Source organism: Lactuca saligna, chromosome 5, assembly GCF_052625555.1.
Source record: "Lactuca saligna cultivar CGN05327 chromosome 5, ASM5262555v1, whole genome shotgun sequence".
Taxonomy (NCBI): domain Eukaryota; kingdom Viridiplantae; phylum Streptophyta; class Magnoliopsida; order Asterales; family Asteraceae; genus Lactuca; species Lactuca saligna.
Window position 1 is genome coordinate 6,881,092 of NC_136421.1, and position 72,089 is coordinate 6,953,180.

A 72,089-nucleotide genomic window follows, 5' to 3' on the forward strand; every position below is an offset into this window, starting at 1 on the left:
CTCCATTATGAACTCCATTATGCTTGTTATGCTTTCTTTGGAGCCTTTTATGATTCAAAACTTGAGATATGGACTCTCCTTCGATGAAAACTTCAGATCTGGAATCTTATTGTATTCTAGAAGTGTAAAGTTTTAGTTAAGGTCGTGATTGAAGTCCCTCTTGATCTTGGAACCCCATTAAGAACTTAGGTTTGGAATTTAAAGCCTTTAAAGCCATGCATGCATGTAAAGTTTTCAACCTTACGTGATAAGCATGCCCTAGAAGCATGGATCTGTAACTTAGAGTCGTTGCATGGCTCAAATCAAGCCTGTATGGAAAAGGGACTGAATGGACTCGGCGAGTCATATGAAGATAGCCTTGGACTCAACGAGTTGGATGAGCAACTCGGCGAGTCCGATGAAGATTGCCTTAGACTCGACGGGTTGTTCTACAACTTATCGAGTCGGATGAGTTTTCTCGAGAAAATGAGTGTTTTAGTGAAATGGCTTCATTCCTTCGTAGTTACACGTAAAGTCAGCAACTTTACGTGTTCAGATGGTCCCAAGGGCTCAGATCTACGAGTTAGAGGCCCTGGAATGGATTAGAATTCGATTGCATGGAATCTGCGTTTAGACTCGACGATTCGATTCGCGAGTCCCCGCTTTCCCTTCAAGTGGTGAGTTCAGAGTGAACCAGTGAGTGGGAAAGGGGCTCGGAGAGTTAAAGTTAGAAATAGTAAAGGAGGGACTCGGCGAGTCTGCGCCTTGACTTGGCGAGTCCAATCACCTGGAAGTTGACTTTGACCAGGGATAAAATAGTCATTTTACCCTCAGTATAGTTATCAGTAGTTGATTGAGTGTGTTTATGAGAATTGTAGCCGGGAGAGACCGGAGCAACATCAGACAGTTCTCGGGTGGAGTTTTAGCAGCCAGCTTTCAAGGTTAGTTTTCCTTCCAGTAGGAACGGGTCTACGACTACAATGTTGGCTCGTCTAGTTAGCAGTCAGTTCCAGACTTTGGTCCGTTGCAGTAGTTCAGTGTGCTTGATGTCTTTGTGATTCAAGCATGTCTTATGTTATGTGTTTCGGACTTCTGTCCGATGCAGTCTGCAATATATGTTTTATGCTAGTTGATATGTTTATGCTGTGATATGTTATGCTCAGTCAGTTTCCGGACTTCGGTCCGATGCAGGGGACAAGGTCCCAGTCAGTTCCGGATTTCGATCCGATGCAGTTAGTTTCGGAATACGGTCTGATGCAGGGGACAAGGTCCCAATCAGTTCCGGACTTCGGTCCGATGCAGAGGGCAAGGCCCTGGTTAGTTCCGAACTTCGGTCCGATGCAGTTTCCGGACTTCGGTCCGATGCAGTGGGCAAGGCCCAATTTGTGTTTATATGATTGTATGGTATGTGGTAGTATGGGGGAGCTCACTAAGCTTTGTGTTTACAGTTTCAGTTTTGGTTTCAGGTACTTCTGCAAGCGAAGGGAAGGGCTCGGTATGATGGCATCGCACACACCATAGCTTCAGTTTATTCATCGAAGTTTGTTTAGTTTTTCCTAGATATGACTTGACACAGTTTGATACAGTTTTTATCACGACACTTTATTATGGTTTTGAGATATTGACGTACGATTTTATTTTATGGCATTCGATGTTATGGTTTTAGTATTATTTAAACAAAAATTTTTGGTTCGTATTTTGGGTTGTTACTACTAGAGCATTATCCAGTATATATACAGGCAATGCTAGTCTTCCACCAAATTTATGCGATATAAAGGAGTAATTTTCTCCGGAATCAAAAAATATATTTGTAGGCAATCCATTTACAAGAAAGATACCTGATGCGACATCCGCTGCATCCTTCACGGCTTCCAAGTTAATCTGAAAGGCTCTCGCCTTCAACTTCAGTGGGATATTGGGCCTTGCTGCTTCCTTCTTCTTCGGGCAATCCTTAGCAATGTGCCCTTCTTCATTACATTGATAACACACCCTTTTGTTGACGGTGCACTAGTTGGCATGATGCCCAGACTTTCCACACTTAAAACTAGTGACCTCTCCATCACATTTCCTATGGTGCTTCTATTTGCACTTTTCACACCATTCGCTTCGTCTCCTCCTCTTTCTCGAACCGGACTTCGAGAATTTACTTTTCTTGTTGGATCTCGAATCCATCGAAATTCATTTTCTCACCAACCTCTGTCCTCTCCAGACACTTCTCCCTTATTCAAGTCTCAACATTCTTAGTACCCCAGATGGCAACTTTTAGAGTGGTTGCTTGCTTGACCATCAGACCAAAGTCTGCTGGTAATCTGTGGGCAAACTTGTTAACCTTGGAGAGTTCAGTTGGAACTAGATAAGGAACAAGCTTCATCTTTTTTGTAAAACTTGTAGCATACTTGGTGACGCTCATTCTCCCCTTCTTCAGATTCTAAAACTCATTGTTGATTTCCAGAAGATCCTGCTCGGAGCAGTACTGCATCTTCAGTTGCACCAGGAAATCTTCCCAAGACATCTTGATAGCTTCTCCCTTGGGCATCATATCAGCTAATAGCTTCCACCAGCTCAGTACTCCAGACTTTAACAGGGGAACCATGAGAGTGGTCTTCTGTTTGTTGCTACATTCGCAACTCTCAAACATTGTCTCCATCTTGGATATCCAGTCCATAACTTCCATCGGCATTGGGATTCTAGAAAGACACAGTGGTTTGGATACCATGAAATCCTTGTACTAGCATCCACGTCCGTCATTTCCTCCACCTTGGTTATTTCCTTTAACCACTGGCGGTTCAACTTGACCAATAGTCCTACTGTAGTTACCTTCTTCCGACTGTTAGTCATTCGGTTCGGGTTGTTCAACAGCCATTGAAGGTTCATCCCTACTATTCAGCAACAGTTGCTTCATTTCTTCCTTCTGTTCGGCTATCATAGCCCAAATCATGGCTTGTACTCCAGCCATCGTGACTGGCTTAGGTCCAGCTTCTATTATCGGCACTTGCTCACTCACTTGGGGACGAGGCTGCTGATTCCTGTTTTCATTCTCGTTTCCAACTCCACTTCGGGTTCTTTCCATTTTGATCTATACACCAAATTAGGTGAATTTAGATCTTTATTCACGTTAGAAGTTTAAATCCTCCTTATGACTCTGAAACGTTACATGCTAGTTATAATATCGTAGTCGAACACTTAGAATCTTGAACACATAAGGTTTCCAGATCCGGTGGGCAATAGACAATAGATCGAACAAATAATAACATATAAGGCATCTTTATAGCTATAACATAAAGCATGTAGCACATAAAAGCATTTTAGGCATCCTCCCTAAAATAAACAAGTGCTCGTGTCTAAAGTATAGTAGACACTCATCTCACAAGCATCGCTTAGCATTCTAAGTTTATGTCTAGAAATCTTACAAATTCCTAGTTCTCTTAAACTAATGCTCTGATACCAACTGTGACATCCCCAATTTCACGGCCAGAAAAGACCGATTTGTTTATGCTTTATTTTCAAATCAGAATAACCTTTTAAAGAAAAGTGTTGTGGAATTCGTTCCTAAAAGAAAATATGATAAAGATTTATCAAAGCATTTCCGAAGAAATGTATTTCATTAAATAAAAACCTCGAGATGTCATTGTTAATACATATCAAAAGCATAAACAATACTACAAAGGCTTTACAACATTTATTTATATCTATTGTCCTATAATCCATAATTCTCTCGTTAAGTCATCCAACTATGCTCTCGTGCCACTACTTGTAATACAAGAAACTGAGTGGGTCAAGCTTAGGAGCCTGGTGAGCACATAGGGTTTTCAACCCACAATAAATAAGTTTACTAATTTCATCAAACCAAACAAACTCGATTACCCATTCTCATTATCCTCACTTTACGTCCCTAAAGCATCTAATATAAGGGACCTAGCCTAAGGATTTTCATTGGGGTGACAACACTACTTAGGGGATACCTCAACAATTTATGTCAAATAAGGCAACCATGAGGGGGGGGGGGGGGAGGGTGGAGTACACCTGGTGAACATTTAGTTCAAATAAACATCTACAGGTTGCGAGCCTGCTAGCATTCCACTAGACTGTCTAGAAAAGTCTGTGGTCGTCATCTATACTCCGCTAGATGACTGGATCATCGTTAATATTGAGGCCTCTCATCATTTTATTCCATCTACCCATGTTCTACCCAACATATTTGCAGATATAAAATACATATATATAGTCTAGATCTGAAAAATGAAGTTTAAATCTTTCATCCAGCATAGATCTCAAGGTATAAATAGATATACAATTCAGATTTGAAAAGAAAAGTTTAGATCTGAAAAGAAAAGTTTAGAGCTAATAAAAATAATACATATACAGTTCAGATCTGAAGAAAAAGGTTTAGATCTGAGAAAAAAAAATATATACATTTCAGATCTGAAGAAAAAGTCTTGGATCTAAAAATAGAAAGTTTAAATCTTTCATCCAACATAGATCTTCAAGATAAACAGATAATATGCACACATAGCATGTAATTTATATAAAATACTTCATATATATGTATAAAATAAAAGTAACTATGCACTCACTTGTTAAGGTGGTGATTCGGATAGCGTTTCGCTTCTTAAAATAATCTTCTTTGACGAAACAACGGTTTTGGTAAAAACCGGGTTCTGCACGGGCAGAGTTTCAAATTGAAAAACTCTTTTTCTCGGAGCCTTTGGGCGCTCCAGGGCTTTCTTCTAGTGCTAGGGAGGTTCGCTGGGCTTTGGGAGTGTTTGGGAGGTTTAGAAAGAGAGTAGAAAGAGAAAGAAGTGGTGAAATGTGTGAGAAATCCGCCGGCTCTCGCATCCCTTTTATAGATGTGAGGCCTCGCAATACGTTGGGCGCACCCTCGGTGGTACATTGCGCATAGAGGCAGGTGTCCGAAATTTGTTAGTGTTATGTGGCTAGCTCTGGACCGCAGAAGGAAAGAGACCGTGGGGCGTACTTCGGTCAACATTGGGCGTCCGACTGTACGTTGGGTGTAGCCTTGCACCAGCTCGCAAATTCCCATCTCGACTTCTAAAATTCATAACTTTCGCATACGAGCTCTGTTTTCAACGTTGTTTATATCCCAGCGTAGGTGGGACCTTACTCTACAACTTGTGTCTAGGCTCCGTCGGCTAATTTTGAATTTATTTTTAAAGTTATATTTTTAACAGGCCGAGACATGAAAAGTGCGTTAAAAATCCATAACTTCTTCATTCGAAGTTTGTTTTCGTCTGTCTTTTTACTGTTGAACTACTATTAACAAGACCTTCGATTCTCGTTTAGGTTGTGTCGGTTAAAAATCGGTTGATCTAATATTCGAACTCCGGGCTGCATACTGCTATGCCGAAAATTAGAAATTTCATAACTTTCTCATAAAAAGTCAGATTTGGACGTTCTTTTTATGCACGCTCTCGGTTTAATATATGCTACAACTTTCGTATAGATCGCTAAGGCTAAAAACACTTTATCGTAAACTTACTTTTTACGCCATGCAACGTCGTGCCGATTTTGTCACGAAACTTCGACATGTCATAACTTCTTCGTTATAACTCGGATTTCGGCGTTCTTTATATTTTGGGAATCCTGTCACGAACACTACAACTTTCTTCATAGATATCGGGTTTATCTAACATTTTATTTTTGATGCTTATTTTCATTCTTAATTTATTATATTATCATAAATAAGTATAAAACACATAAATTCACGTAATACTCAAATAATTCATTTTTATTACTTTGAAATAAGTTAAATTTGTTGACCCTAACTATTATATCATCAGATCAATGTTTAGCCTCAAAACACGGGCATTACAAAGAATCTCGTTCGATGATGTTGATGATTTTGTGGGGTACATTGTACGTCCATAAGTATTATATTAGTATTTTCCCTCCTTTTTACTTGGACTGTGAGATAGAGCATGTATGTATCTGACCACTGCTAGGTATGTCTGAGTGGGGCAACCATTAAGCGTCTGGATGATTGGTCTGTATCAGACCAAAGGGTGACAAGTCATCTGCCAGAGTAAGATGAAAAAGGGTGACCACTGACCATTCTAGACAGTCGTGTTAAACACTAACAAGCTCATTACCTGTAGGTGTTGATGAATTATATTATCCGAGGTGTTTGGATGTGTTCGTCAATGTACTTTCATCTCATTTGTTGTCTTTCTTGATCCTTGTCGGTTGCTAGGGAATCCCCGAAGCAACACATTCAACTTGTTGTCCGCATTGATCCTTCTATTTAGATCTCGCAAGGGCATTGTATAGGGTCACTTTGTGAGGATCGACGGGATGAGGTGGATTATCTCATAGGTATGATATATATGTGTTGAGGATAACAATTGATTTTGCAAGTTATATATATATATATATATATATATATATATATATATATATATATATATATATATATATATATATATATATATATATATATTAAAACGTTGTGGGATTGAAAACCCTATGTATTTCACCAGGTTTTCTAACCTCACCAACTCAGTTTATATGTATCACAAGTAGTGGTGTTAAGACTGTTGAAGGTTTAAATGAATTGTTGAGTGATTGAAGAGAATACTTGCAATATTATTTAGATCCGTTAGGTATTTACGTTGTAACGTATGTTGTGTATTAGTTATGACATCCTTAGGATTTTATTATTTGAGACAATCATTTGTACTCAAAAGATTTTAATATACTTGGATTTTCCGCAAATAAAAGATAATATAATGCATAAATAAATTTTTTTCGGTTATAAAAATAGAGGATATCACAACTGCATATCTGACTCCCGACTGTATATGAATATTTGCCCATGAGGTAGTCGTCGGTATTAGCAATGACTGTTATGCGGGTTAGGGTCAGACCCATTATATTCTTTGGGTTGGGCTCATTATGTATATTGAGCTGAGCCCGTTATGTAAGTTAAGGATGGGCCCATTATACTCCTCGGAGGGGCTCCTTATGTGAGTTAGGGATGGGCCACCATTATACTCCTTGGGGGGTTGGGGGCATTATGTTGGTTGGTTTAGGCTCGTTATGAATGTTTGAGTTGGGTCTGTTGTATATGATATATGCATGTAGATATAAGAGTATGAAGATTGGCGTTAGAGTCGAGGACTTTGTGTAGATGCATTGTATATATTATGTAATTTGTGGTATACTGGAGAACTCACTAAGGTTTATGTTTACAGTTGTGGATTAAATATTTTGTAGGTTGTTCATGGTAGAGCTCGGTGGAACTGTACACACGCATCGAACATATTAAATTCTGTTGTTTTCTAATTCGTCTCTCTCAGATAACATTATGGTTTCAAACAAATAAATATAACTTATTGATTTTAAGTTAAAGGTTTTAACCATGGTTGTAAAAATCGTTTGGCGGTAGCTTGACAGTCGACTGACGATAAGCGATTAGTCGGACTAGGCAGGGATTAACCGGAGATTAAATTAATCGGGGACCCTTAATTATTAATAAAATTAATATTCCCTAAAGTACAAAGTATTTGAAAATTTAAAATTTTGAAAATTTTTCTTTAGTATTTTAAAATTGAAGCTTAAATTTTTGAAAATTTAAAATTTTGGTTTAATATTTGAAAATTAAAATTTTTTGAATTTTTTAAATAATTCCCGCCTATGACCGCCGAGACTGCCCATGACCGCACATGCCGATTTTGACCGATTTTGACCAATTTCCGCCAAGCACCGTAATCGTAATCGGTTTAAGGCCGCCAAACGATTAATCTCCGGTTAATCGGCCGCCAAAGCTGATTTCTACGACACTGATTTTAACTGGTTAACCTATTTTAAAAATGAAAATTATATTTTATAATTTTTTTGGAACGTTATGCATACAGATTTTAACGTTTATTTTTTTGGTTGGAACCCCTTTTTGGAGCTATTTTTTTTGTTAATGTTCATCTTTGATTTTTAACGTCTCTAATTTTTAATTTTTGTGGTTAAGGCTCATCTGATCATCTTTGGTAGTGTTTCGATTTTAAAATTTTGTTGTTCAGTTGTGTATTGAATTGATCATTTGCAAATGAAATTATGAATTGAACCGTTTGTTAAATATCCAAAGTATGGTGTTTATTGAAACCACGAAAATTTATCTTGTTTAGGCTTATAAAAATAATTTAGTATAATTTTATACAGAGAAAAATTCATGAAATGACCATAGGAAAGTGATTGTTTGAAGATTTTAACCATGAAAAATCATGTTTTGTAAAATGATCATGACTTCCGTAGAGGTGGGCTCTGCGGAAGCCTTGAACCTCTGAGAAATGGTACTTTGAAGAATTGAGGTGATAGTGGTAATATTGTAAAATCACACAAAAAAGTTTGGTTTGTACTTGCTTGGCTGCAGAAGTTTTGGGGGGACGTTGCTGTGGAATGAAGGCCGGAACATGAAAAATCCCGATGTGATAAGAACAGTTAAGAAATCCCGATTTTTTCCATAGTTAGCCGAAAAACAGTTCCTCAAAGGTGTGAAGATAAAGAACAGATCCTCGGAGATGTTGATGCGTTCCACAGAGGTGTCTTCGCAGAACCTTTAGAATCATTTATATTCTTTCAGCTATCATTTCCTTAGAGAAATTAATGTTCCGCAACGCATACCGCATTTCCGCAGAGCCATCTTCTGCGGAAGTATGTACCCTACCAATTTTTTTTTTTATCTTTTTCCCCTGCCACTTCATTTCATCATTGTTGTTCACATTCCTCAGAGCTATAAGGCTTTTGCATAAAGGATCTCTACGGAAGGCATGATCATTTTACAAATCTTAGTTTTTCAATGTCAAATTCTTCGTACAAACCCTATAATTTGGTCATTTTATGAATTTTCTCTTTTACATGTACGTATAATATTACTAATACAACGTTTATAGGACTTTACAGGAAGAGGAAAAAGAAATACATCCTAAATCGTGGACGACTATTCAAATTGAGTATGTCTAGATCGTCCTAAATAACTATTAAATACTTTAACAAACTCACTAGAATGTTTTATTTGATAGATCAAAGTACAAGTGTACAACAATCTTTTTTTTTTATAGGATTTACATTACAAACCTATTCCAAAATCTTGAAGAATATCTAAAGATATTTTTTGAAATAACTTGTTCTTAATTAACTAAAACTCTAAAACTTCAACGTTATTTTGGACTTGTATGCAACCAAATTGAATAAAAGCAGCTATTCTCTTCTTGATCTCTTTTGGATTAGCACCAACAACTTTATCCATCACTTCCCATTCTTTATTTTTGTTAGATGTCATCATTAAAAAAGTAGGCATTGCTTTTATTTTCATTTTCTCCCTCAATCCCTGTACATTTCACGAAAAAAAATATATATATTAAAATATTAAATAACCAACTGTTAGTGGGGCCATCTACGGTTTTAATACCATGCTTCTAATTTCAATTAGACATAAAATAAACAAATATTACATCAAGTATTAAGTATATCAGTTGTTATTTAAATAACATGTTGATATGAATGATTACATTAGTCCTAAATAATTAATGTTACCTTCACCTCATCCACATCAACAGATAAGAAAATGGCATCTTTATGTATCAAAGCTTGTTCTTGAAACAGTGGCTCCATTGCTGTTGCAGGCTTGCACCACATTGCTGTAAAATTCACTATTATCTGCAAAAGTTTCATAATAATCAACTATAAATATTGTATCATTCATCAATGCATGTAAGATATCTCAAGATATATAAAAAAAACTTAGGTTATAACTACTTAATGTCCAATGGGTAATATATATATTCTTTTAAGATATATTTTTTTATTTTTTTAAAAGTAGTTAACATAAATCTAAATATGATATAGCTTAAAAAACTTACAGGAGAATCTTGATACATAGGCTTAGATGTGATGTGGTTCCATTTTTCTTGAGAGTCTACTTGCACGACTCTAGATTTGACACCTTTCTTAAGCATTGTTTTTCTTAGGGATTCTTCTTGCTAATAGCTTGAAGGCTTATATATAAACTCGGGCTATTTATAGAAAGTTGAGAGGGAACAACTTCTTTGTGAGCCAATAGTATTTGAAGTCAACTTTAACCCACTTTTTTTATATCAAAAGTAATAATTTTGCTTTCAATATATAAAAATGTTTGCTATAAATGATAAGATCTTTTCTTTGATTACAAAGTGAACTTTATTTTATGTAATCAATCTTTTATTTTAAATATAAATATAGAAAAAAAATTAAAATTAATCTAAATTCTAATGTATTTTATTCTTGTCTTTGAAGTGTAATTAGATACCGAGATTCATGTATATGGTATGTATTCACAGTTTAATTTTGTTTAATATTTTAATCTTGTCATTGAAGTTTGCAAATTACCAAGAATTTGTCTGAACTTTGAAAAGAAAAATCGTTTAGATGTATTTGGAACAATAATATCTGATTTTGGGTAAATACAAAAATGAAAACCTATTTTAATTTGGTCATCAAAATTTAAAAATCATCAAGAAATTGCTTAAACTTTACAAAAGAACTTTTTTTTTTTGGTAATCTTAACATGGTCAATGACTCAATGCAGACAATCAATAAGATGTAAGATCTATATTACCTTATGACATCGTTTAGTAGAAAAAAACATTTTTTTCGTGGATTTGGATTAAAGAAAAGCCTTAAAAGCCTAAAACACGTTTCCCCTTTTTCTATACCATTACATTTATGTGATATGGTTTTTGACCATTTATACTAAGACAAGTTGTCTGATATAATAATTAAAGCGATTTGTTTTATATTTTTTGTATGCGAGATTCACGAGAATTGACTATTTTGTATGTGATTTGTTATATATTTTTAGTCGATAGAAATTGAAGATTGTTAAAGTTTAAAATAGGAGGGACAACAGATTAGGTTTAGTTAAACGGGCTTATAATTTCTAACTCAATTCAATTTGTTTAATGAATGGGTTGAAATAGGGTTTGATATGTTTATATTTTTTCACAACCTAACATTTTTAATAAATGTGGATAGACCCGTTTAAATATAAAAAGTTAACTAAATTGAACTTGTATGTTACATATCTCTAATCATTATTTAAATAAAACTAAAAATTTACAAACTCAAATAACTATTGAAGTTTGAAAAAAAAAAAAAAAACAAGTACCGAGCCCAATTGTTCAAATAAAATTACAAATAATACTATTTAATAAACATAATCATTAAATGGATCGATGGGTTGAAATTAGGTTAAAAATTATAAAACATAACTCAACTCAATTAATAAAATGGATTTGGAATCTCAAACTAACATGCTAATTATTGGATTGGATTGATAGATTGGTGGCTTCTTACGTGCTCTAGTTTAAAGAGTTTAAATTGTTTTTAAAATTATGGTATGCTAGTTATACAAATCAATAATGAAAATTTTACATATTTGTGATAAAAATCCATTTTAAAAAAAGCAAACATTATAATATGCAACATAAGAAGCAAATTATTATCAATTATGTGAAAATATTAATTGTTTAATTGAGGTTGGATTAAGATGGCAACAAACTATATCTCCTAATCCAATTGATTGATATTATATATCCTCGTCAGCATTAATATCCATTATTCCTACACGGATCAAACTTATCGGTTAGAGATGCCATAGTCCATAGAGGGTGGAGCCACACCAAGTGAAACCGGATATTTCCTCTTTTTTTTTTTTCCCTCCGGTTAGGTTGATAAGTTGATTAGAAACATTTTTTGTTTAATTTTTTTGAAAACTTGCATAATAATATGTATCAGGAAGTAATAACTAATTTTTTAGTAAATGACATAAAAATCTGCAATGTTTTTAAAGTTGATTGATTCAGACCTTAAAGTTCTTTTCTTGTTTTATGGGGTATAAAGTAGGTTATGATTTGTTTTTTTAGTCTCTTCAATCTCTAATAACCGGCACACCATATGACATGTGACCATTTAGATCCAACAAAACTTAACTTATGCCCCCATAAAGCTAAAAAATAAGGTTGAGATCATTTAAACCAAAACTCAAAAGCACACATTAAAAACACACACTTGTTTTAATCTTTTCAACCCCTAATAACCGATACAACATGTGTCATGTGACCATTTAGACCCGACAAAACTCAACTTATGCCCACATAAAACCAAAAATAAATAAATTTGGGAATCATTTAAACCAAAATTTAAAAACACACACCTGTTTTAGGTCGACTTCATCTCAGCAATCTTGAATATGAAGAAATGGAAGATAAATGAAGATCTGAAGACATTCCTAACGATGAAGAAAAATGTGACCAATAGTCCCATTAGTTGAAGACTATTAAAATTTTAATAATTTGGGATGCTTCTCTTCCAAAATGGTATAATGAACAGGGAAAGATGATGATAGAGCTCTTGTTGTTCCATGGGTGCTAAGTTGTGTTGGATTAGATCTCTAAATGGATAACGTGTGTTGTGTCTCCATAACTTTAGTAGCATAGGTAGCTTAAGGAAACTCCATAACATAACTTGTGAATGTCATTATGCCTCTATCATGCAACCCATTAAACAGATTAAACTATTAAACAGTTAACCAGGTATCATGTTAACAAACTAGAAGACAATATAAATTGCAGAAAGTAAAGAAATTCACAAGCAACATTTTGGTTTCAAAAATAGAATTCAAGTGATGTATCATGTATATAAAGTCAAAAGAAGCATCAATTACCCTAATTGAACACATTCATATGATCCCTGAAAAGGCAACTTTCGACCACTCAATTCAATCAAGTAACAAATCACATCACAACTTGAAAAAATTCACACCTTCACGACATTGTACATCACTAGAATGCAATTGAAATCACAAAACACACATACACAATCTTTACCTTAGATTATAACCATAAAATCCTACAATTCGAAAACCTAAACAGCTTCAATTGCTCTTTAAATTTTGAGGTTTCTAAGGAAATTAAGTTGATGCAAATTTGACTTTTGAGTGGTTCTCTTGAACACAGAGACATTTATCGTATTAATCTCATCACCGCCGTCTCGACAAGACATGAAAATGACGACAATTAGTGGGCAACCTTCTTGTTCAATTTGGCCTTTGCTTTTTGTATGCAGCAACAAGGAAGAAAAATTGAATACTCTGCTAGCACATTGGTGGCGCGTGGAGACAAATATGTAGAAAAATAATTGGCGGAGATGTAGTCAGCCCCACCGGACAACACCATATAAGTGGTTGTTGGTTCCTTGGGTAAGCTCAAGTGCTTTCAAAACATATTGATGAATGGCTTCAAATTACTAATGAAACAAGTGAGTTTTTTGAGTTTTGGTTTAAATGATGTTCAAACTTATTTTTTGTGTTTTATGGGTGTATAAAGTGAGTTTTGCCATGTATAAATGGTCACATGTAGACGTTGAAGGGACTAAAAAAATATTTTGTAACCTATCTTAAATCCCCATAAAACCAGAAAATAATTTTAAGGATTTGATCAATCTAACTTTAAAAACATAATAGGAATTTTGTGATATTTCTCTTTAATTTTTTGAATTAAACAACTTTGTATTGCGTTGAAGTATTCACGACTTCAAGTACAACTCCCGTTTGATTATTCTATTTCTTTTCTCGCAGATTAAACAGAATTTTGCACACGTCACTAAATGAGTCATATGAGGTTTTACTCAACGTCACGTGACACATAGCAAATTCGAGTCTATTGGGCCACATGACAGACAGGCCTAATTGTATAAATCTAAAGCCCACAAAATTTCCATATACATATTACATAGACATAGACTTACCATAGAGGTTATCAACTGGCCCAAGTGGCCTATCTGGCTGTGTAAAATTACCGAATTGCCCTCAGTTTAGGATGTCTATTTCGTGGCCGGTAACACCCATCAATCTTTCAAAACCCATAACTCTCTTATCAGCTAAACACCACCTACAGGCTACAACCATGGCTCCGATGGCAAACCTTAACCAAATTTTCATCACTTTTCCGGCCATCCCAAAGCTTTCCGGCGACGGAAAGTCCCGGCCAGATGCAGGTACAGCCCGTTTGACCGGAATCAATGCGGAGGAAACTCAAAACCACCCATTAAAACCAACAAGAAGACTGGCATTAGGACTCGGCTCTTTGGGACTCTTTGCAAATTCCAACATTTCCGTTGTTCTTGCGGAAGATAACGGTTTTTGGCTCACCGGACCTATTCCGATACCCCGGGCCTTAAATAGTAACTCTCTCGTATCCTTCTTTCAACAAAATAAAGAATGTTAATTTTAACTTTAAAAGTCCAAACACATCACTTTTCAGTTCAAGATTATTAATCAATATGAATTTTTAATCATGTAGAATGTTTTCCCTTTTTGAAGTAGTTAAGATGATATTTAACCTACTGTCGACAAGTTCGATAAAAATAAGGAATTTGCTTTTGAGTCTAGTGTTAGAATTTTTCACGACTTTGACTTCGAAAGTCAAAATTGTTACAGTGATCGATAACTTGGAGACGGGCACACGGTCTTTCTTAAAGACGGGAGTGTACATAGCCGATATTGGGACTAAAGGAAGACAATTTCGGCTAAAGAAGTACGCATTTGATCTTCTAGCATTGGGGGATTTGATAGGTAAAGATGCATGGAATTATGTTCGAAAGTATTTGCGTCTCAAGTCAACGTTCATGTACTTTGACTTTGATAAAGTGATCACTGCTGCTACATCCGACGAAAAGCCACCACTCCTCGATCTTGCAAACAGATTGTTTGATACGGTTGAAAAGGTAACTAATTCAAAACACCACATACATAGATCAAGGTTATAATCTTGACTTTTGGTCATGGAAGATCACCAAAGTCAAAAGTCAAACCATACTCGGAAATCAATAAATTTGAAAAAGAGAGGGTAAAACCGTAAAAGTGCATTTTGTTCTGTATATACGTGTGACTCATCTTTTTTTCACAGCTAGAAGATGCAGTAAAGAAACAAGACCTTCCTCAAACTGAATTATTGTACAAAGACACAACAGTTATTCTTCAAGAAGTTATGACGAAAATGGCATAAAACTTGTCATGACATGAAATGTATGTGCCATGATTGTGAATCATCTTCCTCAGCTTTGTTTTTATTGTTAATTGTTCTATATGATGATAGAAATACAACATGTGTTGATCATATACATATTCCAAACTCTTAATGTTCAAACATAGTCATATGTTTGTTAGAAATTAGGGGTGCGAAAAATGTTTTGATAATCAATGAATATGGATTTCTTCAGAATTATGTTCTGTATTGATATTTCTCTCAAGTGTACGGGTTAACATGAAAATCAATGAATATGGATTTTTTTGGAGAGTATATATATGGTATGTTCATGATCATCGAAGAGTCCTATATATGAGGAGATATAAGTATATATTGTTAGAATTGGGGTATATAAAAAACTTGGAAATTCTGAGAATTATGGTTTTCACTTTCAGATTAAAGTATTTGGGTGGTACTCCCAATCTTTAATCGGATAAGACTCAGAATTGAGAAAAAAACAGAAGAGAGAATGTTTTGATGTTACGAAGAAGAAGTCTACCAACCACAGATTCGGATATGATCATGTAACAGAAAACTTCCTGTCTTAAAACTGCCACATGACAATTTTATGTTCTAAAACTGTCCACAAACGGTCATAAACAACCTTAAATCCCAGCCAGAGGCTCTGCCCCTTGGACCTTGCCAGGGGCTGCGGCCTCTTGGACCCCGCTCCCAGGGGCGCTGCCCCCGGACCCTCATCGGTTTAGGGGCTTTGCCCGTAAATAGCAGTATACTTTCAACAAAGACAAATTTAAACAAATGTGCACTCCACACCATAGCGATTTGTTCAATCATTGTCAAAGTGACATTGATCAACAAATTGACCCCATTACACTTAAATAACATTAGTGATATAAAATCACCAACATATATAAACATATATCTGAAATTTCGCTAACAACGTTAACAAAAAAATATATATATGTAATCTATAGTAGAAAAATGGATTCTAGAGATAGCTGTAGCGGCAAAACTGACCAAACAAACATCTTAATTGGCTCCAAGTTGTCGATAGTTGGATAGGTCGTTGGACAACTTGGTTGTCAAAGAGCTTAAGATGTTACCAACAAACCCAAACTTACCCTATTTCTTCTATGTTCCTTCATTGACTTAATATTTACATCGACAACTCAACATACATTTAATCCACATTCAATGTCATATAAGCCCTCCCTTGCTTCTTTCAATTTTATTAAACTTTTATTGTGACTCCTCTAAAATTAAGTTTAGGAATACTTTATGAAAACGTGAGACTTTAGATTTCTTCTTTGTCTCATTAGATATTTTAAATTTTACCTTTTATACTCATGGCACACAAAATCGTCTCATTCCCCAAATAAAATTCTTGCATAGTTAATTGGGTTTTCATGTTAAGAACGCTTACATATTCATACTAATTTACTTCTAAATCTATATATTTTGTCCATAATGATACTTAAACTCTCAATCTTTGATTTAAGTGCACGTACTCTTTAGGCAAAGGTCATTTGATAAGTTTCCATGTGTTATGTATCATCCCAAAACAACGTTCATTTAAAATAAAATTTGAATTTAAAATGTTACATTAATGACAACCAATAAATAAGTTTCCAAAATATTTAAATGTACCTTATATTTTTTGTAGTTAATTTATTTTATATCTATGTATATAACTAGATTATAGCCCGCGTTAAACGCGGAAAACACATAAAAAAACATATAATCGTTTATAGATATTGTATAATGATTATAAAAAAATATATATGACTATTGGTATTATTGAAATATGTTGAAAATACATTAAAAACGATATATATATATATATATATATATATATATATATATATATATATATATATATATATATATATATATATATATATATATATATATAATCATTGAAACATCTTTTTGTAGACATCATTTTTTGTTTTATTAGTTGAACGATTTTCCTCGTGTTATATAGTTATGATATATATATATATATAAGCATTTTAATTAGACGTTCATTGCATACTAATGTTACCTAATTTAAACATATATCGACAATTAATATACCGTTTTTTCTATTGTATTAAATATTAACAACTATTTTATTTATTCAAATAAAGTTATGTAATATAATTTATAAAATGTTAAATGTTATATAGATTTAATTTTAGTATATCATCAATGGAGATTCTTTTCTAAATCATGATTGGTTTATTTTAAATTGATTATAAATATAAATTGCTAGCTTTTATGTTTGTTTTTATTTATTTAGTGTTCGCAAAAATTTTGCATTAGTTTTGGCGCAACTTTGAATAATTTTAGTATATCATCAATTTAATTTGATATATCTGTCAATTATATGAAATATCAAATAATGACATTTCATTACTATTGTGATAATTTAGTTTATATATTGTATTTTCACTAATCTTAACGGTCTTATTTTTTGTAATAACCGTAACGCTTTTATTAAATGTACTTTTTACAAATCTCCTAATATCTTATAATTTTAATCTTACTTTATAATTTTTTATAACTATGTTATTTTCAAGATTGACTGCTTTAATAGTGTTTTTTTTTTGAGTGTATTCAATTTTATATTTCATTGTACAACATTATCGTTTGTATGTATTCTGAAATTTCACTTTAAAAATGTTTAATGTTTACACCTTGATATAATTTTTTTTAATAAACTCATGTAATAATTATGGAATATATATCTCATTTAATTAACATTTACTTCCTTTATTATATCAAATTTCTCATTAAACGGATATACTTTTGGAAAATAATAATTATAATAGGGCAGCATTATCTAAAACGTAAATGTTTGATATACTTTTGGAGAAAAAAATCAGGGATCATTAAAAAAAATTTATATAAATAAAATACAAATTTAAATTTGTTGAAATTATGGATGAAATTACTGATGAAAATTTATTTTGGAAGGAGTTGTATTTTGTAAGGTATAATAATATTACAAAATTTGAAATATCTATATTTGTTGTGTAAATTAATAAATTTTATTGTTACTATACGAAGATAAAAAAGTAGGTTGATATAATATATAAAAACATAATAATTTCAATGATATTTTAAAATGATGCCAAAATTAGCCGGACTCTTATGACATAAAATTTTTTAAAAAAAATCATAATCATCTCTAATATATAAAAGTAACATTTTCGTAATTAATGTGAGTTCCTATGATAGTTAATTTTTGTTTTGTTAAAGGTACCTAATACCTTTTCATGTTTATTTGAAAAGTTTCAGAAAAGTAGTTAACTGATTTCATGTAATTTGTGACAAACAAAATCGAAATATATGAATACATACATTTGATATAGGAACAAAAAATGATCGAAAAAAATATAAAAAGCGAAAAAAGGTACTGACCTTCTAGCGCACAAGAGCGAATGTTGATAGCAGAGAATGATGATGGAAGTTATAAGCAATATTAACGATGTTGTAGGAGAAGGTTTGAAGAAAAGAATCGATTGAAAATAAATGTGAGTCGTGGATTCAATGATGAATTGTATATGTATGTGATAATTTGAATATGATTTTTCGGTATTAATGATTTCCTAATAAAAAAAGATTTTATATTACTGGTTTACTAATATAAACGGATTTATATTAATGGTTAATATTAAGGCCTTGATTGAAATGATTTGTTAGTAATATATTTTTAAAATTGATCATATTAAAATCTTCATAACTGAAAATTCAAGATGTAAAATATGGAAAGCTTTTATTGGAATTAAATACATTCCATTTCAATGAATGTAAGTTATTGATTGATGATTGGAAAACATTTATTGGAATTAAATACATTCCATATGGGGAAGATGATGTCAGCAATTTGATCTAAGGGTGAAAAAAATAAGATTGAAATACAATCAATGGTCCAGATTATTTAAGATGATGTCATAAAGTTTCTCTTTTAGTAATATTTAAGATATGTAGAAATATTTATGGTAAGTTACAAACTAAAAAAAAAAAAACTTAGCACAACATTGTTTTTTTTACCGAACAGTTGAAAAGTTTATTAAATTAAACAAAGCCTAAGAAGGAGCTAGAACAAAACAAGTGTAATGTAGTAAGCATGTTTTGAATCCAAAGAGTGCAATTAATGGAGCACTTTTGGTTCCTAGAGGAATACCACCAGGAAAAGAAATTTCAACAATAAATCAAAAATAAAGTCATCAAAAATTCTTTGATCTTGAAATAGAAACTGCCGTCACTATATCAGTATCACTTTTATCTTTTATTTCAACTTGCAGAAATCATAATGTTTGGTTTTATTTTATATAAGTCGTTGGCCTATGAATCTCTAAAGGTATGTGGCGTATGGTTGTATGCATATGATCAAACATGAAAATCTTCCATCCACATCCATTTTTGGTGTTGAGTCATCAACCATATTCATATCGCTAATTATACATTGCTTAAATTGAATCTTTCCAAAAAAACGCATATATGCTCTCTATGAACAGAACAGTTGACTTCTCCGAATGCTTGATATATAAAAAATAAGGTAAATAGCACCATTTGAGCAACACACATCAATCCTCCTCAAGACCCACGTGAGATGTCAATCGAGGAACACTAACAATATTTTAATTAGGTGTGCCAATGTTTAAACCATATATATGTTGGTGATTTTAGTATCACCATATCATTTTAAGTAACTGGAACTAACATGTGAACTAAAGAGCTTCATGATTTGTACTCTAATACATGTACGGGATTGTGCGGAGTGCACGCATGTATAAGTTTGAGTCAGAAGCCGGTTCGACGATTAGTCGGGGGTCCGGGGGTAGCGCCCCTTTGGCGGGGTCTAGGGGCAGCACCCCTAGCGGGGTCCAAGGGGCAGAGCCTTTTAGCATAATAGCTTACGTTTTGCATGTGGGAACATAATGGAAAATTCAATTTCTTGAGGGTGATTATGGTAAAACTAACGAAACTCGTTAGTTTTTGGTAACCCTAATCCGGATTAATATTACTTGCTTTCAAAGCAAGTAATGACGGCCCAACCCTAATGAAACCCTAATCGTGTTTAGTATATAAACAACTCTTCCTTTCCAGAAGACGAAGGTTCTTTAGCTCTCGTTTACATCACACATTCACAGAACCTTTTAGCATAATAGCTTACGTTTTCTTTGCCTAGAAACGTAGGTGTCAGTTTGGATTATCATACGCTGAATTTTTTGTAACCCAGACATAGGGTAGAATATCAGTTCGGAAAGTGATATGACGATCCAAGCTGGTATCCAGATCTCCACCGCAAACCCTAATCTTCCCAACAATATATATGTGAAATTATTTTTTCAACCATTGAGCTGGGGACATATGTTTGATGTATAACGATCAACATTTTTGACTCATGGCCTACATGCTACATTTTTTTTGAACAACCGAATTATTATCAGAAGACACTAGCATGAAAACATTAAACATTAAAGAAAAATACAAAATGCAAGTGAAAAGAGTTGAGGGCATTGAAAAAAAAAACAAATAGTTTTTACTTTTTGAATTGTATATGCGAACAAATTAAAAGAATACAACATGATTATCTTGAAAAAGAATACAACATGATTATCACAAAAGTTAGAAAACCATAATAATTCGGTAGGTCCACAAGAGTTGTATAGTAGTCATACAAACAACCTCCATCACAACTCTTTTGATCATAGTCAACGACGACTATCCACCCATTCAAGTATATCACGAACTTGACTGATATTATGGAAGATCAAATCCATCCAAGAGGTCACCTGACTCTATGAACTTGAGATGCTAACTCACAAGACCAGAAAAGATGATTTGATTCTTCAAAATAGAATATCAAAGTTTCAAAACCAAGTATATTTCCCAAAGGACGTGCTCATGGTTCATGGGTTCATGTAATTGAATATATATGTTGTCAAACATACGACATGTACATAAATAATCCACAAACCTTCATAAATGGTCTCTGTGGTTTCACAAAATCTGAAGTTTAAACTCTAAATTTAAAAAACCTCATAGATGGTCCATGTGGTTTCAAAACTTTTAACAAATGGTCTTTTTACCAGACATCGTCATCTTTTGGCCGTTAATAGGAGGGCATTTTCATCATTTCACAAAACAAGGACCATTTATGAAGTTTTTTCTTTATTTAAAAAAAGGAAAAATAAAATATAATTATTTAATATAAAAGGGCCTCTCTCTCTCTCTCTCTCTCTCTCTCTCTCTCTCTCTCTCTCTCTCTCTCCCCCTAGTGTCAATCCCTTTTAAACGTCTACTTAATGAAGTTTTGTTGTAAACCCAATCCTTTCAATCGTCTCCTCAATGAAGATCGCATGCTATTCGACAACATCGAGTAAAAATCATCCCTAGCATCAACTCCAATAAATTGTGGCGATCACACATCTTCTCTGTCACGATGATTCCTGCAATCTCAAAAGCCAATACCGGCGGCAGAGTTTCCTTCCAAATTGTTGCTGTTTTGTGAAGTGGAACCAGAAGAAGGGGGCGAGCAATAGGTTTGTTCTGGCCCTAATTTTAATCCCTAAGTTTTGCAGATGCTACTTTGGCAAGGCCGAAGCCACCGATAAAATCCAATGTTATCTTTGATGCCGACCACCTATGACCATGGTTTCCAGAATATGACATCGATCGCGCCTTCGCCCTCGCCTGTTGATTTTATGTGAGATTCAAATCTAGTTTATGTTAAAACTCTTCCAATGTCATCAAAAGCCAATACTCCGACCCTTGATTTCTTGATCACCAGTTTCCCATTTGGTAGGAGAGAGTAACCATGGACGGAATCGAGGTTATGTAAGATCAGTTTCTTGACCTTGATTAGCCATGTTTCAAGACCCATACTGTTGGTTCGATTTCGTTGGATAGAAACAAACAAACAAAAAAGCATGTATGCACAAAAGATTTGAGCAGTATATAGTGGGGTTTGGTTCTGGTTCTGGTTCGTTGAAGTAATTAATGCAAACACAAGTTGAATGTTTGAGGGTTTGATTTGTGTGATCAAATTTAATTTGAAAGAAAAGAGAAAAGGAATTATAAAGAATATGAAGGATTAAAGATTGAAGGTTTATGGGCTCATGAGAAATGTGAAGAGATTCATTATATTGCCTGCTTTCAAACCATTGTGTATCTGTGAGAGAGAAGGAGGTGAAGGACGATGACTATGATGGTTGGTGGATCTCTAACTAAGAGAGAGAGAGAGAGAGAGAGAGGGGGGGGGATTTTATATTAAAAAATATATTTTATTTTTTCTTTTTTTAAATAAAGCAAAACTTCACAAATTGTCCTTATTTTGTGAAATGACAGAAATGCCCTTCTATTAACGGCCAACAGATGACGACGTCAGCTAAAATGACCATTTGTTAAAAGTTTGAAACCACAGAGATCATCTGTGAGGTTTTTTGAACTTAGCGGCTAAATTTCAGATTTTGTGAAACCACAGGGATCATTTATGAATTTTTTTTAATAATCTTTATGGACTCATTACATTAAATTGTGTCCATGCAAAAGATTTTATGATTTGACCGTCAATGTTTTTTTATCCTTACCATCTCATTTGAATTTCATTCCTATCCCTTCACCCCCAAAACTTTTTGAAAAAAAAATCCGATTTTTATGAACCTTTTAACATGAATCTCAAAAGGTTTTCATTAAATCTTTGAAGAACAAGAAGAAGGCGACATGTCAACAGTTTGGTTTTGTTTGAAGAAATCATTCCACTGTAAAACAGATCCTTCAGAATCGAAATCCAAGAACCATTTATCCACCATCGTGACCCGAAAACCAGGCAGGTGGGGTTGTTCAAGATCCATTGCATATCCCCGTCATCTTTCTTACATTCATAATGGAGTATGATTTTTCCTTGAAATAGTCGACGAAGCTGCTCCCTTTCGAAGACGTCCCCTTTCTCTATTCATGGAATTTTCTGTGTAACTTTGGGGGCGCGAAGAAAGTATATCAATAAAAAAAGGGGACGAATTTAAAGCTTATTTTACAAATAAAAAGAAATTGGAAATTGACTATAATCAATATTCCTCATACATAATACGTGATTATAGGGTTTGCTCGAGAATCTCGTTAATTTCGAGTTTTTTTGTTGCTTAATTAGACAAACTGGGGTTATCCTTGTCCGAGACTTGTTTGGATTTTATCATTCTCGATTATTATCGAACAAGATTGTTTGAATTATTTACGAAAAACCTGCCTACGATTGGCGATGATCTATGCTTTAGGGTGTAATGTTTTTTTGGTTGTGTTTATATTGTTTGGTGAAATGATTCGGATTGATATTTCAAGAGAAAATGGGCGCCAAAGTGGTGATTTTATTCATGACAATTATCATTCTACTTTACCCTTTGGCGGAGGCAGTAGAATCAGACAGACATCGCCAACAACTGCCTCCTGACAACCAAATGTATTTGGAGGAGACCATGGATGAGGACACGGTATTACTCCATTCTTCCTCTTACTTTGAGCTTGATATGTGTTCCAAAAACTATCAGACTTGCTTTTCTTTTACATAATGTTAGTTTAATCCATTGAAAATCAAAGAAGCAAATAGTCTCCAATAAGCATCACCAATGCCCACCAGGTGTTTATGAAAAGACTTACTGAAATCCCCTTGTTCCTTGGTATCCATATTCATGTTTTAGAACGTTAGAATCTATTAAAGTGTCAATTTCAGCTAAAGTTTGATGGTGATAATCGTTTAGATCTTATTAAGCTGTGTGGATGATGATGCAGGCAGAACTATTATGGGTGAACTGTGGAGCAGAGTTGATGTACACAATGGAGGCTTTTGAAGATCTTGAATATTGTGGTTGTGATAAAAGCATTACAGGAAAAGAAAGAATAATAAAAGCTATAAATGTCCAAGACCCACATGTGAAGAAAACTATACTGGATTGCTTGAAGGAGAAACGTATTGTTTTATCCAAACTCAGAAAAGATAAACTTTCTGCAACAACAAGCTTGTACATAAAGTATTTAGTTTCCTTTTTAAGCAAGCCTAATATTATTATTGATCATTTTCATGGAAGACGAAAGTTGGGTGAAACTGTTAGCCAAGGCACGGTTGTTGTTGCTGTAATTGTTACAGCAATCTTCACTATGTGTCTCGCTGGCCTTCTCTTTTATTGTTACATTAAAAAGCATGGTGGAATTCAAAATAATGATGAAAAGCCTCTTCTCAGTTTAAGTATGGGTAAGAAAAAATTTAAATTCCAGTTCATTTCCATTTTTTGATGTTGAGTCAGCAATGCATTCATCTTTTAGGTGGTTTCCGAAGAAAGTCTACTGATAACCAATCAAATGGACAGAAAAATGATTCGTCGATGGATGCTAGAGTCTCTGTTGATCCAGATGCTTCTGGAATTCCAAACGTTAATGATGGCTCATCTTTGGATCCTTCTATGCAACCACCAAGGGTAAAAGAGTCTCTACGACATACTTTAAAGCCTCGAGCAGTTAGGGCAGAATCGTCTTTGCGGCCTACCGGGAAAACGGAATTTGCTATACGGCCTTCCGCCGGAAACACAGGGTCTCCGATTGGGGTTGGTGGAACAGAATCATCTCCACATCCTGAATCTTCTACACAACAACCACCTCCTACCGGATCTTCTCTTGCTGCTCCTGCTCCTGCCGCTGATCCTCCTCCACCTCCAGCTCATGTTATCCCTCATGTACAGCTTACCGAACCAAAACCTCCTTCTGTTGAGTCGCCACCTGCTCAAACTCAAGGAGCATCGCCACCTCCTCAAACTCAAGGAGCGCCACCACCTCCTCCTCAAACTCAAGGAACACCGCCACCTCCTTCGCAAAATCAAGGAGCACCACCACCACCACCACCAACTGGAGAAACAGGAGGAGCACCACCGCCACCGCCACCAGCAACTGAAGGATCAGGAGCACCACCGCCACCACCTCCAACTGGAGGATCAGGATCAGGAGCACCTCCTCCACCGCCCAAACTTGGTGGGAATGCAGGTGCACCTCCACCTCCTCCTCTACGTGGATCTGTGGCACGGCCATTAAGTGCAGCCTTGAGACTTCGACGGACTGAGCAAGTTGATGCTTCTAAAGCTAAGCTAAAGCCATTCTTTTGGGATAAGGTTATGGCTAAACCTGATCAACAAATGGTTTGGGATAAGATAAGATCAGGATCATTTCAGTAAGTTTTATCAACTCTTTTTCCTTTGATATTTACATATTGTACACTAAAGCTTCAGAATCATAACGTATATGTTCCTCAATCACATAGGTTTAATGAAGAAATGATTGAAAGCTTATTTGGGTATCAAGCGGCTGAAAAAAACAAAGATCAAGACACAAAGAATGTTGCCACGAAAAATAAAGATCCCCCCGTGCATTTCGTCCAAATTATTGATCCAAAAAAGGCACAAAATTTGTCTATTCTCCTAAAAGCACTTAATGTGACAACAGAAGAAGTTTCTGCTGCGCTTATAGAAGGTAATTCTTCTTTCTTCATATTCCATTTTATTCTCACACCTAAAACTAAAAGCATCTATTTTTTATGAGTTGAATCAGGAAATGAGCTACCAATAGAAATTGTTCAAACTTTGCTAAAAATGGCACCCACTAGTGAAGAAGAATTGAAGTTGAGGTTATACGATGGGGATCTTCATCGACTTGGACCTGCAGAACGATTTCTAAAGGTTTTGGTTGAAATACCTTATGCATTCAGAAGACTTGAATCCTTGTTATTCATGTGCACACTTCAGGATGAGGAATCCAACATCAAAGAATCTTTGGAGACCTTAGAGGTTAGTGTGTTCAAATATTTGCATCAAAACATAATCACTTTTGTATTAATTAATTTTTATAAAAAAATTCACAGGCTGCTTGTGTCCAACTTAAAAAAAGCCGGTTGTTCCTCAAACTATTAGAAGCTGTACTGAAAACTGGGAACCGGATGAACGTGGGAACATTCCGTGGTAGTGCAACCGCTTTCAAACTGGACACACTTTTGAAACTATCGGATGTTAAAGGAGTTGATGGAAAAACAACTCTTTTGCACTTTGTAGTTCAAGAGATTATGCGGTCAGAAGGTATACGGGCGGTCCGGTCAGCCAAAGAAGGGAAAAACATCTCCAGTATCAAAACTGAAGATCTTCTTCTAGAACCTCCTCCTGAAGAAGCCGATGAACATTACTGCAAATTAGGGCTTGAAGTTGTTTCATGTTTGAGTAGCGAGCTTGAGGATGTGAAAAGAGCAGCGATTATTGATGCGGATGGGTTGACGAGTTCGGTTTCGAAACTTGGGAATGCACTTTTGAAAGCGCGTGAATCACTGAATACGGATATGAAGATTTTGGAAGAACAATTGGAAGAGGAAGCGGATGAGTTTTGGTTGATTTTGTCAACTTTTGTTGAGAATGCTGAGAAGGAGATTTCGTGGATGCTTGAGGAAGAAAAGAGAATAATTGCGCTTGTGAAAAGTACAGCGGATTACTTTCATGGGAAATCTGGGAAGGATGAAGGGTTGAGATTATTCACGGTTGTTCGGGATTTTTTAATTATTTTGGAAAAAGTAGTTAAAGAGATTCAGGCTGCACCTATCAAGCCACTAAAGAAGAAAGATAACATGTCATCGGGTACACAAAAGAAAGAAGAAATGTCATTGGATCCTGAAAGAAAAGATGATCAGAATCAGTCGACGAATGGAGGTCCTACGTTGACCCGGATACCAAATTGTCAAATTCCTTCTCCTCCAGATTAAGGACAACACAATAGAGCATAGTTCTAGTTCTAGTTTAGAAAAGATGGTGATTAGTCCACATATTTTTTTAGTCATATAAACCAGGTATTGTGTTTTCCACGTTATAAGATTACATTACATGGCTTTGTCCGTTGTTCTTGTAAAAAATGTAGATAAATCGACCACACCAATCTGATTGTGATTGAGAAATCAAAATCAAATGACCACAAGAACACACCTTGAAGGATCTATACAAACAAAACAATAATGATATAACTAATCAATAGAATATGTAACCAAATAATGAACAGTCAATCTAAACAAACAAGGTAAAGAGATCAAACAAAAGGTAAGTTGAATCCCGAACACAACAAAAGATGGGGGTGAGTAGGTCTAAGTCCACTTATGGGGGTCAAGGGGCAAAGTTTTGGTGGTGGTCCTACAAACTAATCAACGGTGGGTCCAGGGACAACTCCTTGAAACCTCTACAAAGTTTAGGTTGGAAGTTCGATGGAAAAACATGATTAGAGAAAATGAAAAAAAATGAAAGAAGACATATTTTGAGTCAATGTCAATATCTCATTTTGTATCATCCAGTGTTGGTGGTAGGCTGACAGCTATGCATCCTAAAATCTTCATCGTTAGTTTTATTAAACAGCTCGAGCTCATGATGGTTTTTTCATAAACCGTTTGCTTAATGCTAAAACCGTAATTTTCTAAAATATTATTTAAATTTTGTATGTATGAGTAGATGTACTCATATCTTTCCAGATTATGAACTCATTTGAAACACCCCCAAAATACGGTCTAAAAATTCTTTTTAAATCATAAATAAAACCATTGTAATCCAAATTATCTCATGAAAACATAAGTGAAATATTTCAAACATCATATCAATCACTGTATCAAAATCATATATCAAAATATCAGAGTAAATCATCCCAGGCTAGAAGCTGTGGTGTGTGCCATCGAGTCATCCCGAGCTCTTCCCTTGGCTAGCTGAAGTACCTGAAATCAAAACTGAAAACTATAAGCACGAAGCTTAGTGAGAGTCCCCAAACTACCACATACCATACACATAAACATATACTGCAAACATTGGGCCTAGTCCGCTACCTCAGGCCTCGTCCGACGTCGAACGAATCCGACATCAGGCCCCACCTAGCATCGAGCCCCCGCTCGGTATACAAATTTGTTTCTACTAGGCCCCGTCTGTCTCTGGGCCCCGCCTGCTATACACATGCAAACATGTAATCATAATCAAGCTAGTACATAACAAGTAAACACATCACTATAACTGCTATTCTTAAGGCCCCGCTTATCTTGTTCTCCGCCCCTACTCTACTACTAATGAGATATGGAACCCCATCTACACTCAGCTAATGATGAGATATGGGCCCCCGCCCACACTCATCTCCCTACCAAGAACATACAAGTATCACAAAGACAACAAGTATAACTAAACATACATTCCTTCCTCAGGTACCACCCAACGTCGAACCGCAATTCGGTAACATACATATAAACCTTCCTCGGGCCTCTCCTGGCATCGGATCGAAATTTGGAACATATAAACTACATCGGGCTAACCTCGACATCGGGTATAAATCCGATATACACTAACATACATAAACAAGTCGTCATTGGTGCCTTCGAACCATTCCTACTGGAGAAAACTCACCTCATAAGCTGACGTCCTGCTGATACTTCTCTAGCTGCTAATTTTAAATTCTCTGAACCGGTGCTCTTTCGGCTCCTCGAGCTATTAGTACCAAAATGACACTTAGTCCCAAAATTCCCTCAAAAGTCAAACTAGGTCAAAGTCAACAGTCAAATTCAATGCTTCGAGTTGACTCAACTCATCCAGTAGCTCCATCAACTCATCAAGTTCTAAAACTCAGACTCCTGAAATCGTGATCCAACTCGTCAAGTTAACCCCTGAATCGCCGAGTTCCCTGGCTACTCATGGTCACGATGTATCGAATCAACTCGTTGAGTCATTCCTCTGACTCGTTGAGTCCTACCACGAACAAAAACGGGACAACTCAATTCAACTCGTCGAGTCCGTCCCTGGACTTTCCGTGTAACATCCCGACTCCCAGGCATAATATTTATACATATTTATCTTCGATTTAACTGAGTGAGTCAATAAATGGGTGCCCCAACTCGTCGAGTAGAGTGAAATTGGCCATGTGGCTTTAATAACCAACTCGAAGTTTCAGAGAGCCGACTCGCCGAGTTGGCGCTGTATGAGGGAAACCCTAATTTCTGGGGTTGAGTCCTATTTAAAGGGCCTTGAGCCCTTATTTATTCCTCCCTTATTACCCTTGAGCACTATCAAGTTTTAGCTTGTTGTATGAGAAGGAGAGGCTACCTTGAGCATTTTGGTGCACCTTGAGAGAAGAAGAGGAAAGCATCAAGGCTTGGAGCAAGGAGGGACATTTGGATCTAGAGGTTCTTAGTGGATCGCTTCTGTTTGAGGTAAAAAGATGATATCTTGATCATTTTTATTGTGAGATCTTAGTTGGGGAGTTCTAGGGCTTTTCCCCATCCTTCTTGTGTTATTTAGTCCCTTGAGCATATCTTGAGGTTGAAACCTTAGATATAGATTGTAGGAGGTCTTGTGAGCTTAAAGACCCAAGCTTTATGGAGCTAGAGGCAAGCCTATGAGCATCAAACCCTTATTGGAGCTTGTATTGGCATTATGGAGAAAATATGTCATGCATGAATGTAAAGATCGAAGCTTTACGTGACATTCGAGCCTTGGGGTAGTAGATATAGAGTTTGGAGTGGTAGATCTGACGGGTTTGAGCATTCTAACACTCCTATGGTGTACATCCAACCCTAAATACCTTGGATCTATGTTTTCTCTATTGTACATGCAAACTTGAACTTTCCAAGGTATTCCCCTAACTACCATACAATCATTGATACGTGGGTAATATAAACAAGTTAGAAGACATACCTTTTTGTTGTAGCTTGATTACATGGAGCTCAAGAGCCTAGTGCCCCAAGTGTGACACCTCAAATGGTTCACACAACATCACCCATTTGGAATAACCATGAGAAGAGATACATGGACTCTAGAAATCGGCTTGCTTTCTTGTGTATACACTAGTCCCAATTTCACCAACCAATGGGGTCTTTATATAGTGTGGCTATTAGGGTTACACCATGTAACTCATTACTTTACCCATTCCTTATGCTCCATGGGTTTTAACCTCCATGGAGTATCCGTGGGTCACCACATGGGTTAAACCCAACATAAGGCATCATGGATCACAAGCCCACATATATAAGAATGAATGATTTACAAAATCAATCCCTATATATTTAATTAGTTTCTTTTAATCACTAAATTAATTCTTTATCAATACTAATTAAATGCTATGATTTCATATTAATATATTAGAACTTATAATATATTAATATGTCACAAATATCCTCTTCTCACAAAAGGTCTACCCAAATGTTCCGATGCCATGCAACCTAAATGGACCATGCCGGGTCGAGTCAAGTATATACCAATTATAGTTATGGACTTAGACACTAATCCAAAAGTCTCCCACTTGGATAAGTCTAATAACTATTATTGCGAGTGCAATTCTAACCTGATCAACAATCGTAGCTCTTAAAAGCTGTTGCTGAACTCTGAATAAATCAATAGCATGTCCATTAGATAAAGGATCATATATTCCTCCGTTCTAGATATCATATGGATTAAAACATGGATTATAATCATTCTCTCTGTCTATCTGTTGTTTCCTGATTTCCGATTTATGAAGATTGACTAATTGAACAAATCAAATTAGTCCAGGCTTGGCCAAGCACTTCGGGGTGTAACCACTAAATTATCGAGGGGCCCACATATATCGCTTTTATCCCCTAAAGGGTAAAAGGAATGGATAAACTTCGATCCATATGCTTGTTCTACTACTTGTTGAATCATACACAAAGGCACATTTTATAACATCGAGTTACCAATGCGTTTTCGTGCAATCAATATATAACCAACTCATAGTCAACAGCTCATATCTCTAGGTTTGAAGAATATAAGATATTATCGTCTCATGATTCACTCGTGATAAAATCTATGTAGTGATTTAAATGAGCATTGGTTGGATCCAATACTCAGAACTTATGAGTACTCATGAATGTTGTATCAACTCTTACTATGTCTAACATCTTAGACATGTACAAATCCGATTCATGATAATCTTAATTCATACCTACTTCCAACATATGACTGACTGTGGAGAGTTTAAATAACTTAATCATTCAGAAAGAATAACCTAGTTATTTTGGAAGTCAAAACATGCAAAGTGAAACACAAGAATAATCGAATCGAATATGGTCTCAGAACTTATGAATATAAATAGAACAACTTTTATTTATCACCATATTGATTACACATTATTTATTGTATACTGTTTCAAATTATCAACTTTATACTTGTATTAAAACAATAGTTGTCCCATGCTCCAAGCATGTGCAGTATGTTTTCTAAACACTAGTCATGCCATACACCAAGTATGCACACTATGTTTTCCTATGATGTTTACTTTGTGAAATAGATCGATTGAACGTAGTTCCAATGATTCTCATTTCACAATCCCAAATCCTTACCGCAAAGGCAAGAATTCCAAATTCTTGCCGTTTACCGAAATCTGTTAGATTTTAATCTTATATGCATTGATCCTCGTGTAATGATTATGCACAAAGTCACAAAGACTTGTCAACAGTCATTACAGAGTATTCCAATGGAGATCATTCCATGGAAACGAAGTCTCAAATTCAAAGTACATTGCTTTGAACATCCTTCTTGCATTAAGTTTTCTAATCTTACACAGATTGAATAACTTCCATCTATGGAGATATCTCCATATTCCCATTTTGTATATCACTTCTTGACAAGAGTTTCCTCCTTTCAGAATATGTCAGTATGGTCCTTCCAAAATTAACACTATACTTCCAACTGTCTCTGAGTAACCAATCTTTGGTAAACCTTAGATTGTCCTCATCAATTACTTAATCATTTTAGTCATATCCAATTCTATATTTCCCCCCTCTTAATGCCCTGATCATTTGGAAAATTTAGAAAGGATGAATATTATAGCACATGAAATCGATCATATATCTGAAGCATATGGGACACGATTCATGATATCTCACATAAAGACATGATACTGGACCGGTCTTTTGCTATAATATTTCTTTTTCCATTTGCCATGGTCTCATAATTCAGATTATGGAAACGGATGCCATAATTATAATTGAATTTTAGAATTCAAATAATGTGTTAGAGTGCAAAGTTATCCATGATTAACTTTGTAAATGTTTGACTTTTGTAAAACCCACGTGCATGTGGTACTTTAGCCTTTAGACCCATTAGTTAGTTAGAGTGACAGAGAGACATGTAAACACCTTTATATAAGGTGGGTTTGTCCACTTGTAGAGGTGTGCTTTAGAGATGTAGTCATAGTGATTAGTGAGGGAGATATTTATGAAGCTCTAGACTAGATCCATTTTTGTACTCATTTACTATGATCGAATATATCTTTTAGCACCCAAATCACCATGTTCAATTGTGCAAACTTTAATTCCGCATGCCAAACCATGTTCTTTGTCACTACAATTGGTATCAGAGCGGGTCTTCAAGATCAATGTGATATTTGAAGAACGATTCTCGGTTTGGCAAAATTTTGTCGCAATTTGATCAATTTTGGTGAGTTTCTCTCTATGATCTCTCTTAATTTCATTGAATTCGTGCCTTGCGTTTTTTATTTGTGATCATTTGACTCATGGGATCAATTTTTTTTTAAAAATCCATTTGTTGTGATCCAATAATTTTTCTGTTGATCAAAGCTCAATCCAATCCAATATTCGTGTATTTGATTCGATTCTAAAATTTTTACAATTGCTCATTTGAATTCAAATTTAATTCTAAATGAATTAACTCATATGTTTGCTACTGTTAATCAAATTAATTCGAAGCCCAATTCAAAGAAAACTTGTTTTTTTATCAATTAATAAGCCCAATTCAAAAGTTTTAGTCCTTTCCAATTTTTTGATCCAATTCATCTGTACGTTTACTTTATTTTGATTCATGCCATTTGGTTCTTTTCTCACATATCATTCAATTTGTGAATTGAAATTCGTGAATACTATATTTTTCTTTTTCACTATGTCTTGCGATCTAAAGATTGAATCTCCGATTCAGTATCAATCGATTTGTGCTCAATATGATTTTATCATATATTTCTCCATCCATGATGATCGATTTATTAATTTTGAAGTTGAAATTGAGTATTGATTTGAGTTTCTTGCTTAATAATTGGTTCAGTGGCTGAGTAAAATTGATTTCGATGATACTAATTTGCATCAAAACAAAAAGTCAAAGTTATTGTTCTTGGTTCAACTTGTACGCATGCTTCAATAAGTTGTACCATTGGATCATTGTGGTCTTGTGTTCTTTTGATGTCGATTGTTAAATTTTGGCAAGCAGGATTCTTGATTTCATCGTTCAGTAGGTCATTTGTTTTTGGAATCGATGGAAATTGAAGTTGACTGATATGATTTGGATATTGTAGTCAAACTCGATTTCAAAATTTCGACTGATTTTTGATGTTGAAATCGAAATTTCTGTTAGAATCTAATGGTTATATGAATCGAGTTCACATATTTGGCTTGAATGATCACGAAGAAATTAGGAGTGATTTTGGTTTTGAATGGAGTTAAGAATCGATGACTAAATTTGATGAAAAATCGGTTTTGGAATGGTTTTTGGTGTCGATTGGATTTCGAAGAACGGATGTTTGGATTCGCGATAATTTTGGATTTTGATTTCTAAGGGCTGTTGATAACTAAGAAACGAAGATTGTGAAATCGTTTTGGGTATAAAATTGGAATTTTGGAGTCGATTTCAAAGGAGTAATTGTCGAAGGATTGAATCGATGGAACTCATTAGGTTAATCGACGAAGGTCTGTGATCAAATGAGTAGAAATCGAATTCTCTTTGGGTCGTATGCGAAGGATGATTGATGTTTTAAGTTGGTGAATGAAAAACAACGATTCGATGGTCAATGATTAATAACGAACAGATGGTCAATTTGTGATTTGGTCTTGAAGATTTTAGATACGAAGGGATAAAAAGAGTGAATGAACGAAGGGTCTGTGATTTTAGATAAACAATGAACTGGGAAAATGTTTTGTTGTTTGAACGAAGGGGTTTTTGGGAAATATACGAAGGGGGATTGTATACAACATTCATACGAAGGGTTGTTTGGAAATGTATATGAATGGTTACTGTTCATTATTGTTCATTGGTTTGACTTCGTATGCTGTGCTTCGTATGAAATTGAAAAGAAGGAAAAGAGAATTTTCGAAACTGGTCCTTATGGTTCTTATGATTGGCAAAATCATTCGTATGAATTGAAAAGAAAACACAAACTTTCGAAAACGGCTCCTGAACCTTCGAATTTGTGTCACTTCGAAAATTAACCCAAGTTTCGAATGTTTGACACTTTTCACCCAAATTCGAAATTTTTTTGGGCTTCGTATATTTTGGGATGCTTCATATGATTTGTGCACAATGGTAGAATTTTCGAAAATGGTACCCGAAACTTCGAATTTTTGGTAGTTTTCACCCAAATTTGAAAAATGACTATTTTTAGCTGAAAATTGAAGAAAGTGCATTTCAGGCTCGTGCAGTTTGTGCAAATTGACGCTTTCTAACCAGCTTTGGAAAAAGGGGAGAGTTTTGCATATTTTGTTGTATTGGGCGCACCGGGTCACTACATAATTTTGAAATTGACAATTTCTACCCATTTTTGAGAAATTTTGTCAAAGGCAATCCGTGAACAACAATAAAAATTGATTATTTTTTGGATTTTCCTGATTGAAGCACAAAGTTTATGCCACATATTAAGGGGAGTTTTGACATGAAAAATTCTGAATAGAACACGTTCTTTTTCCTTTGAGTTTTATAATCAAATTTCGATTATAAAAAGGGGGAGAAGTTTTATATGAAAATTCGAACTTGAATTTTTCATATTACGCGGATTTGAAAACCGAAGTGATCTTGAAGTTTTGAAGCCTATGAGATGATGCAATTGGAAGTTCGGAAGTGATGTATTCGAAATGGGTTTGGTTTATTGAAGATTTTTGGGGTGTGTTTTTATGCGCAACTTTTGGGTGACTATTTCGAGTTTGGAATACTCTTCATCATTTGTTGCTGCTCGGTTTGTATGGTATAACATCCTAGAGCCCAAATTGAAGAGTCATGGAAGAACTGAAGATTGAAGTTCGTTTCGACATGTGTCACCTTTGAGGCTCGAACCGCGTAGTGCTTGATTTTGGAAGATTTGAAATGGGCCATTCATTCCTAACTTTGAGGGGGAGAATGTTAGAGTGCAAAGTTATCCATGATTGACTTTGTAAATGTTTGACTTTTGTAAAACCCACTTGCATGTGGTGCTTTAGCCTTTAGACCCATTTGTTAGTTAGAGTGAGAGAGAGACATGTAAACATTTCTATATAAGGTGGGTTTGTCCACTTGTAGAGGTGTGCTTGAGAGATGTAGTCATAGTGATTAGTGAGTGAGATGTTTATGAAGCTCTAGACTAGATCCATTTTTGTACTCATTTACTATGATCGAATATATCTTTTAGCACCCAAATCACCATGTTCAATTGTGCAAACTTTAATTCCGCATGCCAAACCATGTTCTTTGTCACTACATAATGTACCCATATATAGAATTTCCTTACGTTGAGTCATTCCAAGATAAAGTTTATATATATATATATATATATATATATATATATATATATATATATATATATATATATATATATATATATATATATATATATATATATATATATATACACACACACACTTGACTAAACATGATTAAAACCTCAATCTAAGCTTTTAAACTTCAAATGAAGTATAATTTCCTCTCCCTTAATTATAGCAAAACAACCTTTCCTAATTGAACTTTTGTTTTTTTTTCTATAATTAATATTGCTAACTTACAACACTTATCGTAATTATCATGCTCCTACTAACATGATAATTGTTATAATAACACTTATGCTCCCACTAGCTTTGACATGTACTTAGAAATCAACTGGAATTCTAGAAATCAATAATTTATTGATTTTCTTACCAAAGTTCAGATTTCTGATACGAGATGCTTTGATAAAATTTTATCAAAATCATACACCTTTCCTTAGTTAGCATACATGTATGTCTAAACAATTTCAGAACTATGAAAAGGGATGCCGTAATCATAGTCTTAATTGTTTAGACCTTTGCTATTCCTCACAAGTCCATGTTAGTGTGTCGGTTAAACACACGCTCCACTAACGACTTTGAGAATGCAAATATCACAATTGTTATCTACTTAAAATCTACTTACTGAAAGCGTTTCTTCACCATCATTTTCATGAATCGGATATAAACCTTATGACACTTAGAATTTATGGTGTATGTGTTCCTATCCATGTGAATTTGTCAAAACCAAAATCACAAGACAAGGTTGGTGACAAATTCTAACTCATATGGACTAAACTTGTGCGATCTTAACTTCTTGCCACCTGGCAGCACAAGGGCCTACCATTGCTTCCAAGTAGTTATGCAAACAAGCGAGAACTTTTTAGAACTCATATGCAAAGCCAACTTTAACTGGAATGGGCACATAAATAGAAATAGGTCAACACGATAGGTTACAAACCTCAAGTCATGTGCTAGTGATAAATTAGAGGTTTTTATTCTTGATTAGATCTTGAAACTTTTCCAGGATCTTTAAGAATCCCACTGTCCTCTTAACATATAAGACTCACTTGCCAAATATTCAAGAGATAGTGCGGATTCTCTATCAAGACCAACACTTCATACAATTGGCCTAAGTTTGTCTCTGTTTTATCCAAAATATCACAACTTGCCAATTTCAAATGTACAAGAGTAGAAACACAATTTACTCTTGTATCTGACTAGTGTTAATAAACCTTTTTTAAGATGTGTCACTCAAGTTACAATCTTAGAGTATGACTCTAAGACTTTTTTTGGAACGAAGTATGAATCATCTTCTTGATTTAGCCATTTAAAAAATTCACGAATCCTCTTCTTAGCCATAAGAAGGCACTAATGTATCCCTAGAGGATTAATTGTGATATGGTTTCTTAATCATTAAGATGATCATAAAACATGATACTAAAGTACTCTCCTATCTTTTTAGATTTGAGAAACTTTTATCTTTCTGCCTAATTTGATTCTTCACATTCGTTTTGCCATACATCGAAACTTTTCCAATGCTTCAAAATTATACTTAAACTTGTAAGTATAACCATATTTACTAAAATTTAGTAAATCATGATGAATAGTCTTATAGATCTTTTGTGGTGGACTTGATCAGTGCACAAGAATGTGTACTCAATCCCTCGGTCCTTCACTTAACTCACATATACATGTAAACAAGAAATTAGTTTTAATTTTCCAAAGAAGAAAATTCTCACTCATCATACTATACAACTTGCATGATCCCAAGTTTCAGTCCAATTGAAATGTGAGTGATGAGAATCTTTCCTTATTTGGTAAATTTAGACATTACCACAAATGAAAGAATCAAATTCACATTTCCATTATTGCTAGAAACATACAAATATAAATTTTTTCAATAAAAGCCATTGCAAGGAGACTAAAATAAAATCAAAATTTTATTTATTTTTAAAATGCGGAAAAACTTTATCCTTACAATGCAACTTTAAATGAAAACTATGATATTACATATTTCCTAGCAATCTATCATAACTCCTAAGTAGTAGCTCAAGAATCCGATCTTCGAACCATGCGATTGAAACCCATCTTCGCGATCAGATTCAACATACTCTTCTTTTAAGCTTCTTTCCCTTTGCTTGATCTTTCCATACATCGTAATGTATTAAGAACCTTCAAATAGGAACTTAAGATAGTTAGATAGTGGACTTACCTGAAGCAGAGTCAAACTTTTTGACTTGACCATCTCTCAGATCTTTCAGGTAGTTAGGGAAGCTTCGCAACCAATGCCCCTTACTTTTAGCCATATAAACATATGGACTCTTTGGTAATGGTACTCGGGATAATCTCAGACTTAGCCTTTCTCTTTACCATTTGGTCAACCGAGTTGACTATGGCCGATCCCTTTCCATTGGGATGAGAAAGCTTTTTTGGATTTCACATGTTACCATTGTCAATGTCCATGGAAGTTTGTAAAGTTGATCTTCTAATCAAATTTGCTTTACTAGTCCTCCAAATCATTGCTTATTCAGAAGCACCAAGCAAATAGATAAGATCATTAAGGGTCATGTCATAGTCTGTTCCATAGTAGTCCAAAAGGAACTCACTATGTGACATAGAAAGTGATTGAACAACCAATTTTCTCAAGACTTTGACACCCAACTCTCCTGGCTTGTCAATATGTTACTTCATCTCCAAGATGTGATCACACATAGACCTTGCTTGCCAATAGGGCTTGAGTGACCTTGAACTATTCAAGAACTTGTGGGTTAGGGAGAATAATTGGAGGAGGAAGAGAAGTATGATTTCCATTATCCAACCATGGAACATCATCTTCATTATGAAAGCTTGTTCCAAGGGATTTGGAATGATCATAGATGTCTAATCCTGACATCTAATGGGAGAAATTCAAGTTTTTTTATTTAAGTCCTTAATATAACACCCAATATGAAATATTAAGGCTAGGACCCAACACAATATTTTATAACTTGGAAGATGGAAGTCGTAGTCCAAGCTATAAAATATTTGAAGGTAGGTGAATGACGATTCACCAATTTCCACCATGAAAAATGAAATAATTTATTAGGTTTTAATTGGATCTGAAACTCCTAGATCTTTTGATATTCATTGAACTTTTCAATGGCATGTTTTAATCTCGATTGTGCCCTCTCAAGTTTTGTGACTGGGATGCCGAGGATCACAAAACAAGGTGTAAATAACCATGCAAATATACTTGGTACCTTTGATATTTACCCCTCAATCGATGTGTTGGTTAAACACACACGCTCCATCGATACTATAATAAACATTAAGTTACCCTTTTCCTACCTTGTTAAGTCAAGCTAGTGTACCGGTTAACCACATGCACTCCACTACTGAGTTAAGCAAAATGCAAAGTGTAATTTTAAGGGTTAGTACCAAATTCATATTTTCCTAAGTAACTAAGATTGGGAATTCATAAGTGTTTAGTTACTTAGTATTTATCATTAATACTTTTAATGAAGGGATAATTATAGTCTTGTCAAACCCGTTCGGCTAACGACCCCCACTAGTCAAGGAAGCGGTGGGTGAGAGTGGACACCCATTAAACTGTCATTTTATAGGCAGTAACCTTATACCCTTCTTACAGACCGACTTCGTGAATGAGGCCTATTAACGGTAAGACTGACTTTGTTCTTACACACACACACACACACACACACACACACACACATATATATATATATATATATATATATATATATATATATATATATATATATATATAACTATTAACTATTAATACTATAATAGTATAAGGTTTGAATTCTAACTTTTAAAATTCTAAGGGCTTATCTTGGAATTATAGTATTCTTGAGGGAAACTTTACAAATTCCAAAACTTGAGGACAAGTTATGGAAGACTTTAAAATCATTTAAGAAAATAAGACTCTTCATTATCATAACTTATGGAAATCTTATGAGTTTTAAAAATCATAAATGTGACTTTTCATATAACTTGAGGACAAGTTACAAAAACACATTTTATAAATAACTCTTAGATTAATTTGGATTGAAAACACATTATCACATAACTTTTCTATTAATCTAACTCATAAGAACAAGATAATTCAAAACAAACATTTTCATGTAATTAGCCTAATCCTTAAACTAATACAAAACATGAATCTATTGACAATTATATTTGAAATTGGATTAGGATGAACATTACCACATCAAAACAACAGGTTTATAAGTTCAAAAATAGCTTAGGTTAATGTTCCTAGTCCAATTCCAGCCAAAAAACTCAAAAATATGCTGTCAGGGGGTTGAACTTGTCGAGTGCATGATCCAACTCGACGAGTTGGGTGGTTTTAATCATGGACTCATCGAGTGCCTTAATGGACTCGGCGATTCAGCTGTCCAGAAATCAACAAACTTCAATTTTTCAGCAATTTTCATCAAGTATAAATGAAAAGAAGCCTAGGCTCTGATACCATTGATGGGTTTTAAGCATTCTAACACTCCTATGGTGTACATGCAACCCTAAATACCTTGGATCTATGGATCACAAGCCCACGTATATAATAATGAATGATTTACGCAATCAATCCCCATATATTTAATTAGTCTCTTCTGATCACTAAATTAATTCCAAATTAATTCTTGATCAATACTAACTAAATAATATGACTTCATATTAATATATTAGAACCTATAATATATTAATATGTCACAAATATCCTCTTCTTACAAAAGTTCTACCCAAATGTTCCGATGCATACCACCTAAATGGACCATGCCGGGTCGGGTCACGTATATACCAATTATAGTTATGGACTTAGACACTAATCCAACAAGATCTGCCTTAAAACATCTGAGTGAGAATACAAACTGAATGGACTCACCGAGTCGGCTAGGGTTTTCCCCGATGAGACTGGACTGGGTAACTCGGCGAGTTGATAAGACAACTTGACGAGTTAAGTTGGCTTTTCGCGATATTTTTTAGGAAATGAGGGGACTCGGCGAGTCACATAGATGCACTCGACGAGTCAGTTCAACATGGACTAATGACTCGAGTGTTGACTTATGTTGACCTTTGGGTTTGGTCAATGCAGGGAATATGGGGACCATGGAGGGGTAAAATCGTATTTTACCCATTCCAAGAGTTAAGAGAGAGAGAGAGAGAGAGAGAAAATAACTTAGTTTATTTAGAGTTGTAATTTAAGTGTTAATTGGAGATAATTATCCTATGTGTTAGGCGAAGGCTAGTTCGAGATTCGTGCACAAGGTTATTTGCTTGCTTGCTTACGAGGTGAGTCTTCTCACTATACTTACCCAGAGTGGTAATCTTTGTGTGACCGAAGGGTCTTATGTTCTTATATTGAGTATTGTGATATCCTGCATTATGTCTTTGTGATTTATGTTGTGTATTATTATGGGCTTACTGAGTTAGGACCGGAGGGTCCACCGGATTTGTGGGACCGGAGGGTCCCACTGACACACATTGACCGGAGGGTCCTATTTGAGTATAGCCAAGAGAGGCTAATGAGATATGTGTGGTATTTTGGGGAACTCACTAAGCTTCATGCTTACCATGTTATATGTTATGTGTTTCAGGTACTTCTCATGATCACAATAAGGCACCAGCTTGATTGTACACACACGAGTTGGAGATTTGTTTTGGAGGATCATGGATTGTGTTATAAACAACTTTTGAACATGTGTTTTGATAACTTGATATAAACTGAATATTTTTATGATTGTGCTAATGAGATTAATGTAATTTTAAATTAATATTTTGTTTGAAAATTTACCGGTTACAAGCTGGTACCAAAGCCTTAGTTTGAAGGATCCGAATGTACCTTAGGGTGTGTCTGGACTCAAAATAAGGATTTGAGAAAAATTTCGAAAGAAATGATTTTTCCAAAAATGAGAAAGAGTTTTAAGAGAAAAGCGAGTTGAAGTAGTGTGTACAATCAGCCAGAGCTCGAACGGTGATTTCCCAAAATACCCTTACTTGATTGTGTTATGAGATATTTGTGTGATGTTAGGGATGCATGCAAAAGAATAGGCTAGGTACTTCATGTTAGGGCTAGATTTTCATGATTTATGATGCCTTATCCTAGGAGTTTCTGGTATCTATTATTTGCTTTGAGTCTATGCTGAGTAGGAGTATTTAGCAGGAATCACTTAGAGGGAGTTTTAAATGAGGGATAATCTTGGAGAGATACCTAGATGAGCATATGAGAGGTCTATTGAGAGGCTAGTTTGTTATTCATGAGAGATAGAGTACTTGTGAATTAGGATCCTATGTGGAGGACCTGGGGTGGCTACAGGTTGGTGTGGAAGGTAGTATCGGGCCCGTACTATTGAAAGCATCAGATTTGTATGAAACCCAAGTAAGAATACTTAGGATGCTAATGAACAAATAGGGATGAGTGATCGAGTGTGAGTATACTCAAGCGAGTCTCTGGTGATTTTTTTGTTTTGTTTCAATGACATCATGGTGGGTACACGCCACAACCCCGACAGTTGTGGGACTAGTGGTGATGAGATTTGCATGATGATTCATGAGGAGGTGGCCGCAACCATTCAAGAGGCGATACATGAGATTCTTGGGTCTATTAAGACCACACCGATTAAGACATTTGACGAGCGATATGTTGTTGTTACTGAGACGGCTGCTACTGCAGCCATCGCAACTGTCATCGCTGCCAGGCCACAGGGAGGTGACTCGTTGTTGCTTTGGGAGTTCAGCAACACAAAGCCACTAGAGTTTGATGGGACACAGGATCCGATTATTGCTATGAGATGGATCTATGATATCGAGGGGTGTTTTATACGTGTTCATGCCTGATCTTTTGAGAGTTCGGTTTGTGATGAACCAACTTCGCGCAGGGGTGAAGGACTGGTGGAAGTTTGTGACTACTAGTTTTACTCCTGCAGACCATGTTGCAGTGATGTGGGAGAGGTTCACTCAATTGTTCTGATATGAGTATGTTCCCCCAGTGGAAAGGGAACGTTTGGCACAGGAGTTTCTGTCTCTCAAGCAGAAGACAGAGTCAGTAACTGAGATTATGAGGATGTTTCATGAGAGCGCATTGTTCTGCCCTGAACACGTGTCCACCGAGCAGGCACGTGTGAGCCGATATCTAAGTATACTGAGGTTGGATATACGAGAGTTCGTGGCAAACTCATCACACTGGACATTAAGCTAGAGTTACACACCAGGGAGGAGGAGGACTCTAAGGGTACGGACCAGAGACCAGTATAGTGGCAGCCGGCAACGAAGCAGGCTAAGCCCGCTGATACCAGAGATGGGGGACAGATGGGTCGCACTTGTAGAAAGTGAGGCAAGAGTCACAAGGGATCGTTTTGGGTGAGCATTTTCTACAAATTTTCCAAAGAGGGTCACATGGCGAAGGACTTACCCAAGGGGTTTGCAGTTTGCTTTCACTGCAACCAGACCGGCCATCAGAAGGCTGAGTGCCCTCAACTTGTTTAGGGATCCGCATAAGGATCTGCCACTTTATGTGTTACTTAGAGTCGTCCAGAAAAGGTCGAGATACCGAGGGTTCATGGGAGAGCCTTTCAGCTGACTGCGGAGGAGGTCCACGCAGCACCTGACGTTGTGGCCGGTACGTATTCCTTATTTATATTCTTTTGAGATATGTTGTTCTTATATTGTGTTGTGTATAGGTGCTTTTCTTGTGAGTTCTATACCTGCTTTGGTGTTATTTGACTCGGATGTTAGTCGATCCTCCATGTCTTTAGCTTTTAGTCATCACATCAGTATCCGATGTGAGGCATTCAGTCGACCTCTGAGGGTTTCTATAGCGGACAAGCATGCGGTTATTGCAACTGATGTGATTCGGGGGTGTGTACTAGAGATTTTTGGTGTTGATTTCCCGATAGACCTGGTACAGATCGGGATGGGTGATGTATGTATCTTAGTGGGCATGGAATGGTTAAGTCAGTTTGGAGTTGTGGTCGACTATAAGCATCAGATGGTGACTATACGACACCTTAGTAGGGAGTGCTTACGGTGTATGACGAGGGTACCAGATCTGGATCAGCCTTCTGCTCTGCTGTCAGAGCGAGACAAAGTCTACAACAGGGTTGTATGGGCTTTTTGGCGTATGTGATGGATACACGGGTTGCCACAGAGAGGTCAAGTTCTATCACCGAGGTTCCGATAGTGTGCGAGTTTCTGGATGTTTTTCCCGAGGAGTTGTCGGGTGTGCCTCCCGAGAGGCATGTGGAGTTCCAGATTGATTTGGTTCTGGGAGTGGGGCCTAATGCTGAGGCACCTTATCGCCTTGCGCCACTAGAGATGCAGGAGTTATCCTCACAACTCCAAGAGCTGCTGGGGAAGGGTTTTATCAGATCGAGTAGCTCACTGTAGGGAGCACCGATCCTTTTTGTCAAGAAAAGGGATGGTTCACACCGGATATGTATTGATTACCTGGAGTTGAACAAGTCAACGATCAAAAACCGTTATTCACTACCGAGGATCAACGATTTGTTCGATCAGTACAGGGGGCGTCTTGGTTCTCCAAAATTGATTTGAGATTTCGATATCATCAGATGAGAGTCTACGAGGAGGATATCCAGAAGACGACCTTTAGAACTCGTTATGGGCACTACGAATTTGTGGCGATGCCTTTCGGACTCACCAACGCACCAATAATGTTCATGGGCCTCATGAACCGGGTGTGCAGGCCTATGTTGTATCGATCGGTGATCGTGTTCGTCAATGGTATTCTAGTGTATTCAAGATCCATAGAGCAGCATGAGGAGCATCTTATAGAGATCCTTGGAGTACTGAGGATGGAGAGGCTTTATGCCTAATTCTCCAAGTGTGATTTCTAGTTATGAGTGGTCCAATTCCTGGGAGACCTCATTAATCAGAATGGGATATTGGTCGACCCGACCAAGATTGAGGCAATTATGATATGGGAGGTTCCGAGATCCCCATCCGAGATTAGACGTTTTCTAGGTTTGGTCGGCTACTATCAGAGGTTTATCAGAGATTTCTCGAAGATTTTCATTCCTATCACTAGATTAATCCAGAAAGGTGTTACTTTTTCTTGGGCGCCTGAGCAGCAGGCCTCATTTGAGACCCTTCGCCAGAGATTATCGAAGCCCTAGTGTTAGCCATTCCATGGAAGTGGAGGACTTTGTAGTTTATTTTGATGCTTATATATCCGGGATGGGTGCAGTGTTGATGCAGAGGAGGCACGTGATAGTGTATGCATCGAGGCAGTTGAAGCCTCATGTGACAAGGTATACCACCCGCGATTTGGAGTTGGGATCGGTGGTGTTGTCCCTCAAGATTTGGCGCCAGTACCTGTATGGAGTCCGGTGTACCATATATATGAACCACAAGCGCTTGAAGTACCTCATGGATCATCCCAACCTGAATATGATGTAAAAGAGGTGGTTGGATGTAGTGAAGGAATATGACTGCGAGATCTTATATCATTCGAGGAAGGCTAATGTGCTAGCCAATTTCCTAAGCCATAGAGCAGTGAGTGCCCTGATCCGAGATGTGTGCATGAGGATGAAAGTGATGACTCCAGTCTTAGATACCATTCGAGAAGCCTAGGTAGAGGACGTGACACCGAAGAACCGTAAGAGGGAGCGGGTGATTGGGCAGGTTTCCGAGTTTGATACGGACAGCCATGGGCTTATGAATTTCCGAGGGTGGGTTTGGGTGCCCTATACAGGTGGAGCTTATCGTATATTGATGGAGGAGGCACATAGATCGAGATTCTCGATCCACCTGGGGACACGAAGATGTAGTTGGACCTGAAGAGAGATTACTGGTGGACTTGTATGAAGAGGGACGTGGCATGGGTAGTTGGGAGGTGCTTGACTTGTTGTCGGGTTAAGGCGGAGCAACAACGTCCACATGGCCGGTTACAGCCTCTAGAGATTCCCCAGTGGAAGTGGTAATAGATTTCGATGGATTTTATCACCAAGCTACCGAGGACTGTGCATGGGGTTAACACGATATGGGTGATATTAGACTGGTTGACAAAGTATGCTCAGGTCCTCGCCATCAGTAAGAGCTCTTCTATAGAGAAACTAGCCAAGATTTATATGAGAGAGGTGGTAGCATGGCATGGAGTGCTAACCTTGATAGTTTCATATTGAGATTTGCGATTTACTTCCAGGTTCTGGATGAAATTTCAAGAGGAGTTGGGTACCCAATTGCATTTTAGTACCACATACTACCCGCAGATAGATGGTCAGAGTCAGCAAATGATTCAGACGCTCGTGGATATGCTACGTGCATGTGTTATGGACTTCGGAGGAAGTTGGGACACTAATTTTCCCTTGGCTGAGTTTTCTTACAACAATAGCGACCATTCGAGTATTGGTATGCCTCCCTTTGAACTCTTATATGGGAGGAGGTGTCAGACTCCTATCTTTTGGGGAGAGGTAGGGCAGCGAGTGATGGGTGGCACTGAGATAGTGCTAAAGATGACCGAGCAGATTTAATAGGTTAGATAGAGGTTACTGACAGCACAGAATCCCCAGAAGAGTTACGTGGACCGGCCATGTTCCAAGCTACAGTTCCAGGTAAGAGATTTTATCCTCCTTAAGGTATCCCCATTGAAAAGGGTGATCTGATTCAGGAAATAGGGCAAGCTGGGGCCTTGATATACTGGTCCTTTCAGAGTGATCGCTAGAGTGGGTAAGCTAGCTTACCGGTTGGAGCTACCTCCAGAGTTGAGTCAGATTCATAACACCTTCTATGTGTCTCAGTTGAGGAAGTGTGTAGCCGATGAGACGGCGGTGGTACCATTAGAGGACATTCAGGTGGATGCGAGCCTGAATTATATTGAGAGGTCGATAGCGATCTTGGATTGGAAGGTGAAGTTTCTGAGGAATAAAGAGGTGCCCCTAGTCCAGGTTCAGTGACAACATCGGAAGGGATCTGAGTGGACTTAAGTGTCGTAGTCCGAGATGTGGGAGCCATATCCACAGTTATTTCCAGAGCATGACTTCGAAAGTGAAGTCTAATTCTAGTGAAGGAGAATTGTAACATCCCAACTCCTAGGTATGATATTTATACATATTTATATTCGAGTTAACTGAGCGACTCAACGAGTGGGTTCCCCAACTCGTCAAGTAGAGTTGAATTGGCCATGTGGGTTTAATAACTAACTCGACAAGTCAGAGAGCTGACTCACCGAGTTGGTGCTGTGTGAGGGAAACCCTAATTTTCGGGGTTAAGTCCTATTTAAAAGGCCTTAAGCCCTCATTTCTGCCTCCCTCATTACCCTTGAGCACTGTTGTAACACTAGTCAAAATAGGTCAATAACAATCACATGTGATTATACCAATCATGTATATGATTTTATTAAACTAGTAATGTAGTAAATTCACTATGTATTTCATGATAATTCTAAAATAAATATGAACTTTCATACATACTTTATGGTATAAATCAAAGTATACGTCCATACGATTCCAAAAATATAGAGAACATCTAAATCTGACTTTGCATGAAGAAGTTATGATAAACAGAACACTATAAATATTTATAATAAGAGGAATTTAAAATAGACTTAGAATTAGCTATTGGAATCTTAAAGAAAGTTGTAGTACTTGGAATTACCTACGTGTGGATATAAATGATGGGTTTTGGTCCTAAGAACATCATATGTGCTCATACAAACCCTAAAGCTTGGATCTAGGTTTCTCTATTGTACATGCAAGTTATCCAAGACTACAAACCCTAATTCTAGTATACAAGTAATCATATTATCATAAGAATGAGTTTATAATGTTACCTTGATTGTTATGTAGCAATAACAATCCCAAATCTCCTTGTATTGACTTTGGAAGGCTTAGAGTCACAAGTGTCACTCCTCTAATGGTTCACAAACACCATAAGCAAGAGGATGAAGAGGAGAGAGGATGGAGGCTGCCCAAAAACGTGTGAAACGCTTGAAAGATCATTAGCCACGTTTTTGAGCCTTAAGGGGTCTTTATATAGTTGGGCTATTAGGGTTATCTAATAAGGAAACCCTAATTTGTATGCTTAAGCCCTAAGCAACCCATGGAGCCCTTTCTTTAAGCCTTGGATGATTTCATATGGGCTTCCCCCATAGAATTCGTCCACCTTACAATATAAGGCAATCCATGGCCCAAATTGCAATTATCTTATAATTACAATTCCAGTCCTTTAAGTTTAATTAATCTCTTTTAGTCACAAAACTAATTACTAATTAATTATTGACTAATATTAATTAATCAATACGATTTCTCCTTTACTATATTATTCTCATAATATATTAATAAATCATATTTAATCCTTTCTCTCCATAATTCATCCTATCAAGTTGCTTTGGTGAAGGCAACCCAAAAGGACCATGCACCATCGGGTCAAGTACATACCAAAATAGTTATGGACTTAGACACTAATCCAACAGTCTCCCACTTGGATAAGTCTAATAACTATTCTGCGTATGACTTCAGATCCTGATCTACAATCGTAGCTTTCCAAAGCCATTGTCAACTATGATCCTATCAGATACGCGTGTCCTTAAGATAAGGGATCATATATTCCTCCATTCTAGATATCGTATGAGATATGATTTCAAATCATTCTCTTTGTACTATTTCTCGATTCCCGATTTATGACGACTGACTAATTGAACAAATCAAATTAGCCCTACCCCGGCCGAGCATTTACGTTTTTCATTACTAAATCATCGAGGGGCCCAAAGATATCGCTTTTATCCTACTTGGGATAAAAGGAACGGATAAACTTTGATACAATGTTCGCTTGCACTCACTCACCGAATCACACACAATAATATGTTTTATAACACCAAGTTACTAGTGCGTTTTCATATTATCAATGTGCAACCGATTAACAAGATACAACTCACACATCTCGGTTTCAAGAATATAAGATGTTATCGTCTCAGCAATCACTCGTGATACAATTCATGGAGTGATCCAAGTGAGCGTGGGTTTAATCCAATGCTCAAATTCATATTCATAAGCACTCATGAACATTGCAGCAAACGTTTGCTTATGTCTAATACTCTTTTAGACAATCCACACACCAATTCATGACAGTCTTCATTCATACCTACTTCCAACATATGAACGACTGTGGCACATTCGAATAATTTGACTGTTCTTAACCAATTAAATTATTCAGGAAGTCAAAACATGCAAAGTAAAACACAACAATAATACTAATCCCATATGGCCTCAAACCTTTGAGTATAAATAAAACTCCTTTTATTTATCACCATATCGATTACTCATTATTTGTCGTTTCGGGTGATCAACTTCTTACTTGAATTATTACACTTGTCCCATGCTCTTAGCATGCACACAATGTTTACCTATGGTTCTTACTTTGTGAAATAGATCAGATTGAACACATTTCCAATCATTCTCATTTCACAACTCCAAACCCTTTTTCATAAGTGAAAGAATATCAAATTCTTGCTACTTATAGAATATGCTAGATTCTAACATTCTATGCAACAATCCTTTCGTAATATCATTGCACCAAAGTCACAAAGACTATTGCCAATGATATTACAAAGTCCTCTATCGGATATTGTTACAAGACAATTCCTTAGATATGATGTCTCTCACTCAAATTACATTCTTTGAACATCCTTTTGCATAAAAGTTTCTAATCTAGACATAGATTTTCAATATTCACTTCCCAATATGGACACGCTTCCATATTTTCCATTTGACAACTCATTCTTAATAGAATATTTTCTATTCATAATAATGCCGATATGGTCCATTCAATACCATGCTTCCAACTACTCACAAGCAACCAATCCTCGTCGAACTTTGGATTGTCCTTTGATAGTTGTTTAATTATTTTAGTCAAAACCGATCCTAGTCCCTTTTCCCTCTAAATGCGCTAGACATTTGGAAAATTTTAGAATGGTCAAACATTAAAGCATTTGCAATCGATCCTATACCCGAAGCGTATGGGACACGATGCATAATGTTTTATTTGCTATGTTCTCAAAATTCGAATTGTGAAAAGGAATACCGTAATCATAATCGAAATTTTAAGAACACACTATGTATCTTTGACTAAATTTATTAACATTTCTCAACCTAAGCCTTTAGATTTGAAATGAAGCATAATATTCTCTCCCTTAATTATAGCAAAACAACTATTCCATCCTTACAACTTTGCAAAGAATGACTCTTGTTTTCTATAATTAATATTGCCAACTTGCAATACTTGCCTTAATAATCATACAATCATAACATTTATGCTCCCACTATCATTATGATTATTATAAAACATAACACTTATGCTCCCACTAGCTTTGACATGTATTCATAAACATCTTAACTTTCAGAAAAACAATACCTTTTGAATTTCTTAAGTCAATGTTTCTAATACTTAATGCTTTTGATAATCTTTTATCAAGGCTTCTCGAACTTATACACCTTTGCCTTAGATAGTTCATATGTGTGTCTAAACAATTAAGACTAATTGCCAAACCTCACAATTCAAATCATGGAAAGGGATACCGTAACCATAATCGAATTCGAGAATGCAATTTTACAATCACTATCTTCTTAAAATCTTTCTTAGTGAAAGCATTTTCTCACAATCATTTTCATGAAGGAGGAAATCTTATGACACTTAGATTTAAACGGTGTATGTGTTCCTATCCATGTGAATTTGTCAAAACCAAAGTTTACGACAAATTCAAACTCATATGGACCGAACTTTCTTAATCTTGATTTCTTGCCTTATGGTAGCACAGCTGCCGACTACGTCATCCAAGTAGTTAAGCAGCTCACATTTTCCTATCAATGTACCTTTCATTGATTAAGGTGCTTTGCCTTTTATGCGTTCAAAATGAGAACTCATAGGACTCACATGCATAATTAACTCAATTGGAACAGCACAGAATCAAAAGATTGTCAACACGATAGGTTGTAAAACTCAACTCATGTGCTCGTTAAGGTTTATTTGATTTGTTCTTGAAACCTTTCAAGACCATTAAGACTCCCACTGACTCCTTGACATATAAGATTCTCTTGTCAATAAACATTTCTTGACAACCAAATATTCAAGAGTTAGTGTAGTTTTTATCATAACACTTCATAAAATGGTCCTAGTTGGTCTTTGTCTTATCCAAGACATCACAACTTTCCACATTTGATGAATGTTATAAACCTTCTTAATACTTTTCACTCATTGTCACAATCTTAACTCTAAGACTTGTTTTGGAACGAAGTATGATTGACTTCTTGATTTAACCATTTCTTCAATTCTTGATTCCTCTACTTAGACATACAATTGTACTAAGACTCACTTAGAGGATCAATTAAGATATGGTTCTTAATCATAAAGACCTATCATTAGAGCATAAAAGGTACTCTCCCTTCTTCTTAGAATGGAGAAACTTTTATCTTTCTGCCTACTTAATTCTTATTCGTTTTGCTATTGATTTAAACCTTTTTAATCAATTCCGAATTATACTTAATCTTATAAGTATAATCATATTTACTAAACTTTTAGTAAATCATGATGAATGTCTTGTTACTATTATGGTGGACTTTGATGACCACACAACTTTGTGTACTCGATCTCCTAGTCCTTCACTTGACACTTTGTCAATGAATTAGTCTAGTTTCCAAATATGAAATTTCTCATTCATCATGCAACCAAGTTGCGTGATTCCCAATTTCTGTCCAATTGAAATTTGGGTGAGAAACTCTCCCTATTTGGTAAATTCTTGACTTTTCCATAAACACTATAAATAAGAATCATATCTATTTGTTTTAGAAATATTCAAACATCAATTTTAATAACGATTTCATTGCATGGAAGTAAACAAATAAATAAGTCAAACGAAAAATTTATTTTATTTATAAAAGCAGCGGAAAACATTTGTCCTTACAATGCAAAATCCATTGAAAACTATGTATTTCAAAAAGAAAATTTCTAACAACTCTATTATAACTATCTAAGCTCAAAATCTAATCTTCAAGTCCATGCGATCAAGATCCATTTCTTGTGATTAGATTCATCTTGGTTTTTCACCAAGCTTCCTTTCTTTTCACCGATCCTGCAAAAACATTCAAATGCAATCTTATCACATCATGTATTTTGAATCAATGAATAGGAATTTAACGAAGTTAGATAGAGGATTTTACCTGAAGCGCAGTCATACTCTTTGACTCTCCCATCTTTGGAATTTTCAGGCTCTTGGGCAGACTTCTATCCAACGCCCTTTCTCTTGGCAGCAAACGCAGGTCGCTTCTCTTAGAACGTCCTCAGAAGCATGGTCGGTTGACTTTCCCAACAAATACTCTCCATTTCTTCGCCAAATCATTTCTGATTCAGCAGCAATGAGCATGTAAGTTAGGTCAATGAGGTTATCGTCATGATCCATCATATACTACTTTCTTTTGAACTCATTATATGATTCAGGAAGTGACTGCAAAACCCAGTTCACAGCCAACTCATCGGGGAAAGACACTCCCAACATTATCAACCTATCAATGTGTGATTTCATTCCTAGAACGTGGGCACACACGGGTTTACCATCTTCATGTTTCATTTCCAATAGGGATTTAGTGACATTGAACCTTTAAATTCTTCGATCTTGTGGGTTAGGGAGAACAACGGGAGGAGGAGGAGGAAGTGAAGCATGATTTCTTGTTCCTCGATCGAATCGTGGAATATCATCTTCATGTGGAAAGCTTGTTCCACGGGATTTGGGAAGACCATAGTTGTCGAACTTTGACATCTACAAAACGGGAGGAAACATAAATTCAAGTTAGTTGATTGATTAAGTCCTTAGTAAATCACCCAAATGAGATACTAAGGCTAGGACCCAACACAATACGCTACAACCTAGAAAAGGGATTTCGTAATCTAGTTGCAGAATATTTGAAGGTAAGTGAATGACGATTCACTAATTTTCCACCATGAAAAACGAGAAAGAAAATTTAAGTTTTAAATCTATGAAAACTCCTAGAACCTTTGAGATTCATTGAACATTTCAATGGTATGTTTAAATCTCGATATGCCGCTCTTGTTTGTGACTGGGATGTCGAGGATCACAAAGCGGGTGTGAATAACCATGCAAACTTACATGGTGCCATCACATGTTACAATCACCTATTCGATGTGCCGGTAAACCACACACACTCCACCGAACTATGACAAACATTGAGTCACCCTTTGCTACCTTTTCTTAGAACCATTTAGTGTGCCGGTAAACCACACACACTCCACTAACGTCTTCGCAAGGGCACAAAGTGTAATTTCATGGAATTGCATCAATTCACTTTGCCTAAGTAACTAAGATTGGGAATTTGAAAATTTAGTTACTTTGTATTTCATTATACTTATAATGGAAGGTTTCGTCCTATCCTACCCGTTCGGCTAACGACCCTCCACTAGTCAAGAGTGCGGTGGGTAAGAGTGGATACCCATTCAATCGCCATATTATAGGCAATTTCCTTAAACACCCCTTATAGACCAGCTTCGTGAATGAGGCCTACTAACGATAAGACTGACTTTTACTCATACATATATAAGACTGACTTTTACTCATACATATATATAATGTTAGACTTTTAATGTTATATATAGTATAGGGTGCATTTTACACTTTTAAAATATTAGGTGATCAAATTTAACAATTATACTTTTAATTAAATTAAATTGTAAACGTAAACTTTTATGGATTTGTTAAACCTCTTTTAATTATACACCTTAATTAATTAATAAAACCATAAGGGTGTGAATTGAACTTTTCAAAACATTACTAGGGTTTTAGAGTTTAACATTCCTAATTAAACTTTTAATCAACTTTTAAATTCCAAAACTTGAGGGCAAGTCTTGAACCTTTTTCAAAACATTAGGGTTTCAACTATTTAAATTTCAAAACAACAAAACTTTTGGGTTCAAATTTAAACTATAAAACCTAAAAGGAAAAATATGAAACTTTTCATAACAACAAGGATCAAATAACAAATAATTCAAATTAACATTTAATCACATAATTATCCATATTTGATTTATTTAATGATTTCTTGCAAAACAATTTATCAATTTACTCAAAATAATTAATCAATTATCACATAAGGAAACAATTATCTTATTAATTGATAAATATCTTCAATTATATCAAAATTATAGTCAAATATATCATATACTTGGATTAATATTGATCTAACATGATAAGGTAACTATCCATAAGCAAAAACAGCAAGAAAACCCGAGATACCCTCCATCTGACGAGTTGACTCGTCAAGTCAAGCCTGGACTCGTCGAGTCAGCATGGACTCGGTGAGTTCAGCTATGGACTCGGCGAGTCCAGCCTCCAAAAACCCAAAAAACGAATTTTCCAGTTATACAATGCATCAATACAATTGAAACCAAGCTAGGCTCTGATACCACTGATGGGTTTTGGTCCTAAGAACATCCTATGTGCTCATACAAACCGTAAAGCTTGGACCCAACATTTTCGTAGATATAAAATACATATACAGTTTAAATCATTGAAAACATGTATAACAACGTTCATCTAGCATAGATAACAAGTATTCAGATAATATGTACACATAGCACGTAATTTATATAAAATACTTCATATCTATGTGTAAGTTGAAAGTAACTCTGCACTCACTTGATTAGGTGGTGACTCAGCACTCGGACAGCACTTCGATACTCTCAAAATGATATTCCTTCGATAAAACCTAATATCGATACCACTAGGGTTTAGTCTAATGATAACCGCGACAAATTAATTATCTGACTATTATTATTATTATTATATAAGCATTAATAACACTCAATATAACTCATAATAATAGCCCAAATAATTATTTTAAGGACCTAATAACATTCCTATAATTATTTGAAAGCTATATTAAAAATTGCGTAAGCGTAGCATACTTACAGCGAATTTGATCGAAAACCGGAACTTAATTGGAGCAGCGTTTCGAAATCGAAAAACTCCTTTTTCTCGGGACTCCGGGAGCCTCGGGGCTTCCCTAGGGTGCTAGGGGTTTAACTAGGGCTTAGGGGTGGTTTGGGGTTGTAGAGAGAGAAAGTAGTGAGAGAAAGAAGGTGGAAAGGCGTGAAAAATGGAGGCATCCTCGGCCTCCTTTTATAGCCGCGAGGGCCTCGCTACACTGGGCGTTCGGAGGTGCTACGCGGGGCGTAGCTCGGAGGTGGTTGCCAGCTCGCAACAGCTGGCTCGCACTCGGACTCGGACGGATAAGGCTGGAGGTACGCGGGGAGTACCGGACCTCGTACGTGGGGCGTAGTGAGAAGGGTGCATGTCTCAATCCGAAGCGAAGACCGTGGGCCGCAAGCGACGGCTGGGATTGTGCCACGTCATCAACTTCGCAACAGGTTTCGCATTTTCATGCTTCAACTTTAAAAATTCGTAACTTTCGGATACGAGCTCCGTTTTCGACGTTCTTTATATCCACGCGAAGGTGGCAACCTACTCTACAACTTTCGTTTAGACTTCGTTGGCTAATTTTGGCTCGATTTTAAATTTTATATTATCAACGGGCCGGGATAGGATTGGTCCGTTAAATCCTCATAACTTCTTCATCCGACATCCGTTTTCGCCCTTATTTTTCTCGTTACGCTACTCTTAATGAGATCTTCGATTCTCTTTTAGGTCGTGTTGGCTAAAAATCACTCGATCTAATATTCGAATTTCAGGTTGTACACTTCTATTCCAAAACTTCGAAAAATCATAACTTCTTCATACGAAGTCAGATTTGGGCGTTCTTTTTATCGATGTTCTTAGTTTAACATATTCTATGAATTTTGTTTAGATTGCTAAGGCTAAAAAGTCTTCTATCGTAAATTCACTATTTACATCTCCCGGTGTCGAGCCGGTTTTGCCGTAAAACTTCGGCGGGCCATAACTTCTTCGTTATAGCTCGAATTTTGGCATTCTTTATATGTACGGAAACCTTGAGACATATTCTACAACTTTATGTAGAGATATCGGGATTATCTCACACTTTAATTTTGATGCTCATTTTTATTCTTTATTAATTATACATTTATAATTAAATAATAAACACATAAACACATATAATTCACATAATACTCAATATTTCATCTTTATTACTTCAAAAGGAGTTACAAGAGTTGTACTAGACTATTATATTGACAAAAATGCTTAGCCTAGAAACCCGGGCGTTACAATTCTCTCCCCCTTAGGATGATTCCGTCCCGGAATCATGCATCAGCAAACAGATGTGGATAGCGACTCATCATGTCATCCTCTGTTTCCCAAGTGAGATTCGGCCCATTCGAATGTTTCCATCGGAATAGCACTAAGTCGACCATCTTGCGTCGTAACTTCTTAGTCTTACGGTCAACAATTGCCTCGGGCTCTTCGATCAGCCTTTTATTCTCATCCATCCTTAACTCTGAGATTGGAATTATGTCGGGAACATCTCCCATGAATTTCCTCAAATAACACACATGGAAGGTGTTATGAATACCATTGAGTTCTTCAGGTAATTCCAGCTTGTAAGCTTGGTTCCCAATCTTCTGAAGAACTTTGAATGGTCCAATAAACCTTGGACTCAACTTTCCTCGTTTCCCAAATCGTATAAGTCCCTTCCACGGTGAGACTTTAAGCAAAACAGAATCCCCAACTTCGAAGGTTATCGGTCGTCTTTTCTTGTCAGCATAGCTCTTCTGACGATCCTGAGCTGCTAACATTCTTTCCCTAATCACCTTCAATTTCTCAGCAGTCTCATAGACTATCTCGGGGCCCATAAACTGCTTCTCACCAGCTTCAAGCCAACAAGACGGCGTACAACACTTCTGTCCATACAAGGCTTGATAAGGTGCCATCTTGATGCTCGAGTGAAAACTATTGTTGTAGGAAAATTCTACTAGAGGTAAGTGCTCATCCCAATTCCCTTGGAATTCGAGGGTACATGCTCTCAGCATATCTTCCAACGTCTGAATCGTTCTTTCGCTCTGACCATCAGTTTGCGGATGGTAAGCAGTACTCAAACACAACTTTGTACCCAACTCCTCTGATAGACTCCTCCAAAACCTCGACGTGAAACGACTATCACGATCTGACACAATCGTAAGAGGGACACCGTGAAGTCTTACAATTTCCTTCACGTAAGCGTTTGTGAGCTTATCCATAGACCACTTCTCGTTGGCGGCTATGAAGTGTGCACTCTTGGTGAAATGATCCACGATTACCCAAATCATGTCATGTCCGTTCTTCGTTTTGGGCAGTTTAGTCATAAAATCCATGGTGATGTCTTCCCATTTACCCATGGGTACAGGTAAGGGTTCTAAACTCCCATACGGTTTTTGATGTTGTGCCTTCACCCTCGCACATGTTACGCACTCGGCCACGTACTTCGCAACATCGAGCTTCATCGTCGGCCACCAGTAGTAGGGTTTTAGGTCCCTATACATTTTAGTGCTACCGGGATGAATTGAGTACATGGTCTTATGTGCTTCTTCCATCAGAAGATCTCTTATTCCTTCAGTCCTCGACTGTTCGTACCGAACACTAACGTTTTTCCCAAACGTTCTTCCTTTCGGTCATTCTTTTCTAAGGCTTCTTCTTGAGCTTTCCTGATACTTTCCACAATCATCGAGACGACTTCAATTCTTAACGCTCTTGGCCTTTTCCTTTCGAGATTGACTTTTCGACTGAGAGCAACAGCAACAATATTTGCTTTACCTGGGTGGTAAAGTATCTCACAGTCGTAGTCCTTGAGAAGCTCTAGCCAACGTCGTTGCCTCATGTTCAACTCCTTCTGATTAAAGAGATACTGGAGACTCTTATGATCAGTGAAGAGCTTGCACTTCGTGCTATAGAGGTAATGCCTCCATATCTTTAAGTCAAATACTACCGCTGCCAACTCCATATCATGAGTGGGGTAGTTCTTTTCGTGCTCTTTCAATTTTCGAGATGCGTATGCTATCACCTTTTCTCTTTGGGTCAGAACACAACCCAACCCGACTCCCGATGCATCACTATAAACTGCGAAATCTTTGACTCCATCGGGTAGAGAAAGTATTGGTGCTTCACATAACTTCTTATTTAGCTTCTCGAATGCCTCATCATGTTTCTCACTCCATGTATACGTAGCTCCTTTATGGGTCAAAGCTGTTAATGGAGCAGCTATCGAAGAAAAGCCTTGGATAAATCGTCGGTAATATCCGGCTAATCCTAGAAAGCTTCGAATCTCCGTGGGACTCTTCGGACGTTCCCACTTCATTACAGCCTCGATCTTGGCGGGGTCAACCATTATTTCCTCCTGGTTAACAACATGACCCAAGAATTGGACTTCCCGTATCCAAAAGTCGCATTTGGAGAACTTTGCAAAAAGCTTCTCCTTCTTTAACACCTCTAACACTTCTCGTAGATGCTTTCCATGCTCTTCCAGGCTTTTCGAGTAGATGAGAATGTCGTCGATGAACACTATCACGGATTTATCGAGGAATGGTTTACAAACCCTATTCATCAAATCCATGAATGTTGCGGGAGAATTGGTTAGTCCGAATGACATAACCAAGAACTCGTAGTGTCCATATCTTGTTCTGAATGCAGTCTTCTCAATATCCTGCTCTCTCACCTTCATCTAATGATATCCTGACCTAAGATCGATCTTTGAGAAGTAGCTCGAACCTTGCAGCTGATCGAATAGGTCATCAATCCTCGGTAATGGATACTTGTTCTTCATCGTTGCCTTATTCAGCTCTCGGTAGTCTATGCACATCCTCATGCTTCCGTCCTTCTTCTTCACGAATAACACTGGAGCTCCCCAGGGTGATGAACTAGGTCAAATGAAACCGCTATCCAACAGCTCCTGAAGTTGCGTCATGAGCTCCTTCATCTCCGTCGGTGCTAATCGGTAAGGTGCCTTTGCTATCGGTGTTGTTCCTGGTAATAAGTCTATACGAAACTCCACTTGCCTATCAGGTGGTAATCCGGGAAGATCTTCGGGAAAGATTTCCGGATAATCACACACAACCGGTATATTCTGCACCTCTTTCTTCTCTTTCTTAGCATCGATTACGAATACCAAGTATGATGCACATCCTTTGGACAAACATTTCCTGGCTTTCATCAGGGAGATGATTCCAGAATTCACTCTGCGTTTGTCCCCGTACACCATAAATGATTCCTTTCCGGGTGGGTTTATCCTAACTATCTTCTTTCGGCATAATATCTCGGCATCGTTGGCGCTAAGCCAATCCATACCCAAAACGATGTCGAAACCGTTTAACTCTATGGGTAATAGTTCCTCATGGAATTCGTTTCCGTTTAGGTCAATGACGATGTTCCTAATACGATTACTAACAGGTACAAATTTGCCACTGGCAACTTCTACAATTAGGGCGTTATCAAGTTTTTCTACAGGTAATGCTAATTTCGCACTAAATTTATGCGACACAAAGGAGTAGTTGGCTCCGGAATCAAATAGTATATTTGTAGGTAAACCATTTACAAGAAAGGTACCTGAAGCGACGTCTGCTACCTCCTTTGCAGCCTCGAGCGTCATCTGGAAGGCTCTTGCCTTCGGCTTTGGTGGTATGTTGGGTCTTCCTGCCTCCTTCTTCTTCGGGCAGTCCTTCAAAATGTGCCCTTCTTCATTACACCCATAACAGGCCTTCTGGTTGAGGGTGCATTCATTGGCATAGTGCCCAGGCTTTCCGCATTTGTAACAAGTGACCCCTCCATCACACTTCCCAGAGTGCTTCTTCTTGCACTTGTCACACCACTTTGCTTCTGATCCTCCTCCTCTCGAACCAAATTTCGAGAATCTACTCTTCTTGTTGGACTTCGAGGATCCATCGAACTTCCGTTTCTCACCAACCTCGATTTTGCTGGCAGCTCTTCCCTTAATCATGTCCTCCATGGACTTGGCAGCCCAGATAGCTGCTTCCAAAGTAGGTGCCTGACACACTGGCACCGCGTACTCCCATGGAAGTCCATTTGCATACTTATCAATTTTCGTTAGCTCATCCGGAACAAGATGCAAGGCAAACTCCATCTTTTCTGTGAAGTTGTTCGTGTATTCATTGATTGACATGCTTCCCTTCTTCAGGGTTAGAAACTGGTTCTCTAACTCTAGCAGGTTTTGGGCTGAGCAGTACTTTCGTTTAAATTGCACCAGAAATTTTGCCCATGTCAGTTGCAGGGGCTTGTTGGGGCTTAAAGTCTTCCCCTAGGTATTCCACCAACGTACAGCGCCTCCTCGAAACTGACGCACTGCAAACGTGGTCTGTAGCTTTCCTCTGCAACCGTACGTCATGAAAGCTAACTCCATCTCCGAGATCCAATCCATGACCCCGATTGGATCTTTCTTTCCCGTGAAATTCGATGGCTTGCAAGTCAGAAAATCCTTGTACTTGCATCCATTCCTCTCGACTTCGTCATCTTGGTTGTTTTGTGGGACTATTGGTGGGTTGACTTGACCAACAGTTCCACTGTAGTCTCCCTCCTCAGTCTGCCCTTCGTTCAACTCGGGCTGTTCGATTTGAATAGTCGCTTCCTCTCGATTTTGCTGGAGCAAACGCCTGGTTTCCTCCATTTGACGATCCAACATTGCCTGGATCATCGCTTGCACTCCGGCCATTGTTACTGGCTCAGTAGCGGCTACCACAACGGGTATCTGTTCAATTACTGGGGGTTGGTTTCTGTTCCCATTTGCATTCACGTTTCCGCTACGGGTCCTTGCCATCTTGATCTATACACCGAATAAGGTGAATTTAGATCTTTATTTAGGAGAGACATTTTAAATCGTCCTTATCACTCCGAAACATTTACATGCTAGTTCTAATATCGTAGTCGTACGTTTAGAATCCTAAACACATAAGGTTTCCAGATCCGGTCGGCAACAGACCATAGATCCGAACAAAATAACAGCATATCATGCATAAAGCATTTAGCACATAGAAGCATTTTAGGCACAATTCCTAAAATAAGCTAGTGCTCACACCTCACAATCATCGCTTAGCATTCTAAGTTTAAGTCTAGAAATCCTACAAATTCCAAGTTCGCTTAAACTAATGCTCTGATACCAACTGTGACATCCCCAAAATCACGGCCAGAAAAGACCGGTTTTGTTTATACTTTATTTCAAAATCAGAGTTATCTTTTATAAAAAGGGTTGCGGAATTTGTCCCAAAACAATAATATGATAAAGATTTATCAAAAGCATTTCCATAGAAATGTATTTCATTAAAAGACTCGGGATGTCATGTTCGTACAGATCAAAAGTATAAACAGTACAATATAAGCCTTACTACATTATTTCATATCTACAGGCCTATATCCATAATCCCTAGTCCAAAACATCACACCTATGCTCATGCGCCACTACCTGTAATACATAAAACTGAGTGGGTCAGGCTTGGGAGCCTGGTGAGCACATAGGGTTTTCAACCCACAATAAATAAGTTTATTAATTTCATCAAGTAACAATAACCCGATTACCCGTTCCCGTTATCCTCACTTTACGTCCCTAAACACCTATCATAAGGGACCTAGCCTAAGAATCATCATTGGGACGGACACTACTGCTAAGGGGATTCCTCAGCAATAAATGTCCTAATAGGCAACCATGTGGGGGACGGAGTACACCGGTGAACACATCGTTCACAACACCTACAGGTTGCGAGCCTGCTAGTGTTCCACTGGACTGTCTAGAAGAGTCTGTGGTCGTCATCTATACTCCGCTAGATGACTGGATCAACAACAACAACATCGAGGCCTCTCATCATTTTATCACACATCACCTATTACATCTACCCATGTTATACCCCAACATTTTCGTAGATATAAAATACATATACAGTTTAAATCATTGAAAACATGTATAACAACGTTCATCTAGCATAGATAACAAGTATTCAGATAATATGTACACATAGCACGTAATTTATATAAAATACTTCATATCTATGTGTAAGTTGAAAGTAACTATGCACTCACTTGATTAGGTGGTGACTCAGCACTCGGACAGCGCTTCGATACCACTAGGGTTTAGTCTAATGATAACCGCGACAAATTAATTATCTGACTATTATTATTATTATATAAGCATTAATAACACTCAATATAACTCATAATAATAGCCCAAATAATTATTTTAAGGACCTAATAACATTCCTATAATTATTTGAAAACTATATTAAAAATTGCGTAAGCGTAGCATACTTACAGCAAATTTGATCAAAAACCGGAACTTAATTGGAGCAGCGTTTCGAAACCGAAAAACTCCTTTTTCTCGGGGCTTCCCTAGGGTGCTAGGGGTTTAACTAGGGCTTAGGGGTGGTTTGGGGTTGTAGAGAGAGAAAGTAGTGAGAGAAAGAAGGTGGAAAGGTGTGAAAAATGGAGGCATCCTCAGCCTCCTTTTATAGCCGCGAGGGCCTCGCTACGCTGGGCGTTTGGAGGTGCTATGCGAGGCGTAGCTCGGAGGTGGTTTCCAGCTCGCAACAGCTGGCTCGCACTCGGACTCGGACGGATAAGGCTAGAGGTACGCGGGGCGTACCGGACCTCGTACGCGGGGCGTAGTGCGAAGGGTGCGTGTCTCAATCCGAAGCGAAGACCGTGGGCCGCAAGCGATGGCTGGGATTGTGCTACGTCATCAACTTCGCAACAGGTTTCGCATTTTCATGCTTCAACTTTAAAAATCCGTAACTTTCGCATACAAGCTATGTTTTTGACGTTCTTTATATCCACACGAAGGTGGGAACCTACTCTACAACTTTCGTTTAGACTTCGTCGGCTAATTTTGGCTCGATTTTAAATTTTATATTATCAACGGGCCGGGATAGGATTGGTCCGTTAAATCCTCATAACTTCTTCATCCGACATCCGTTTTCGCCCATCTTTTTCTTGTTACGCTACTCTTAACGAGATCTTAGATTCTCGTTTAGGTCGTGTCGGCTAAAAATCACTCGATCTAATATTCGAATTTCGGGTTGTACACTGCTATTCCGAAACTTCGAAAAATCATAACTTCTTCATACGAAGTCAGATTTGGGCGTTCTTTTTATTGATGTTCTTAGTTTAACATATTCTACGACTTTTGTTTAGATTGCTAAGGCTAAAGGTTCTTCTATCGTAAATTCACTATTTACGTCTCCCGGTGCCGTGTCGGTTTTGCCGTAAAACTTCGGCGGGCCATAACTTCTTCGTTATAGCTCGGATTTCGGCATTCTTTATATGTACGGAAACCTTGAGACATATTCTACAACTTTATGTAGAGATATAGGGATTATCTCACACTTTAATTTTGACGCTCATTTTTATTATTTATTAATTATACATTTATAATTAAATAATAAACACATAAACACACATAATTCACATAATACTCAATATTTCATCTTTATTACTTCAAAAAGAGTTACAAAAGTTGTCCTAGACTATTATATTGATAAAAATACTTAGCCTTGAAACCCAGGCGTTACAACCGGCACACTGATTTGGGATTGATATTGGTGGAAAAGGGTGGCTCAATGTTTGTCATAGATCAATGGATTGTGCGTGACTAACCACACATTGATTAGGTGATAGAGAAATTGAGTGCACCATGTTGATTCGCATGGTTGTTCACAACTTGTTTGCGATCCTCGGCATCTCGGTCGCAAATTTGAAGTGCATATCGAGATTTATACATGCAATTGAAAAGTTCAATGAATCTCAAAGATCTAGGAGTTTTAAAATACATTTAAAACTTAATCTCTTTTTCATTTTTCATGGTGAGAATTAGTGAATCGTCATTCACTTACCTTTAAATTATTTACTTTTAGAGTATGGCATCCCTTTCTAAGTTGTAAATAATGTTGTTGGGTCCTATCCCTAATTTCTCATTTGGGTGTTTAATTAGGGACTCATTTCTAATCAAACTTTGTTCCTTTTCTTTTTCAGATGTCTGCTAACAACAACAACAATGCTTCTGGGTCATTCTCGTTGATGAAGCTATGTTAAAATGTGACATTTGATGGGTCAAATTTCAATGAGTGAATGAGGTACATTCGCATGATCACTCGCTACAAGGAAAAAGAATATTTCCTCAATGAAAAGCTTGAAAAGATCATCCCAGATATTGCTAATCCTGAAGAGTTGTCCGCCTTTTAGGCCCACGAGCATGATGCTACAAAAGTTCATTGCATCATGTTGGCCACCATGAACCTCGAACTCCAAAAGTCCTATGAGGACATGTATTCTTATGAAATGCATCAGGATTTGCTGGACATGTACCACCAAAGTGCAATGCAAGAGCGTTATGAGATCATCACTATCATGATCACCGCTAAGATGGGGAGTGGAGAATCCCTAACCTCTCATTTACAGAAAATGCAGATGTATGTTGATCGTCTTCTCAAACTTAATGTTAAGTTTGATGAGGATTTGGCCATCGACATAATCCTCCACTCCTTGCCTTCATGCTACAACCAGTTCAGAATGACCTACCACATGAATAAGGAAGAGGTCTCCTTGAGTAAGCTCCAAGGACTGCTGAGGACTGCTGAGATAAACCTCAAAGACAAATCTGTTGCAACATCCCCTGCTGTGGTTGCTCCCATGTTGGTAATTGGTCAAGGAAAGGGAAAGAAAAGGAAGGCTCCATGTAAGAGCCACCATAAGGGTAAGCCCCAAGATGGTTCCTCTTCTATTGGAACCAAAGTTGGTTCGGTCAAACCCTCTTCCGACCCCAAAGAAGCAGAGTGCTATTACTGCCACCAAAAGGGCCACTGGAAACAAAGTTGCCCTAAGTATCTGCAAGACATAAAGGATGGGAAGATCAAGCCCACCTTCGCAGGTATCTATTCTATTAAATCTAACAACTCATCATTTGCTACTTCATGGGTTCTTGATACAGGGTGTGGTTATCACCTTTGTTCTGATTTGCTGGGCCTAAGAAGAAATAGGGAGATGGAACATGGGAAGATAAGCTTGATTATGTGAAACAGAAGATCATCGCCTGTGACCAAATTCGGATTTTATTCTTTAGTGTTGAGTAATGGGTTAGGATTAGATTTGGATAATTGTTCTTATTCGCCAAATATGGCAAGAAACATTATTTCATTTCATGGATTGTTTAGATAAGGTTTCATATATTCTTTTGATAATAGAAATGGTTCTATTAATGTTTATTTGAATGGTGTCTTTTATTTCAATGCATTACCTTGTAATGGGATTTATGAGTCTGTGATGATTGTTGATAATTTAGGAAATGATGTATTGAATATTGATTCGTCTACTCGCCTAGACAAATCATGCTTGTGGCATTGTCGCCGTGGCCATGTTAACAATAAACGCATAGCCCAACTCCAAAAGGATGGAGTGTTGGAGTCATTCGACCTTAGGGGACGATGAAGTGTGTGAATCTTGTTTACTTGGGAAGATCACCAAGTCACCCTTTACTGGCACTTGTGAAAGGGGTGAGGGTCTATTGGATCTCATACATACCAATGTGTGTAGGCCATTTAGATCCACCACAAGGGATACTTTCCGCTTTTACGTGACTTTTACGGATGATTATAGCAGATATGGATATATCTACTTAATCAAGCAAAAGTCAGAAACCTTTGAAAAGTTCAAAGAGTTCAAGAATGAAGTGGAGAATCAGTTGGGCAGAAAAATCAAGATGCTTCGGTCAGACCGAGGAGGAGAGTACCTAAGTCTTGAGTTTCACGACTATCTAAAAGAATGTGGAATTGTTTCGCAATTGATGCCTCCGAGAATGCCACAATTGAATGGTGTGGCTGAGAGATGTAATCGGACCTTGTTGGACATGGTTCGCTCTATGATGAGTTGGGCTTCGTTACCAATAGCTTTCTGGGGGTATGCCTTAGAGACTGTCACCCATATCCTTCACTTAGTTCCCACAAAGAAGGTTACCAAGACTCCTCACGAGATGTGGACAACGAAAGCTCCCTCGTTAGCACCTATTAAGGTTTGGGGTTGCGAGGCTTTCGTAAGACGAGAGACTCACGACAAGTTTGAACCTCATAGTGAGAAGTGTTATTTCATCGGCTATCCACAGAAGTCTTTTGGCTATCTCTTCTATAGACCGAGTGACAATGTTGTCTTCGTTGCTAAAAGAGGAGTTTTCTGAGAGAGAGAATTGATAAGTCAAGAAGACAGTGGGAGGAAAATTGATCTTGAAGAGATTCAAGAGCAAAGCGATAAAGGAACCTCCAACACTGGCATTCAACCCGAGGAGGAAACTCCGGTTGAACTCGGTGACGAATCCTTACCTCTTAGACGTTCTAGTAGGGTTAGTGTTCAACCCCAATCATATGGTTTTCATATAACTGCTAAAGGGGATACGTTTATTAGTGATGAAACACTGATAAATTTAGACAAGCCTAGCAGCTACAAAGAAGCCATGACAAGCCCGGAGTCTGCTAAATGGAAATAGGCGATGGACAGCGAGATTCAGTCCATGTACGACAACCAAGTTTGGAATTTGGTTGATAATGTATCGGGTCATAAAACAGTTGGGTGCAAGTGGATCTTAAAGAAGAAGACAGACATGGATGGGAAAGGGCACACTTATAAAGTGCGGTTGGTTGCGAAGGGCTTTACTCAAACTCCTAGAGTTGACTATAATGAGACCGTCTCACCAGTTGCGAAGATAAAGTCTATTAGGGTAATGCTTGCAATAGCTGCATTTCATGATTATGAAATATGGCAGATGGACATGAAAACCACTTTCCTGAATGGAAAGTTAGCTGAGGATGTTTACATGAATCAGCCAAAGGGTTTTGTCGATGCAAAGCATCCAAATAGAGTGTGCTAGCTTGAGAAATCCATTTATGGATTGAAACAAGCATCTCGCATATGGAATCTTTGTTTTAATGAGAAAGTTAAAGAGTTTGGCTTTATGCGAAGCAAAGATGAATCTTGTGTATATGTCAAAGCTAGTAGGAGTATAGTGAGCTTCCTCGTATTATATGTTGATGACATACTACTCATAGGAAACGATGTCCCAACCTTGCAGGAGGTCAAGTCCTGGCTTGGGAAATGTTTCGCTATGAAGGACCTCAGAGAGGCTGCTTATATTCTAGGAATAAGGATAGTAAGAAACAGGGAAAAGAGACTGATAGGAATCAGTCAGGATACATACTTGGATAAGGTACTAAAACATTTTAGTATGGAAAATTCCAAGAAAGGGGAGTTGCTAATCCAAAGCAATACCAAGTTGAGTAAGACTCAGAGCCCGAGTACAGAGGCATAGATAGCTGATATGAGCCGAGTACCTTACGCTTTCGCAGTAGGTTCTATCATGTATGCTATGACTTGTACTCACCCTGATGTGGCCTTCGCTTTGAGCATGGTCAGCAGATATCAAGGGAATCATGGTAGAGCTCATTGGATTGCAGTTAAGAATATTCTTAAGTACCTACGAAGGGACAAGTAATGGTTTATAGTCCTCGGTGGGAGTGATGACTTAAGGGTACGAGGGTACAGTGACGCTAGTTTTTAGACGGATCAGGATAGTTACCGATCGCAGTCGGGCTGGGTCTTTACCCTTAACGGAGGAGCAGTAACTTGGAAAAGTTCCAAGCAGGAGACAGTGGCTGATTAAACGTGTGAATCAGAGTACATTGCGGCAACTGAAGCGTCAGAGGAGGCTATATGGTTGAAGAACTTCATTGGAGACCTTGGATTTGTGCCATCCATAAAGGAGCCGATGGAAATTTTTGTGATAATGAAGGAGTGGTTACCTTAACCAAGGAACCGAGGGATCATGGCAGATCTCGATATATCGACATAAAATACCACTTTATCAGACATTGGGTAGAATAAGGACTCCTCGTTGTAAAGATGGTATCGTCAGAAGAGAACCCAGCAGATCCCCTTACGAAGGGACTAAGTAAGGTAAAGCACTTACAGCACGCTAGGAGCATTGGGCTGAACGGTGATATGAGTTTAGATTAGATAGATAAGAAACGTGTAATAGATAATTTGTACTTGACATTTGATGAATAAATAAATTTGTTTTATTTATGAGTAAAGCTACTATCTTGTGTTGGTTATTTATCTATTGTTTCATTTTTTGCATGTTTTGACTTCCTAAATAATAAGATTATTCAAACAGTCCACAGTCGTTTATATTTTGGAAGTAGATGTGAATGAAGATTGTCATGAATTGTTTGTAGATTGTCTAAAAGGGTTTTGGACATAGCATAGGTTTACTGCAAAGTTCATGAGTGCTTATGAATATGATTTGAGCATTGGAATAAACCCGCGTTTGCTGGTATCACTTCGTGGTGTTTTACCTAAAGTGATAGCAAAGCGATAGTATCATACAGTCTTAAAACTTAGAGATATGGTTATTTTTTACTGATTGGTTATGCGTTGATGATGTGTAAACGCATTAGTAACTTGATTTTATAAAACACATTGTTGTGCATGATTTAATTGGTAAACAATAGATGCATATGAGTCAAAGTTAATATGTTCCTTTTATTCTATGAGAATAAAGATGATATCTTGGTCACTTGATGATTTGGTTTGACTTATGTGTCGGGCCCGGTCAGAATGAATTTGATGTGTTCAACTAAATTCTATGTCGAACAAATCGTAGATCAAGAAAGAAGTGTTGGACAATAAGTATTGTCAGCATGATATCTAGAACAGAGGATTATACGATCCCTTATCTGAAGGACGAGTTATTGTCAGAGTTGACAGTGATGTGTAAGAGTTATGATTGCTAAACGGATCCTGAATTCATATGTGAGACATAGTTACTAGACTTATCCAAGTGGGAGACTGTTGGATTAGTGTCTAAGTCTGTAACTATATTTGGTATGTACTTGACCCGGTTATGCATGGTCCTTTTGGGTTGCCTTCACCAAAGCAACTTGACAAGGTTATTTAAGAAAGTAAGAGGATATTATGGTTTATTAATATATTATAAGAATAACATATTAAAATAGAAATCATGTTTATTTAATTAGTATTGGTCATAAATTAATTAGGAATTAATTTGGTGACTAAAAGAGATTAATTAAATAAAGGGGGATAAACTGTCAAATGTATGATAGTTGAGTTCTGGGCTAGGAAACCTAATGGACTAAGCGGGAACGAAATTATGATGGGGATCCATCATATTTTCGTCCAAAGTCCCTAATCTAGAAGGTTTCATGGGCTGCTTGGTGACTAAGTTGTCCATAAGGGTTTAGACTGAAACCCTAGCAGCCTACACTATAAATAGAGACCCTTGGATGCAATTTTCGGATGCTTGACTCCAAAAGAATCCCTAGGGTCGATTTTTTGTGTTCTTCCTCCTCTCTCTTAATAGCCTTCTTGCTTGTGGGGTTTGTGAACCATTAGAGGAGTTACAATTGTGACTCTAAGCTTAAGATCAAGAAGATTCAAAGGATTCCAAGCAATTTGAAAGAGGTAAACACTTAGATCTGTTCTTATAATGTTAATTTAGAATTATACATGTTAGATCTAGGGTTGCAAGTCTTGGATTTATTTCATGTACAATAGAGAAACCAAGATCCAAGCAATAGGGTTTGTATGATCACATAGGATTGTTCTTATGCATAAAACTCATCAAAAACACCTCACGAGATGTGGACTGGGAAAGTTCCATATCTGGACCACATCAAGATTTGGGGTTGCGAGGCTTTTGTAAGGCGCGAGACTTACGATAAGCTCGAACCTTGAAGTGAGAGGTGTATTTTCATCCGCTACCCACAGAAATCCTTTGGTTGCCTTTTCTATAGACCCAGTGATAATGTGGTCTTTGTAGAAAGGAGGGGATTTTTTCATGAGAGAGAGTTCATAATCCAAGGAAATAGTGGGAGGCAAATTGAGCTTGAAGAAATTCAAGATTCAAGTGGTGAAGGAACCTCTAACCTTAGCAATCAACCTGAGGAGGAAACTGATGTTGATCCGACTGACGAGTCTGTACCTCTGAGGCGTTCCACAAGAGTTAAGAATGCACCTGAGCATTACTATGGTTTCCATATTACTGCGGAAGGTGATACACTTATCCGTGATAACATACTGGTAGGTCTGGATGAAACTAACAGCTACACGGAATCCATGGCAGGCCCTAAGGCTGCTAAATGGAAAGAGGCTATAGACAACGAGATACAGTCCATGTATGACAATCATGTTTGGAACTTGGTTGACAATGTACCAGGTCGTAAATGGATCTTCAAAAAGAATACCGACATGGATGGTAATGTACACACTTATAAATCATGACTAGTTGCAAAGGGGTTTTCTCAAACTCCGGGAGTTGATTATGATGAGACCTTTTCACCAGTATAAAAGATTAAGTATATTAGGGTTATGTTAGCCATTGTTGCATTTCATGATTATGAAATATGGCAAATGGATGTCAAAACTGCTTTCCTTAATGGAAAGTTGATTGAGGATGGTTACATGAATCTGCTAGAGGGTTTTGTCAGTACAGAGTATCCTAATAGAGTGTATAAGCTTGAGAAAATCATTTTTGGTATGAAACAAGCACCTTGCAGATGGAATCTTTGTTTTGATGAGAAAGTCAAAGAGTTTGGCTTTTCAAGGAGCGAAGACGAATCTTGTGTATATGTCAAGGCTGGTGGGAGTATAGTTAGCTTTTTAGTATTGTATGTGGATGACATACTACTCATAGGTAATGACATCCCAACTTTGCAGGAAGTAAAGTTTTGGTTTGGGAAGTGTTTCGTTATGAAGGACCTTGGAGAAGCTGCCTATATCCTAAGGATAAGGCTTTTGAGAGACAGGAGTAAAAGACTAATTGGACTTACTCAGAGTACCTACTTGGATAAGGTGTTGAATAGGTTAAGCATGCAGAATTCCAAGAAAGGAGAGTTACCGATACAGAGTAACGCCAGATTAACTAAGACTCAGAGCCCGAGTACAGAGGTTGAGATAGCTGAGATGAGTCGAGTACCGTAAGCTTCCGTTGTAGGCTTGATCATGTATGATATGACTTGTACTCGTCCTGATGTGGCCTTCGCATTAAGCATGGTCAGCAGATATCAGGGGAACCCTAGCAAGGCTCATTGGACTGTGGTAAAGAACATTCTCAAGTACCTGCGGAGGACTAAGGACTGGGTCCTTACCCTCGGTGGGAGTGATGACTTGAGAGTAGCAGGGTATATTGATGCTAGCTTCCAGACTAATAGGGATAATTTCCACTCTCAGTCAGGCTGGGTCATTACCTTAAACGGAGGAGCAATTACTTGGAAAAGTATCAAGCAGGAGACAATGGCTGATTAAACTTGCGAATCAGAGTATATAGCAGCAAACGAGGTAGCAAAGGAGGCTATATGGCTAAAGAACTTCATTGGAGACCTTGGAGCTGTACCGGATATAAACGAACCTATGGAAATTTTCTTTGATAGTGAAAGTGTAGTTGCCTTAGCCAAGGAACCAAGGGATCACGGAAGATCCAGACACACCGACAGGAAATACCATTTCATCAGACATCGAATAGAAGAAGGACTCCTCGTGGAAAAGAGGGTATCATCGGATGAGAACCCAACAGATCCCCTCACGAAGGGACTGGGTAGGGTTAAGCATCTAGAGCATATGAGGCACATAGGGCTGAAGGATGATATTAGTTTTAGTACTTAGATAGATTTGAAATTTGTAAAGTGTAATTGACATTTGATGATAAATAAAACTTGTTGTTTATTTATAAGTATAAGTGTTGCTATCTTTTTTCAATCGTTTACTATCATTTCATTTTACATGTTTTGACTTCCAGAATAATTATGTTATGGTATATCATATTATTCAAATTCTCCACAGTCGGTCATATGTTGGAAGTAGATATGAATCAAGATTGTCATGAGTTGGCTTGTAGATGTTTAAGTTGTTGTACATAGCAAGAGGTACTACAACACTCATGCTTGTAGATGTCTAAGTTGTTTGACCTAGCAAGAGGTGCTACAACACTCATGAGTACTCATAAGTTCTGAGTATTGGATTCAACCCACACTCACTTGTATCACTTCATGGAATTTATCTCGAGTGATCGTGAGACGGTAATATCATATAAGTCTTCAAATCTATAGATATGAGTTGTTAACTATGAGTTGGTTATACATTTATTGTATGGAAACGCATTGGTAACTCAATGTTATAAAATGTACCTTTATGTATAATTCAACAAGTAGTAGAACAAGCATATGAGTCGAAGATTGTCTATTCCTTCTTGGATTAGAAGCGATATATGGGCCCCTCGATGATTTTGTTTTGACCGGTGTACCGGGCCCGATCAGAACTAAACTGATGTGTTCGATTAAGTTTTATGTCAAACAAATCAGAAATTGGGAAACAAACTGTTGGACAATAAGTAAGATTTTGTTCCATGTATATGTATGGCTGGTATCTAGAACAAAGGATTATATGATCACTTATCTTAAATGGTGTATCATCATCATCTCAGTTCCGTGAGACCTTGAAAGAGCTACGATTGTTGATCGGTTCCTGAAGTCATTCTTGCAGATATATTTATTAGACTTATCCAAGTGGGAGACTGTTGGATTAGGTGTCTAAGTTC

The 72,089-nt window shown here is 37.0% G+C and overlaps 3 protein-coding genes across 4 annotated transcripts; 2 read left to right on the forward strand and 1 right to left on the reverse strand.

The window, feature by feature from the left end:
- Positions 1 to 8,974: 8,974 nt before the first annotated feature.
- Positions 8,975 to 10,031, reverse strand: LOC145045626 (thioredoxin-like protein CXXS1). Of its 2 annotated transcripts, none has more exons than XM_078993954.1 (3): positions 9,849 to 10,031; positions 9,529 to 9,645; positions 8,975 to 9,316 (listed from the first exon to the last, which is right to left on the reverse strand). In XM_078993954.1, exons 1-3 carry the CDS (start codon positions 9,942 to 9,944, stop codon positions 9,125 to 9,127), a joined length of 405 nt encoding a protein of 134 aa, XP_078850080.1. In that variant the 5' UTR covers positions 9,945 to 10,031; the 3' UTR covers positions 8,975 to 9,124. The 2 variants fall into 2 exon arrangements, with proteins under 2 accessions (XP_078850080.1, XP_078850079.1); XM_078993953.1 differs by having other exon boundaries at positions 9,523 to 9,645; positions 9,849 to 10,007.
- Positions 10,032 to 13,853: 3,822 nt separating this feature from the next.
- Positions 13,854 to 15,325, forward strand: PNSL3 (PsbQ-like 1). Its single transcript, XM_078958453.1, has 3 exons — positions 13,854 to 14,205; positions 14,462 to 14,748; positions 14,931 to 15,325. The coding sequence occupies exons 1-3, from the start codon at positions 13,929 to 13,931 to the stop codon at positions 15,027 to 15,029; spliced, it is 663 nt and encodes a 220-aa protein (XP_078814579.1). The 5' UTR covers positions 13,854 to 13,928; the 3' UTR covers positions 15,030 to 15,325.
- A 7,314-nt stretch (positions 15,326 to 22,639) lies between these two features.
- Positions 22,640 to 26,940, forward strand: LOC144998894 (uncharacterized). The gene is made up of 6 exons (XM_078958622.1): positions 22,640 to 23,491; positions 23,790 to 24,249; positions 24,321 to 25,215; positions 25,306 to 25,514; positions 25,593 to 25,828; positions 25,903 to 26,940. The coding sequence occupies exons 1-6, from the start codon at positions 23,348 to 23,350 to the stop codon at positions 26,782 to 26,784; spliced, it is 2,826 nt and encodes a 941-aa protein (XP_078814748.1). The 5' UTR covers positions 22,640 to 23,347; the 3' UTR covers positions 26,785 to 26,940.
- Positions 26,941 to 72,089: the final 45,149 nt, after the last annotated feature.

Coding starts and splice junctions, on each gene's coding strand:
- LOC145045626 (XM_078993953.1), bottom strand. CDS start 9,944: ATGCTTAAGAAAGGTGTCAAATCTAGAGTCGTGCAAGTAGACTCTCAA. Junction 9,646..9,848: donor CTATGTATCAAGATTCTCCT/GTAAGTTTTTTA, acceptor AAACTTTTGCAG/ATAATAGTGAATTTTACAGC. Junction 9,317..9,522: donor TTGATGTGGATGAGGTGAAG/GTAACATTAATT, acceptor TGAAATGTACAG/GGATTGAGGGAGAAAATGAA.
- PNSL3 (XM_078958453.1), top strand. CDS start 13,929: ATGGCTCCGATGGCAAACCTTAACCAAATTTTCATCACTTTTCCGGCC. Junction 14,206..14,461: donor GATACCCCGGGCCTTAAATA/GTAACTCTCTCG, acceptor AAATTGTTACAG/TGATCGATAACTTGGAGACG. Junction 14,749..14,930: donor TGTTTGATACGGTTGAAAAG/GTAACTAATTCA, acceptor TTTTTTTCACAG/CTAGAAGATGCAGTAAAGAA.
- LOC144998894 (XM_078958622.1), top strand. CDS start 23,348: ATGGGCGCCAAAGTGGTGATTTTATTCATGACAATTATCATTCTACTT. Junction 23,492..23,789: donor AGACCATGGATGAGGACACG/GTATTACTCCAT, acceptor ATGATGATGCAG/GCAGAACTATTATGGGTGAA. Junction 25,216..25,305: donor ATAAGATCAGGATCATTTCA/GTAAGTTTTATC, acceptor TCAATCACATAG/GTTTAATGAAGAAATGATTG.